The following is a 70,480-nucleotide window of genomic DNA, read 5'->3' as shown; positions in this document are numbered from 1 at the left end:
GCGTGGTATCAGATGCATGCAACTCTTACTGAGACTGAGCAACCCAAGTGGTGGGAAAAAAATGCAGGCCCAAATATGATAGACATTCACTCCACACAAGAATTCTTGAATGCGTTGAGTGAGGCTGGAGATAAGCTAGTTATTGTTGAGTTCTATGGAACATGGTGTGCTTCTTGCCGAGCACTATTTCCCAAGGTAAAGTTTATTTTCCATTATTTTTACTCTACTCTGAAGCATCATTAGTTGAATGATAGAATAGGCTTCAGAAAGGTAAATCGTCCATGATATAGCATCTCTTTGAAATTCATGCTCACTTTCTTAATTGTTGAAGTTTCTGATACTGTCTTGTGAAACAAAACTAACTTCTTTTGTAGTTCAAAGTCTTATGGTTGAAGGAGTATTAGCAATTGATGGCTAAAATGTTTTAGCTAGAGATTCCTTTGCTCGAATCGTGGGAAATTCAGATATTTACTTTACGGATTAATTTTTTCATTGTGCTGAATTTTCTTGTTTCGCCCATCACTTTTACGGTGCAATCACCTACCAGATGTTATGTTATTTGCTGCCCAGTTTATCCATGAGCTATCAAAAATATTGCACCAAGACTTGTTAATAATGTATGATCCTATAGATTCGCTCTATTTGGTTTCTTATGCCAATTTAGGTAGTGCAAAGGATGTATGTAATAAGTAGCTGCTCTCCTGCCTTTGGAAATCATTCCTTACCAAAGTAAAACGACTCAAGTAAGAATGGCAACTTTTAAGTCAGAATGTTTACATATCAAAAGGGGACGTGTTTATTGAAATGCTTTGAAATTCAGGGTAAAAAACTAATCTTAGTTGTGCCTTAAGTGTCACATTAGGAAAATCCTAACATCGTCGCTTTTCAGTCTGCACGCATCCTTATGTTAGCACAACTTGAATTAATGCATGCAAATAGATCGCTTGTTGCTTTCTTTAACGACTTATATATTACATTGATTTTCTAATTACTTATAGTACTGCAATCCTTTTCCCTATAATCAGCTCTGCAGAACAGCAGTGGAACATCCAGAGATTTTGTTCTTGAAAGTCAATTTTGATGAAAACAAGCCCATGTGCAAGAGTTTGAATGTAAAGGTTCTCCCTTATTTCCACTTCTACCGTGGAGCAGAAGGACTGCTCGATTCCTTTTCTTGTTCCCTTGCCAAAGTAAGTCAGTCTTCTCTGCGTAACATTTCTTTGTATTCTCTTGTAAGCATAATCAATAATCTTGTAGTTGAATTATTGCCTATGAAATCTGCTTAGAACTCATGCAAATCATTGTCCTAAACGTTTGAGTTTTTACTAGAGCCCTTTTCACATACACATAGAAACGAATGCAAATCCTTATAGTCGAAAAACTTGTTGCAGTTTCAGAAAATAAAAGACGCCATCGAATTACACAACACAGCTCGCTGCAGCATCGGTCCCCCTAGAGGCATTGGCGATCTCACCCTTGAAAGCCTCTCTCCCCCGAAGGAGAAGCAAGCCGAATCATCTGCAACATAACACTTTACAGTTGAAGAATTTGTCAATATTGGTGCGTTTGTGCTATACAGGACTCAAATATAGCAAGAATCGATGAGTGATTTTGTATAATAGTAGCGATTTCTAGTGGAAAACGGAATCTAACAATGTCTCCTACTGCATTCTTTGTATAGGCTTGTGGCCGTGTTGTAAACAGCGATATTCCACTGGGTGGAGTTGGATTCATTTCTGGCTATATTACTATGTTAAGAGAAAATTTCAAGTACTTTATTATTCGACTTGGATATCGACATTAACATACTAGGAACTCCCACTGTCGGACCTAATTTTCATAATACACAACCATTTTTTCCGTCAAACCTCGTTAAAATATTACGTAATAATAAAATACGGTATTTTTGTTTATACTGTTTGCAAACAAGTTTAAACAATAATTTAGTAAGTTTTGATTTTTTTTTTTGTAAATAAATATTTAAATTTCACCATAAATTAGAATTATTATTAGTTAATATTTTATATTTTAATCTTAGATGATATTGATATGGTATTTTAGTTTATATTTTAGATCAAACTTAATCAATAATTTAGTATATTTTGATAATTTTTTTTATAAATAAATATTTAATATAATGCATATGAATTTTATCGTTATAATTTCGATATCCACTACAACAAAATGCATTTATTTCAAAATTCGCCATATGAGGGGAGTTTTCCTCTATGATTATAGAAACCAATGGATCCTTCTGAGTATCATCCACTCGTCTATGTCTCTAGTTTTCTTTTATTGTGTATGCATATAATACTGTATCTTGACATTGTGTGATATCTAGCTAATTTTGTGTTTAACTTTTCTAGAATGTGTTTGTCGATCAAGCTTTCCATTTGCGAGCTCAAGGTCGACTCGTGTTAATCGAGCTCGAGCTCAGATTTTTGGCCGAGTTCGGCCCGTCGGCACCCCTAACTGCAGCAAAATAAAAAAGTAGGCGTTGTTTGTAAAAAAAGTGAGAAACAAATAAAAGATAAATAGGGTAGTATTTTGGGAAACAAATTTGAAACAAGTTTAATTAATTAAAAATATTTTGTCCCTATGTGTTAAAAAGATACTATTTTTTTAATTAATATTTGCGTTGTCTTTTGTTAATAATTGTTTTTTCTCAAAAAAGAATAAATTTTATTTTAATTAGTATATCTCATTTTTCTTATTGTCATTATATTATTAAAATATTGAATACTTATAGAAAATTGGATGTTCACTGCAATGATGCTTCCCACTAAGTATTATAATTGTCCATTCATACACAATAAATAAATTTACATATTTGCCAAAAAATATATATTTTCTAACCAAGCAATTTAATTTATATTTTTGTATGATATTGGAATAATCTCAGATAATATAGAAAATAAAAAATAAAAAATCTAAAATATTAAATATGTGAAATTATAAAATTTAAAAAATATTATATTATTCAAATTATTTAAAAACTCTAACATCAACTTTAGATGAGCAATTTTAGAAATAAATTAAAAAGAAACTTAAATTAATATTATTATAATAAGGACAAACTAGTCCAAAAAAAATTAAATTTATTGCAGAAAAGCCAAAGCAGCTGAAAATACCTCTTAAGGTGTTTCTAACTTTCGGCTTAAAAAATTATTTTTCGTAATAGTTCTAAAAGTAGAAACTGACATTCCAAACACCACAATTATTTATTTTTAATTAGAAATTGGAAAAACGCTTTTTTGAATCTGAACCAAACACTCCCTTAATTTTATTTTAAAAATAAATTAAAATCTATCAATATTTCACAAAATATAATTGGGCGTAGCATAGAAAAACTCGTGCAGTGACTTACAATTCAAAAGTTTTGTAAGTCGTGTTTTGGTGGGGAGTACTTCACCACTCCAGAGTACACATTGGGGAGAAAGGGAAGGAATTCTGCCCTTAATAAACTTGGCCCCTTAAGTTTGATTCAGTGTAGTAAGTTCTTATTTCTGAATTCAATCCTCACAATCCAAAGGTACTGATCTCCACTCTTTTGGACATTTAACATTTCTGGAATTCAACTTAGGGATGTTTGATTATTCGCTGGTTTTAGCTGCCTCTCATGCAAATTACGTGTTTGTTGAAGTGCCTGACTGATTCTTGAAACAGATTGGGTGCTTGTGATGCCCATCTGAAGTGGCTGCTAGTAATGCATGTTACCTGTTTGTTTAAATGCTCATTTGATTTGCTTAAAGATTTCTGTTTCCTGTTATGTGCCCCTTCTGTTTTGGCTGTTGGAAGCTTTTAGGTTGATTGCTTTGAGACAGCTCAGTTTCAGGGTAGAGAGAGTTGGTGTCGAGAACGAAGAATGGCAAGCTATCTGTGGAGGAAATACGCAGATTATCTGCACACAAAGTGGGAGAAGACACTTCTCTGGGACATGATTGAGCCTTACAGACGACCCAAATCCTTTACTCCCTTAGTCACCATCTACATCTGTGCTTTTTATACGGGGGTTATTGGCGCTGCAATCACCGAGCAACTCTACAAGGTAATCTGATTTTCTTGCAGCCTGTTTTGTGATGGAAACTGGATTTTGCTTATTTGTTTGCTCTGGATTTTCTTTGTTCTGGGGAAAGGTTGCTGTTTGACAGTACAGGCAGTCAGATATATCTAGGAAATAATTTATCTGCACCGGGCATTGTGCATCTTTTGGGCCCTAAACAGAAGATCAAGAATGATTCTGACAATATTTGAGTTATTTAATCACATGTTCCTTGTTCGACCAGAGCACAACTTCAATTAGGACTTCTTCAATTTGTTTTGATGCTATGCTCAACTGCTATTCCTTTTAGAATTGCATTGAATCAGGCTCTTCTTATCTTTTTCAAACTTCCATTTCTGCCGATCTAGCCTTTCTTTATTTTCTATTAGCCACTTTTGACTTTTATTAGTATGTTCTCAATGTGTGTATTCATGCTCTGTTGTTAAAACTTGAATGGCCTATATTTTCTATTATAAGTTTATGACCATTTAATTCTCTCATATTTTCTGAAGGCTTATAATTTGATCATCGTATATGTTTTCAGCTAGAAGTTTATTGGCAACATTGTTCTTCCAATTCGTTTCATGCATGCCTTACGATCTCTAGCCCACAGGTTGCCTTCATGTGCTGGGAAAGCATATGAAAGAATGGTTCTTGAGTATAAGAGGCTTCTCCAAAAATTTCCTCTATCAAGTAATTGTTTTAGACCGATGCATTTGCCAATTCTAATACCTAATTACTGAAGTACTATTATATTCACAGAACAAAAAAGGATTTTGGAATGAATTGATTCAAAGGCCTATAATATTTATTTGGGAGCCCAAATCGTGATTGAATCCTGTCAGCATACTCTTGCACTTTCCCAATGAATCTCCTAGCATGATTTAATGGGGGTATCCCTCGGATAGAATGCTTGGTCATTCTGTCTTTAAGATCTGAATTTTCTCTTGGAGCCAATTGCTCTGCATTTGCCAAGGAAGCTGGCACTCATTTCCACTAGAAACGATTGGTTGTGCTTAGCAGCTCATTGGAATTTATTTTTCTGCAATGTTTAATTATGTCCTGGAATCGTTTTTCAGGAGAAATATTGGGAAGATCACCCTGGAGAAGCTGTGCCCTTAATGAAGCCAAAGTTTTATGGTGGGCCTTGGAGGGTTATGAGGGGTGATGTTCCTCCATTCATCAAGGAGAGTTGAAGCAAAAACCTAGTAGCTGTTTCTGCTTGGTTCCTTTTGATGCATACTGTGTACATATAAAACATGCTCATTGATCGAGGCACTTGATATTAAACTCCAGGATTTGTTAAGCATCATACTTGTCCTTGGGCTGACCAAGAATCGCTGCCTTGATTCCTAACGCCACTTACAATCTTTGTCTTATGAAGCTCATGAATGTCAACCGGGTCGTGATTTTTGTTTTTGAAGAGAGTGTACTTGATTCTTGTTTTAACTAGATAACACAACCCTTCATGGAACGACCACCAACTTGCTAGTTTGTGTAACTTAAGTAGACGGCGTTCTTATTATGTTTTTGCTGGATAAGAGTCGTGTACAGAAAGTGGCTAAAAACGTAAACTGGATGACTGGAAATTTTGCTATTGTCCAGCCTAATCGTGTGCACCTCGTCTCACTCGCCGTCTTCATCATCATGATGGCAGCGCAGCTTTTCTGTACTCTTTATATTTACCGATAAAAAAGCTTTTCTGTACTCAAAATGGGTGTTAAATGATCGAAAAATACTTGGAATAAGTGCTAAATTAATTCCGAAGATTACAAACAGAAATAAGAAATCCATAGGCCTGTTAAATTTGATGGGATAATTTTGAATTATATTAGTCGAATTCTCCGGATCGTCCATATAGGTCCTGGAGAGGTCCAAATTTTCTGCACCATTGCATCAAGATTCAAGGGCCTGCCTCAGATACGTTTGGCAAAGAAAAATGCCCTCAGCACTTGTGAAAAAGAAAGCATTGATGAATCAATCCTTTGTAATCGGTTGTTTACTAACGTTTAGGCCAGCCCGGTACTAGATGGGCTGACTCGTTATTGGACCCAAAAAATGAGTAATTCCAATTTCCAAGCCTTCATGAGCAGTTCTTTTCCCGCTTGGTACAATGTTTTCTTGGACCATCCTTGTATGCTGGTTTGGAATGGAGGCAAAGACCGGCTTTCCTCGATCAGCCCACCACTGACGGCAACCCCGGCTACTTCTCATGATGTTTAGCAGTTAGCACTACAGATACCAAGCCACCCACTCAACACATCTCTTAATTGAGAGGGATGTGTGGCATGGCAACAAATGAATGTGTCGTCGGCAAACAGAAGATGTGAAATCTTGGAGGCTGCCCGACAAATTCCAATTCCACCAATAGTGCCATCAACCTCAGCCTGCTCGAACAACACACTCAAGCCCTCTGTCTACATAAGAAAAAGACAAAAGAGAGGTCCCTTGTAAAGATAGGAAGAGAGAAGGTCAATCAATTCAAGAATACAAATCAGATTAAGAGTAAGTTTTGGGCAATTGCAATTCCTCCTTTAAACATTTAAATAAAAAAAAAAAAGAATTTATCCAATTCCACATTCATGATGTGTTGATTATTCATACACGATAAGCATAATCTAACATCATAATTAGTTATTTTAGAATTTTATTAAGAACCCTTGATTCAAACTCTTAAGAGAAAAGATCTACTAAGTTCATTTGACACGTATTGCTAAGTATTGCATCTTATAAAATGTTTTTTGATTTTACTTTTAAAATTAAGTTATTAAAGTGCTCGTACGAAATAAACTCATGAAGCTCAGAAAAATATCAGTTGTAATAATTTTAGTATATTTTAATATGATTAAATCATGAAAAAACACATTTTTAATTTTTTAAATAAATTAAAATTTTTGTACTCTTTTAATAAAGAAACTTGCAAGATTCCGACACCTTATTCTGGGAGCTTACAACCTCATTTTCGAAAACTTTATCAAACACTTCGAAGTTATTATGAAGTTTCCACATTTTACAAGTAATATAGTGAGCTTAGAAGCAATAATGTTGTGAATAAAGAGTCTTGCATTGCACGCACCACTCAAATTTGGTGCACAATTAAAGTTGAGTATGGAGGCTGTTTCATACAAAGTGTTGCATAGCATAAATCCAGAATGAATATAAGGGACTGAAACTCAGATAAGAAATACGCTGGAATCTAGTGGCAAATCACATCAAAAGCAGAGTCAGTTGAATAGATGCCCCTGCAATTCTCTATCCAGAACCATAGCAAGCAGAGCTCTCAATATTTTCACATGATCAAGAATGATACTTAGTGTTGGAGATGTAGATCACAGACCCCACCTCCTCTTTTCTCCATAGGGAAAGTAAGATAACAGAATGAGAATAAGAATGAAGAATCAGATAAAACTTTCATCATGTAAGGGCAAAAGATCGCATTTTCTTTTTTCTTTCTTCCGTTGTTGCATTGATATGATGCCGCACTTGGGATCCACCTAAAGCTTATTACAGATAAGGCTTCAAACGCAGAATCAACGAAAATGTTATCTTAAACTTCAAATAATGTAAAGCATAATCTGTCTTTGATTTATTGCATGCATTCTGTTGCTTAAAGCAGGTCAGCTGGTAAAGGAAATGTAATACAAGCTCCCTATAATCGTTTATATGTTGGTCCCATCATGAAACCCTGTTGAATTCTATATAACACAGCATAATTGCAAGAAGCCAAGGCAATAATTGACTGAGATTGCCTAATGCTGCTTTATCCTTAGCATAGATGAAAAGGTGGGGAACTTTGCCACTCAATGAAACAGATAAAATGACTTTAAAAAAGTGCACAAAAATGGATTACAACTCAGAATGCTCAACCACAAAGCAACTACAATTGAACTGTGCATGCACTATACAAGAACTGTATGGCGAGTAATCCTAATCCGGCAACAAAATTAATTATGCCCCGTTTGACGCCTCTTTCTCCAATCAAAAGAACTGAAATGTGTAAAAGTGAAAAAGAGAAAAAGATAATCAAAGAACCAGAACAGCTATCCACTTGAAGCAGGGGAAATACGTCAAATTGCAAAGCAATTAGGACTCTTTAAGTTGTGATGATCCCAGAATGAACATCATTATCAGTCAACAAACACTCAAACCATGCTTTTATAATGCAAGAAAAAGAACGATGTCCATTTGTCTAGAATTACAAGTGATCATAGATTAACAACTAGAATGTTTTCAGACCGCCCTTTTTCAGCACAAATTGCTTTGTAATTATCATGCTCAGTGAAACCACTCAGGTTAGGATACAAAAATAGCTGCACATTAGAATGCAAGAAATTTGGCAGAAAACAGGTTATAGTCATTTCAACGACTACCTGTAATTGATGATTAGTGCAAAGGGCAAATTGGAAGTCTGTAGCAGAGAATGGCACTTATTCATTCATCACTATAATTTGCAGGATCAAATCTACAGTTGCGAACAATTCAATGTAAGACCGATTAATTTGAACCAGGACCGGGCAGAAACCTTTTTACATACATTTCCAGCTTAATGACAGTAGAACGCCGAAAACTCACACTTAGGCGAAACTGCCTTCAGTAATAACCTTGCTGTATCTGCCTGCCTCACCTTACCCCCTTCCTTCTCCACCAGTGCTGCCGCCACAATCCTCTCATAACCACCGCCGCCTCTGGCCACATATGCCACCAATGCCGCTTGCACTGGTCCAAAACTTGGATTATAAGCTGCAGACTCGACGTAAGATCCCTTATACAACTTTCCTTCACAATCCATCAATGCCACCCCTGATGGGCACCCACTGTATGGAGCATGTGCACTGTTTGCAGCTTCCAGCGCTGCTTCCCTCAAGAGGGTCTCATTCTTTTCGTATTTTCCGCAATTCCCATTGCTTAAGTTACCACAATTCTCATCCCCATTGCTAGTGATTCTGGAATTATCGTCTACGTATGAATCATGTTGGGGTAAGAGATCCAACCCATTGTCATGCTGCTCAAGCAGAAGCGGAGTTCCCCCATCGAGCAAATCATGCGGGCCAAATGGATTCGGCAGAAATTTGGATAAGGGCTTAAAATCGGGAGAGTTCTTTTCAAGGCTTTCCACACGGTCATGATTTTGATCACAATTTTCTTCTCCTGTGACGAGGATTTGTAGGGAGGAGGAGTGACGCAATTCCTGGAAGAACTGGCGGCAGTGCCCGCAGGGGGCGGCGGATACTGCGACGGACAGGAGGCGGGGGCAGCGGTGGATGGCAAGATTGGTGAGAAGAAACTGCTCCGCGTGTACCGAATGGTGGAGGGGCAGACCAAGGAATTCGAGATTGACGCCAAAAAAGACGCGTCCGTCGGAGCCAAGACCGACAGCCCCGACGTGGAAGTTGGAGATGGGGGGGCGGGCTAAGGACTGCGCAGAGTGGACGAGGTGGGGGAGGAGGTGGAGAACGGAGGGAAGGTTCATAGACTTAGCCATGGATTCTGCATCAGAGGATTCTATTACAAACTGGGTTGCAGTGGGGCGATGCTGATCCATTGTGGGCTTGAATTGAAGGGTGGAAGAGAGGTGGAGGAGGGGGAGGGGGAAATGGGAAGAGGTGGTGGTGGGGTATTTATAGGGTTGAGATTTGGTGGCTGTCTTTCAAATTGGTGGTAAATTTTGTGTGAGTTAGTAGAATTGTGGAGCTTCCTCATGCATCACATGATTTTTGACCTTTTCTTTTTTTTTCTTTTTTATTTTATTGATAGATTTCAAATTAAAAAATTTAAATTTATAATAATATATTTAGATAATTTAATATTACAAACCAAACTCTTGGACTATATTTATGGATTTCAAATTTGAAGTTATCTGGAAACTTTTTTCTAAATCTATTTCTCAAATTCAGATAATTCCACCTACATATAGAGTTGTTAATCACTTTGATTTTTGAATCAATTTAGTTCAGTTATTCAAAAGTATAAGCTTTATATCCAAAATACGAAACAAACATCAGGGTCACCAAATATAATTTCTCAAACCACAGGGAGTTTATCTGTAATTACACCAACCTCAAAAAAGACCGTTTAATTATCCCTAAATCTTATTACATCTTCTATTGCATCAACATATGCATACTAGGTGTAAAAAAATCTTTTTTCAAATAAAAATACGTGATTTTCTTTTCATACGCATGGTCGCATGTACATTAAATGGAGTAAAAGAGATATAAAATATTTTAAAGTAAAATTGCACTTTACTTGGGAGCTGAGGTTATCTCTACCAAACTTCAATTTGGCATTTAAGTCCTCAAATAAATAAATAAATATTTCAACTTTATTGCTAAGTCAAGACCACAAAAACAAATTTAATCTTTGGTTGACATTAATTAGTATTATTATAAAATGTTTGATTTATGTGGAAGAAATGATTTCATGTTTCTGTGTCCCTAATAATAAAAAAAGAGGGCTGATGTATGTCCCAATAAACTACAACACATGTAGACAAAGCAGTCTAGCTGGAATCATCACACTCCAATATGGACTATGGCCCTCCTCCATTTGATTTAGGATAAATTATACCCATATTTCATAAAATTATATTTAATTCTATAAATATTTTGATTTTTTTCTTATAAGTACACTCTTTAGAAAAGTGTTTTATAAAATTTTACAATTTAACAGGGGTATACTTGTAAATACAACTAAAATTCTGAAGAATGTATTTGTAATTAAATGTAATTTCAGGGGTGTCAATGCAATTTACCCTTTGATTTAAGAATTTTGATGAGATGAAAAATAATAATAATGATAATAATAAATGAATTAGAACAATTGGAAATGGAATTTAAAAAATTTTAAACTACTTTTCAAACATTTTTCCCCTTTATTCACTCATATGAATTAAGAATTATTCAAATAAATTGATGGGTTTTTTTTTTATATTACGACTCTGAAATTTACTATAATTATAAATATTTTTTTAGAATTGTATAAGATATTTTGATGGATTAAGTGAACAATATTTTTTAAAAAAATACATTCACATCGTCCATTTTATTTTTTAATTTCTTTGAAAAAGAAAAAGTTCTAACAAAGACAAAATTGACGATTTTACGCCTCCACCAAATAATTAGATGACGTCAGGGGAGTACTGATAAGTTTTTAAATAACAAAAAATATTCATAATTATGTTAAATATAAGAAAGCTCATTTCAATTATTATTATTTATTTATAACAATGAATCCCTCAAAAGATGAAATCTCAATAATTTGTATGTGAGGAAGATTCTAATTAGGGAAGTGTAGCTGTTCCTTTTTTTTTTTTTTTTATTGTAATTTAAAATGATATGTGCAGAGGGCTTTTGGCTTGAATCTAATCTACCAAAGATTGGAACATTGCATGGGAGTTTCTATGAAGGTGGGGGGTGTTTGGACATTCTATTCTTTCACTTATTTTGTAATAAAAAGTTTTTAACATTTTTAGGAGTGATTGCAAGCTGTCAAAAGGAATCTATACCTACTCTTGCTTGCTTGTAGGGATGGTAATTGGATCCGATTTTCTGGGCGGATCCTTCCCAAATGGAATGGGTTTTGTATTCATATTATCGGATTTGGGATTGGTTCGTGTTCTGAAATATTGGACATGGTTGGGTCCGAGATAGATTATGGGTTTTATATCGGACCAACCTCGATTTCCACAAAAAAAACTATATTAAATTATTAAATTTAAATTTATTTACTTAATTTAAAAATTAGAATTTTAAATTGGGTGGGGTGGGCCCGTGAGGGTGGATTTTTAAGGAGGTGGGGCGGGTCTCAGGTCCGGGGTGGGCATCACTGCTTGCGAGTACAAGTACGATTGACTGCGATAGATAATATTGATTTATTATAATTTTTAAAATATAGAAAATAAATTATATTTTTGTAGTGTTTATAGGGGTTTTATGCTTATTAATATTTTTATAGGGGGTAAAATGCAATCAACCCATTTACAAGACGATAAAAAGGTTAACAGGAAAGAGTGCGTCGACTTTCTTGGCCAAGTCTATTGAAAATATTCTATAAGTTCGTGCATCTTTTAAAATATTCTTTTTCTAAAATATTTTTAAAATTTATTAAAATATTAGATATTATTTTAAAATGAGTGTATGAACTATTTAGATAAATAAGGTTATAGAGTATATACAATGTTAATATTATAACTAATAATATAGTCAAAAATGAAAAAAAATTGTCAGGTACTCAAGATTTTAAAAATAAGTTGGTAACTTGTTAATCATTTTCGTTTATTAAATTTTTTCAAATACTTTTGTTATATTTTATAAAATTTCAAACATATTCTAATATTTCAAAAAATTTATAACTTCATTGCACAAATCTCTTATAGATATAAGTTTAATTATATTTTTAGTCCTGTAATTATTTTCCATCCGCATTTACTCTTATAATTTATTAGGATTGTGAAATAGTCCTTCATCTTAACGCTGCGATTTCAGAATAAAATTGGTCGAAAAGTGACATCATAGTTCTAGCTAATTTTGTCCTAAAATCAAAAAATTAGAAAAGGTGAAGAATCATTTTACAATCCTAAAATTACAGGATTAAAGTGCAGATATTTAATTACAGGATTGAAAACACAACTAAGCCTATAAATATACGAATGCGAATATGCGATGCAACACTCTTCATATGTAGTACTAGCGACCGTGACATGCAGTATTTACACGCATATAATCAGATAGATATATCGATATTAAGAACAAAAATATAATGAATACTTGCACGTATATAATCAGATAGATACAACACGGACTTTAAAATAAAAGATACAATATGAATAAAGCAAATGATGAACATGGATGAAAGAGTAGAGTAAACATGATAGTGTATATTTTGACGGTTAAAAAATGTCATTGATCATTTACAATAAATAAATAATTATATTAATACAGACGTTTAAAGATATAATTATTAGTTTAAATTTGATGCCATGATATCACAAATGATCATTTATAAGTAAAATTTTTTTTTATAAAAAATAAAATAGCAATTTATGCTTTTGTATTTCTAAAAAATGGAGCAAAACCCCCCTTTGATGTGTTTCGTGAATGAAACGTCTTTTTTTTTTTAAAAAAAAAATAATATTTATGTTCTTATTTAAAAATGTTCGGTTTTGATTTCAGTACAAAATCAAAATTTAATTAATAAATCAACAATGTAGATTTGATCAAATTCAAATCAATTATTAGTATTACAAGATATTTAGTTTATACGTATGTTATGATTAATCAGCTTGACGAAGTTGAAATCGAAAATGTGGCAATAAATGCTACACATAACGCTTGATTATTGGCATATACTTCTATTTAATGAATTAATTAGTGTTTGCTAACTACGGAAAGAACCTATGCGTTTTGTCCACTCATACGTAGATGTTGACATGATACGTAGTTGGTGCAAGCTTGCAAGCATTACCATGACATTCATTACCAATATATTTGAATTGATGGATTTAAAATCGAAAAAAAATTTTGGAATTTTTTTTTTGAAGTCACTTCATATTAAATAAATTTAAAATCCATTAATATTTAATAAAAATATAATTTGAATATAAATATAAACAATTTAAAATTCTAAATTCCGAATCTTCCAGACAAACTACAAAAAAATCATTATTAAAAATTAAAAAAATTACAATATTAAATTTATCAATCCAAATATAAGGCGGGTTTTAATTATTGATTCACTATGAGTATCTTACTATGTGAATGTTGCTTTGCTTGGTGGAGTTTTGGAGAAGTCCTGTGGGTGGGGTCTGTCCTTACCAGCCAACATGGTAATATTTGTGTCTTAATTCTGAAAGTTGTTTGGACCCATTTGCATTATTAGAGCACCACTGTACTTGGTTGGGTTGCCAAAATAATTAGTTCAATTGATTGATTGATGGGCCTTCACTTTTTTTATATTCAAACGTGCATCTTTCTTTATTTTTCCCCCCTACTATTGTTGGTTTAGTTTACAAGAATGGACTATTTTTAATTAAATTTTGATGTTTCTTGGGGTTCAATAATATCATAAAATATTCAAAGACTGGTCGACGATTTTAAGATTGGAGATTTAATATGCAAAATAAGTATTAGTACACGTAATATTTAAGTCAGTAATGATTTCAAAAATATTAAAGATGCTTGAAAATGAGTAGGCCGAACTGAAAGGCCGTAAGAAAAAGAAGAAGAAAAACGAGTAGAGTGCTCAAAAGTGTCTAATTGACAGCTTACTTGTCCTACTCGATCTCCTATTTATAAGAGTTGATTGAGACCTGAGAGAATCGAAAAGTTGACTGAACATGATCTCCACATTCCCATATTGTATGAAAAATTTAATTTTATGGGATTGAATTAATCCAATTGTGTGTCATATTAAGCATGTCTGACGAGAGTAGGAAACAAAACTGTCGGATCAACATGTAAGACACCTATTTTGGAGGAGATTATTATGTGTTGCGACCTCCTCAGCCTTTATCAAGAAGTGCACATCAAAATCAACACATTGGTGTATATGTATGTGTAACTATATACAGTAAAACCTCTATAAATTAATACTCTATAAATTAATAAACTCTCTAAAATAATAAAATCTTCCGGTCCCGACTTGGGCCTTTGTAAAAAATCATCAAATTCGATAAGATAATAAGATAATAATTTTTTGAAAAATTCCTTTATAAATATTAGGTCCCATTAAAACTCTAAATTAATAATTCATAAATATTACAATTATAAATATTATGGTAATTTGGTAAAATATGAAGTCCGTAATGCTTTATGCAATTCATCATTCATGGGTGATTTTGCGATACCTTTTAGATGAGAAGACATGGTTGGGCGTTATAAATTATTTTATTTTCATATTGAAATTTATATAATATATGTTTCAATCCTCATGCATGAATATATTAATTGGCTATAATAGTTATTTAAGTGCAACGAATTAATGTAAACATGTATCTTTAACTAATTTTAATGAATTGATACATGCGTCTATTAATATAATAATTAATTATATACAATAAATTGATATTATACATGAATATATTTAATTAGTTACAAAGAATTGATTGATGCATGAATGTAATCAATGAAACATATATGAATTTATTTATTTCCAATACATATGTACTAAATTTGCTGAATTTAAAAAATCTCTCTTTTAATTAATAAAATATTAATTTATCGATAAATTAATATCTCTCTAAATTAATAAAATTTCATAGTCCCAAGGTTATTAATTTATAGAGGTTTTACTGTACATATATCGAAAAAAAAATACATTTTTCAGTCTTATAACTTAAGAGTTATTTATATTAAGTAACAATAATTTTTATCTTGTTATTATATAATTATTACTGATAAGAATTGTTTATAAAGTTGTCACTAAATACTATTATTGACACATATGTAGTGACAATACAATATCATGATAATAATTATTTGTTATCATGAGATCATCGCTGATATATGTGTCACTAATTATATTTAATGTCAACTCTATATATCATTTTCTTGTCGCTACTTTTTGCTAATAACATTTTTTACAAAATAATATTAATTATTAAAAAATTATTGTTATGATAAAATGAAATTTCTTGTCTAACTATATATAACTTGTAAAATAAATTAAAATTATTACTTGATTTTTTTTTCTCGCTAATTTTCTTCTTTTTTTTTTTGTTGTGATATTTGAATGGCCCTTTTACATTCTATTTCGCAACATATGAGATTATGTCTTTTTAGAAAAAAAAAGTTTAATTTTAAATAGAACTATGATTGTTCATCTTCATTCAAAAGATCTATCATATATATTCTTTTAATTTTTTATTTGAAATTTTGTTTGAATATAGAAAGAATACATAACTCGACTACAAGAAGGTCTTTTAATATGAAGGTAAAGAGTCAAGGAAGCAGTAACCAGCAGCTTCTCTAGAACTTCTGGCGGCAAAACAGGAGAAAAAAGAAAGAGAAACAACAACACACAAGTAACATACATGACACGTTGTTCTAGGTTAAATCGGGTCTGATTACATGTGAATGAATGTGATTGATATATAATTTAATAAAAATAATTAAGTATGTGATTCGCCTAGGCGGACATTATTACTTTAGAACGCCTTGATGCCCATTGGCCTTGTTCTTGAGGGACTGAAACCTAAGACCCTTATCTTCAAACTTGGTTTTACTATAATGGTTGAGGTAGTCCTGGAATCGGACATGGCTGGGAAGTAAGAGCTCAGAAGCCGGAGATATTATGGCATCGCCAGACGGGTTGTAGAACGTGGCGATAGAGAGCCTGTCTCCATCCTTCATCGCCATCACACGGTGCAGAGCGCTCCTGTACGTCCCATTGCTTAAAATTTCAATCTGATCACCAGTGTTGATGAATATTCTGTTGTTCATGGACGGTGGGATTTTCACCCATTCTCCATCTTTCAAGAATTCAAGACCAGGGACTTGGTCGTCTTGGAGCAGGAGAACGATGCCACCGGCATCCGTGTGCTCCCGGAGGCCTCGGATGAGTTCAGGGCGTGGACAGTGAGGATACATTGCGACTTTCGTTCCCACGGAGGGACCTTTGCTGCCCGAAAATGCCTCAATTATGCAATTCTTCTCTATGCCCAAATTCTCACACATGAGTTTTGAAAGCTTTTCCGCCAGCTTGATCAGCTGATCTATGTATTCTTCCATTGTTTTTCTGCATGTTATATGTTTAACACTCGTTAGACGAACAGTACATATGAAGTGTTTGCAAATGATTATTTTAAGCACTTACCAACTTTTGCAGTTTTTTTGGTAAAATCATAAGATATTGAAGTTTGCCCTAACCATTTCATGATATCAATAACTTTCAGCTCAATTAGTTTTTTGTTTTCTCCCCACTTGTTACTTTTAGTTTGAAACACCATTGACTTTTACTGTACTTGAATTTACAACTTTCTCTAAAACTTCTTTTGATCAGTAGTTTTTGCAAACACCTCTTTATATAGAGAGCTTACAGATATAGCAGTATTTTGTTTTGAGATAACGTACCGGAGGTCTTGTGAAAGGGTGTTAAGGTCGTTGATGTTAGAATTAGGTCGATGAGAAATAAAGAAAGTGCTCTCCCAATCTTTTTTGCTGATGTATCCATTGTTGTCCAAGCTCTTTGCTGTCTCTGAATTGTAGAAGCTATCTTTCATAGTTTCTTCATAATGCATCTTAGTCAGAAGCTTCATCTTGTCCATAAGCTCCTTATCAACTCCATGATTCTCAATCTGCAGGCAGTAACAAACACACACACTGTTATATCCAAACGGTTTAAATGCAACAGGCCTGGCGACAACACTAAGACGTAAAAAAAAAACCACCCTCGAGAAAAAATGAAAAAAGAGAAGCAATGCAACGTAGCCCCCCCAAACTCTAAAGAAAAGGGACAACGTGACCCTAACGCGGAAAGCAGTGAGCTTTTCTTGAAAACGTTTTAAGGGTTGTGTTACCTTTGTTAAAGTAAAGCAACCCACGGAACTTTTAAAGAACGGGGCGATGTATCCCTGATGAGTAAGGGAGTGTACTTCTTTTAAAAATATTTAAGGGTTATGTTATCTTTGTCAAAGCAACACAACCCACTGAGCTTTTAAATGAAAAAGAGCAGTGTGACCCTTGATTCGGAAGGCACTTAGCTACTTTTGAAAACTTTCAAGGGTTATCTTACCCTTGTTAAACCAATGCAACCTATTGAACTTTAAAGAAAAGCACTGATGTGATCCTGATGCGGAAGACAATGAGTTTCTTTTTAAAACGTTCAAGGGTTGTGTTATATATCCCTGTTAATGAGAGTTTTGTACCTAGCTACCAATGCTTTCACGTGGAGGTAAAATGCAATTAGCCCTATTTTTAAATAGAGAAAAGAAAGTTGCATGCAAGAATGAGTTGAAATAGAAAGAAATTCTTGATAATTACCATAAAGAAGCCCCATTTCTGGCAGGCCTGATGGAGAAGTGCCATTGTTTCACTTCTCTTCTCAGTCTCAAGCATACTCAAATCAATCACAGGGATCTCCATCTCTTCGTTGATTGAATGTTTGTGAATGAGAGGAATAAAGTAGTTAATCGGGTATATATAGACGCGGAAAAGGAGCAAATAAGTAAAAAGATTTGAAGGATCTAACGTGGTAAGTGGAGATGATTGTGAAGATTAATCTTAATGAGTGGAGAATTATTTGATGCTTTTTAGAAATGCAAGAAAAGTCCAAGTTCAGATCACCATCCCACCATGTGATTTTAATTATTTGACCACTGATCAGATCTCTGTTGTCTGTCCACCATAGATCTTTGCTTCATTCTTGTGGATGCATAGGAATATATATAGCTAGGATGCTTCCTCTTACCTCCTCCTTGCCTCCATGTGATACCCTACCTCCCCCACACCCCCACTAGCTATATTTTTCATATGCCAATTGGGCTTTTCTATGTTATCTTTTTCTGTAATAATCTAAGTAGTAGTGCATGCATGGTGCATTGTTCTCAATCATTGTTTTGGAAAAAACCAGGTGCAGTGAGCCACTGAATGTTTTGGCTTCACATCAGTTCAGATCTTCTATGTTACTACTTTATTATTATTTTCGTATTAGTTTTACGTAATATATATGTTTTGAGAATATCAATTTTTATTTGGTAAATCGATTATAAATATATGAATTTCAATAACCATTAATAATTAATATAAGTCAATTACTAATATTAAATATAGTAGTTGGTATATTAATATATCTCATGCATTGATGGGATGTCTCAAACCATGATCACGAGAACATCAGCTTCATCAGCTAAATTAGATTTAATTACTAATGTATTTTTCTCCCCCATATTAACGAGCTCGTATAGCATGTTTGTAAATTTGAACTCGAAATGCAGTGCAAATATTGGAGTAGAAAGATTTAAAGTTTCTTTCAATAGAACAAATCAGTTAAAAGTGAAAAATAGTAGCAAATGCTAATTACCACATGCACAAAATAGATATTACTTATTGTTCTTCTAGACGATGTCAAAATATTAGTCATAACTAATTAAAAATTATTATAAAATATTTTTCCATACTTGTAAAATTAAGATAAATATTAACTAATAATGGGGACATGAATGAGTTTGATTCGTGCAATGGGCGGTTCGAATATGGGCTAGTCTTATATATTATATTGCTCGATATGTTTTTGAAAGAATCTAGCAAGCCTGTCCCAGTCAAATGATTTGGATTATCCCAGGAAAAAACTATTTTATGATGCAATTATTTCAAAGAGGTATCTAATTTTCTTTTTAAGCTATTTTTGTTGTTGCTTTCCGATGGATCAGCTGATCTTGATTGTATTCTTTCAATCCAATTTCTTTCTCAACTAAAAAAGGGATTTCGCCGTGAGGTGTGATGGAGCTGATCTTATGGGCTCAAATCTCATTAATACGGGATGTTTGTCGACTTTAGTATTAATCGTTGATCTATTATAATAATAATTATTGAGTAATTATAAATATTTGGTAGTAATAAATAGTAATTAATTATTAAAATTAATAATGAAGTTGAAACCAATTCATTTAAAAAAAAAATAAATTGATGATTGAAAGATTCGATCTTCTTTATAATATAAAATTATCCAAACAAATACAATAATTTTTTTTATTATAAATTTGAAATTCTTGGTTTAGAACTCGTCTATCGAAACATATCATAAGTTTTTGAAGTCGCGAAAAGAACAGAAATGGTGAATGTTTAATTCCATTATTGTAAACAATTGTTATTTTTTATTGTTTAATAAACACTACAAAAAATTATGTCATAGCAATGGAATTTAAAAAAAAAGAAAAACCCACCCGCTACTATAGGCAATAATGCTATAGTTGCAATAGGTTTTTCATCGGTAGCCAATTTTTTCATGGATAATTATTTGTTGCAAAATTACATTGTCAAAAATTTGACTTTCAGCAAATTTTGCAATGAACATTGCAACAAATTTTATAATATTTTTCCAACGACTTTTATTATGATACTTCCGTGGAAAAATTTGTCACAAAATCTTCATTTACAACAAAAATTCGTTGTAATCACAAAGGATTGTTTGCAACGACAATATGTAGCAACGAAAGTCATTATAAAATTGTAATGCATTGCTTGCAATGACAATCCGTCGCAAATTTTACAACGGAATATCTTTTTTAAAATCCATATTATAAAATTTTGCAATAAAATTTATAATTTTCCAAATGCTTATCATCTTTCCATAATAACATACAACCAGCCTTATGTGTCAATTTTTTTAATAAGCAAACTCAAGTCTCTTATCAATATTTTCGTACTATAATAGTCCTTGAGTAATGTGTGATGTTGCGGCAATAACTCCCCTATTAGTTGTGAGATTGCATCATAACAACTCCACAACATGCTGTATTCATATTTGATGTTTACTAGCCTCACCATTGCAGTAACTGAAAGTGATCTCTCTCGCTCCAATCGTATAATGGCTGATCTACAGCGCATACGACATAAAAGAAATTCAAAAAATGCTACTAAATTATTAGTATTGTACTTTACCCCATTGTTAGTATTCACACCATTCTCGTTTGCATATGACTGATAACTAGCATATAGCCGTTGAATGCATCCCATAATTATGATTTCCCAGATCCATATATGGTGGACGAAATAAAAGACCAAAAACATTAGACACCATCCTCTGATACCAATTGATCAATTGCTCATAGTTATTTCAATATCGCATATGATCTGGAAAGTTATTTCCCGATATTGGATGATGAGGCTCACTATCAAATGTCTAATTTTCTAAAAAATCTTTTCTAAATAGGCCGTATATCACCTCCTATGCAGATTTGTACTTACCATTCTTATATTTACTATATGGGCAACAAATTTTCTCCCGATCCATAAAGCATTTTGTATTTTTGCCCAATTTATAAATTCCATCACCCCATCCTTAAATTCTTTTCTAACACTAATATTACAGGATAGATTTTTTTGATACATCCATTTTCTCAAATCTCTCAACTTTTATTTTTCTAAACCCAACAAAAATATATATATATATATATATATTCAATAACATACATAGAGATCAAACTAAACGTTTGAAAAATAAAAATGACTATATATAAATACATTGGCGAAACTTTTAGAATTATCTTAATATAAACTAACTAAACCTCCATACATGTGACTTGTTGCACCGACCTAATCACCATCAGTTTAATTGTACCTACATAGAAGATTAAAATTTCAGTAGAGTAAAGGAAAAGTGTAGTACCTTGCTCGTGGGCATGCAGGATTAGGCTTACTGGGCTAATTAGCAGGGGCTCACTTCCTTCGTTCTGGGCTTTAGAAAAAATAGTAGGTGGGTGTATCAATATCATATTTACTGTATTTTTTCAACTGTAATGATTTATAGTTTACATAGGAATAATGTTGTGAATCTAGTTACAATATAAAAATGAAAAATGCTGTCGCATTTTGGAATATTAGTGTGCGATAAAATGAAGGAATCCTAGATTTGATCGTTCACTTTGAAGCCTCAACTTTATGTTTCATTTGAATTGATTAATGTACCAATCAACAACTTGACACTTATAAATTATTCCTATGGCACTAAATTTAATAAAAAAATATTATTAGTAATAATTTATTAAAGTATGATACTAAAATATTTATTAAGTGACAATGATTTTGATCACATCACATTTTAATTATTATTTGACAAAATTGTACGTAAAGTTGTCGATTTTTAGACAATTAGTAATACAATGAATAGCTACACGAATATAGTGATGAGAAAGATGTCTGGTTTTTATTTGAAACATCTCAAAAGATTTTTTAAGAGTGTAAAAATATTGAATCTTATTTTAAAAATAAACTCTTAAAGTGTTTGAATGAATAAAATGTCAGAGTTTAAAAGATATCATAGTGTTCGGCATAATAAGCCCTTCGTATTATGATAATGACAAAAAAGCCATCAAATTATGAAAATTTTAAAAAATATACAAATAGATACGTTTTCTTTGGTTGGGGGTTGGGGCGAACAATAATATATGAAGAGTAAAAGTGGAAAAGTTATAATTTTAATCTTGTAGGTATGGGGTTGACAATTTTAATCCTGTATGAATCTATTTTTATAATTTTTTCTGTAATTTTAAAACTTTCGAAAATTGAGGAAAAAATAGTTGGAATTTGTTAAAAATAGCTGAAAAGGTTAATTTGGCTTATTGTGCCCTACTGGCTTCATGTGTATATCATATTTGGAAGGAATGAAACTTGAGACGTTTTGAGTAGTATGAGCGAGAACTGACAACACTTGCTGTACTCATTGTGGAAGAGGTTAGACAGAGGATTTTTAGTACTTCTTTAGCTCGCTCTGTTAGTTCTTGTGCATTATATAGACTTTGGCGTATCCTTTAACCTATCGAGGGAGAAGCTACTCATTGAGCACTGTTATACTGTACGAGTGTACTATTTGTTTAATAAAAATTATATTTACCTAAAAATAGCTGAAAAGGTGCACATGAGCAGCTTAATTTGGTATACTTTTTTGAATAGCAAATTCCGACTACTTTTATTATTAATGTGCAAAATTTGGTAAAATTGCATTTTTTGATCCATAGAATAGGGAATATGCACTCTTTATCTGAGAGGTTGATGATTCAAGTACTAATTTTTCAAAAAATAAATATTCTAGGACTGAAGCCCTAACAGTCGTTATTAAATAGACGAAAAATGCACGTGGGTTGATCATGACCATTAGTGAAATGAAGGATGGAGGTGGGGAAATAACATTTTTTGTCATGTAACTTAGGGTATTTCACTTTTGATCCTATTAGCTACGAAATTCTCACTTTTGATCCGTAACTTTTAAAAAGTAGCATTTTTGGTCCCATGACACCTTTCCATTAAATGTTTAACAGAAAAAGGCCACATTACCATTAAGTGCATGAGACCAAAGTGCTATTTTTTTAAAGTTATGGGACCAAGAGTGAGAATCTAGAAACATATGTGACTAATGTGTAAAGGCTATTTAACGAAAATGTGTTATGAGATCAAAAGTGTTATTTTTTAAAAATAATAAAACTAAAAATAAGAATTTTATAACCAATTAGATCAAAAATAAAAGAATCATAAATTATAGAACGAAAAGTGCTCTTTCCTGATCGAGGTCAGGTCATAACTGAAAAGTACCGATGTTTCGTTTGCAACCAAAAACAAAAAATAGTTAGGACTTCCCTCGCAAATCCTCCCCTAATTCGGAACCCTGATAAAACTAAACCAAAATTTCCTTCAAAATTTCTGAAGTATTGCCACATTTCTTGAAGAAATTTACGACGGAGTTGAGGAAAGCAGTGGAGTGAAGTTTAAGGAATTCACAACTTGTGGACTTTCCCAACCTCAAATACGAAAAAATGTGGTAAGATTTATGACGTTTTTGTGCTTAAATGTTTAGTGGGGTAGGTTTAATTTGTTGAATATGTAATTAAAATATTGATAATAAATTCATTTGTTTTAGGATTTTCGATGCATGTGTGTAGTTCTTTCAATGCTTGTCAAATATATTTAATGGTTCCTTTTGTATTCTCCAATTGTGTCTTTTGACCTCCATCCACCATTTGATTAACGGTCATGTGCAATCCACATACATTTTTTGTCAATAGCCGTTTATGTAGGCTTAATTATATTTATTACCCCTATATCAGGGATAGTGGTAAAATAAGAACGGTAAATATGGAGGTGACAATTAATACCTTGAAATTAAGTTTTTTTATAATTGCAAGACTCCGACCATCGAATTTTAAAAAGTGATCGGTAATAGCTAAGGTGGACAAATCTTAGATTTTCTAAATTGAAAATTTTGCTGATTGTGTATGTTTTAAAAGTATATTTTGCCACTCTAAGCATTGACTTGACAAAAAATTTATATATAAGTATATGTAATTATAAAATAAAATTATTATATTATATATATATATTTTTAAACAATTCTAACTCCTGTTGTCTCCCCGTCCCAACATAGAAAGGGGCGACGCCACCCTGAGCAGAGAGAGGCAATGCGTGAGCACCACTAGACGACATCACCTAGTTGGTTGGGGGCGAGCCTCTATGGGAAGAAAGGCATCACCATCGATCGCCCCTTTCTTGGGGGGCGGCTACGAGGGGACGAGTGAGGGCGGATTTGGGGTGATTGAGAGTGGAGGGTTAGTTTTTCTTATTTAAATATATATTTTATAAAATACTAGTTTTATTTTAAATCTATAGTTTCTAGAAAATAATTTGTTTTTTTATAATTTTATGTATTTATATATTCTTTTGTTGTGTCAAAATATATTTAAGTTGATTTTTTATTTTTTACTTTTTTTTCTTTGAAGCTAATATATTGAGTTATATATTTTATTTTAATTTAAAATATCTTTAAAAACGTATAGTGTTGTTTATGCACAAAAGTTAGTATAAAATAAATGCAAAGCTTGATTTTATGCAATATTTGATTTTTTTTATATATAAATGATTATGTGGCAGAGGAGAGATGAAAAAAAATATCTATTAAGTATAGAACCCCCAAATAAAAAAGTGTTTTCCCTTTTTTTTCCATGCCATTGCTTATGTTGCAAGGAATTTTTCCATGCCAGCACTTATGTAGCAGATGGATGGTAAAAAATTGCGTAATTAGCTTTTTCCTCCAATTTTAAAAATTCTGGATTTGGCCACCTCAGTAAATTCCAACCACTTTTTAAATCTAGTGGTTGAAGTTCTGCAATTGTCGAAAAAATTTAATTCCCATGATATCAATTGGCACCCCTATATTTACTTTTCTTATTTTGCCACTATTCGTATATATAGGACAATAAATATAATTAAACCTGCATATATTTTTCAATACACATGGAAGGTCTTTTATTTATTTTGAGAAAAACAAGGAGGTTTTTTATAATTTTTTCTCACAAGAATTTTTGTAAACGTTGTTCATATCATAGGGGGATAAATTACTTCTAATCCCTGATTGAAAATATTAAATATTAAATAATTCATTCTTAAATAGTTAGATAATATTTCAACATAGTATATGATCATAGTTAAATCAAAGAAGGAGTCTTGTATTCGAATTTTCCAAAAAAAATAACTCACAAGACCTTTAAAAAGGTTAAAAATATTAAATATAAATTTTTAGACGAGGCGATCATTCGACAAGTTTCGTGCAACTATTACAAGATGTTTTTGTCCGCTTGCATGGACAGGCAGGCTGCACAAATCTGAAGGGATATAGACAATATGTAGAATAGTCGAGAAGGAGGCCCCTTTGTTTCTTCCAATTCGAGAGGACATTTTTTTGTCTTTCTTATTGCTTTTTCCATCACGCTTTTGATAGAAACAGCTTATGCAGTAACCTTTCAAGGCGTCAGCAGTCCACACCATTAAATCTTTTATAATGACGATGAAATTCAATAATTTCTTGGGACTCTAGTGCTATATGAAATGAAATATACCTGTAATCATTGTTGATGACTTTATTCTAACTATAAAACATTTGAGCTGGTCCCCAAGTTTCACGAGAGAATTGAATTTTCGTTCAGGTATGTGGTGGGATTAAACGTATGTTGTTATTCATCTGTATAGATTTTCATGTAAACATATTCTAGTTCTTGACGATTGTCGTTCGGTTGTCGGGACCTTTGGCTGGTGCACAATTAAATATATCTTTAACCCTTTTTAGCGGTTTGTCGAGTGTCGCCTGTATTTTCCCTTTTAGATGGACATTGAATTTGAAGTTTTCCAACTTGATGTTGGGATAAAGAATCTTTTGGATAATTCTTTCTAATAGAGTTTGGTATCTTTTAAATGCATTTTTGGGTAAGAACTTTATAATAGATATAATCTGAAATAGAGTTCGTAATTTTTTAAATGCATATTAGGATAAGAACTTATTTTAGGATAAAATTAAGTACACCTGTAAATAAAATACGCTCACCAAACGATACAGGTACCTATACAAATACAAATGAATTGATTGCATCACAAATCTCCAAAACGAAATACTCTCTTCAAATATTCTTTCTCTATATTTCTCTCTGTGTTTTTCCTTAAAGTTTCATCAAAGACTCTATGAATGTGAAGTGTGTAAACGAGCGAGTCGCTCTAACATTAATCCATCAAAACGAGCAAGACGTATTCGTGAATTTGCACAATTACTAAAGTTAGGTCTAACATGAATGATCTTGAAGATTTTTATATGAATAATCTTCGAAACGATGAGATTCACGATTCAATCAAGTCAAAAACTTATACACAGACTTAATTCAAATATATAGATCGACATACTTTCGTTGCATCAAATTAACCCATCCCACATTTATGTGCCAACATGTTAGGTGCTTTAATTTAGTGTCCATGTAAATTTGGATGCTTTGAGTAGTGTTGTAATAATGATGACATGCGTGGCAGTGGAGTGTCACTATCTCCCAAAAGTTGTCCTTCAATGTAAGAATGATGATAGATTTCAGGGTAAGAATTATTCCTTCTTTTACTATAATTAATTATTATAGTTAAATATAAAAAAATATAATAGATATTAATTAATTATTATTGTGCAACGACTATTTTTTTTTTATAAATGAATTATGATAAATATTTTGATTGTAGGTAATACGATGACAAATTGTTGATTAATCGTGGTTAAATTTAAGTTTTTACATCAATTTTATCTGATAATATTGATTTATTATGATTTTTAAATAATAATAATTTATAGCATGAGAAATAATCAACTCTTTTGTAATGTTTTTACTTAACACGGATTTTGGAATTATGAACAACTTCTCGAGTGGATTTTGGTTTTTAATTTTCGGATCCTAATTCGCTATAGAAGATTCCAATTAAAATAATATTCATATTTTGAATTTAAAATATATTATAATGTAAAAATGAATATTTGAATATTACATTTATACTCATATATAAAATCTAAATGCATTACATTTTTAATATTTTAAAAATGTAGGTTCAGCAGATATAACGAATTCAGCACGTTAGAAGTGTTTTACCTCAGAGTCTAAATCCATAGGAATTTCAATAGATTCAATCCCAAATTTTAAGAATTCATTCAAATTTAATTACCATTATCATCTTCATGGATCTATTCAGCTTGTTTTATATTTTGAAAAGTGATATGAGATTTTAAAATAAAATTACACTTTTAGTCATTTGATTTATGAAAATTTTAAAATAGTTCAAAAAATGAGAAAACTCCACACATTTAGTCTTTTACTTTACAAAAATTTATGGGACTAAATGTAGCACATTTTCTCAATTCTGGAATATTTTAAAAATCTCGTAAAGAATAGGACTAAATATTTTATATTTTTTCAATTTTAAAATTATTTTAAAAATCATATAAAGCAAAAATTAAAAATATTAAACTCTCTATCCTATAAAACTAAAAGTGTTTTGGTCCAATTTTAAAGTGTAAGAACGCCTTAGATACTCAAATATACCTCGTCTTAGTTTGTGGAAATGTGATATGCAATATCGAAGTGCAAAGACGTGTTTGATTGTCTACAGATCTCTTGTAATTTTGTTTCTTTCTTCTTCTTCTTCTTCTTTTTTCTTTTTTTTTTTTTTTATAGCTACACAACATTTGAACTGGTCCCCAAATTTCAGAAGACAATTGAATTTTCATTGAGGTATCTGGTGGGGTTAAATACATGTTGTTATATGTTTGTATAGATTCCCATGTGATCAGCTTCTAGCTTTTTATGACTGTCGTTTAGTTGTAGGGACCTATAGCTAGTGCACAATTAAATATAGTTGCAGCCCGTTTTAGCGGTTTGTCAAGTATCACCTGTATTTTTCATTATTGTTGGACACACTACCAAAAAATTGAGTTTTCACTAAACCATGATAAATCAATACTATTAATTGCGGTTAAACAAAACCAGAACAAAATCTTAAATTATTATCACGATTAATCAATATTCGCTATGGTTTTTAGCCATAGCCCAAATATTTGCTATGGTTTTAGCCATGGCTAATGTTTTGGCCACACTTACAGAAACAACGGCTAATGGTCGTTGCAAAACCGTGATTGATTTGTATTGACCACAGTTTTTTCTTTTGGCTATAGTACCGTAGCAGAAAATTATATTTTTTTAGCGACATTGGGTTGGGTATGTGGACCCATCATGACCTAATTGACATATCTGCATTTAAGAAGAGTTTAAAGTTTTCCAACTAGCTGGATAAGAAATCTTCTTGAATAAATTCTATATTATAGAGTTTGAAGTCTCCCAAATGTATTTTTGAATAAGAACTCTTCTAGAGTAGATCTTATATAAATAGAGTTTATAGTCTTCAAAATGCATGTTGGGATAAGGACTTGTCTTAGGATAATGTTGAGCACACATATAAATAAGGTACATGAGTGTGATAAAAAAGTACAAATATAAATACAAGTGAGTTGATTACCTCACAAATCTCCAAGAGAGAAAAAAAAGAATTAAATACTCTTTTCAAATATTCTCTCTCTATACTTCTGTCCGTGTTATTCCTTGGAGCTTCGCCAAAATGGATTTGAAGTGTGTAAACGAGTAAGTTACCCTAATAATAATTTACAAAAACGAGCGAGACGTATTCGTGAATTTGCAGAATAATTAGAGTTAGGTCTAACATGAATGGTTTTAAAGATTTTTTTATGAATGATCTTCAAAATGATGAAATTCATAATCCAATCAAAACAAAAACTTGTAAACAAGCTCGATTCAAATATATGAATCGACATACTTTGGTTGCATCAAATTGACCTATCCCACATTTATGTGCTAACGTATTAGATTCTCTAATTTAGTGTGCATATAAATTTGAATCCTATGCAGTAATGTTGTAATAATGAGCGACATGTCTGGCTGTGGAGTGTCACTATCTCCCAAAAGTTGTCCTTCAATGTAAGAACCATGATAGGTTTCACTGTACGAATTATTCCTTTTTATTATAATTAATTATCATAATTAAAGTAAAAAAATTATAATAAATGCTAATTAATTATTATTGCTCAGCAATTATTAACTATTGTTTTATAAGTAAATTGTGGTAAATATTTTTGTCATGAATAAAACGATGAGAAATATTAATTAATTATGATCAAATTTAAATATTTATATCGATTTCATTTGATCGTGGTGGATAGGTATATATATATATATATATATATATATAAGTAGCCCATCTGCACACAGATTAAAACAAGTCATGCAACTGTGTAGGTTCAGCTTTACTGCCTCAAATGGTACAAAGTTTTATTACCCTCCACATACATACAACTGAGTATATATGTGTTGGAGATGCTACATATGAAACATCAAATCCTTCTCAACTCTCCATTTCATCCAAATTATTATTATTATTATTATTTTTTGAAAAAGGTCTTTTTCAACTATCAGTCACTATTTCTCAAAAGGGGATATGACATTTTTGTTCTACTGACCATAATATTGAAGGAACAATTCTACAAATCCAGTTTCTGACATATCTAGATTCGTGCTAAATTACAATGGATATTCTAAAATTTATCATAATTATAAATATTCTATTATTAATTAAAAAATTATAAATACCGCATAAAATTAACAATGTCTAATAAATACTCCCTCATGATAAGTCCGTTGTAATTTACCCTTAAATGAATCACATGACAAGTAGGATATATATGTTATATGATCAACATACAGTCTAGTAAGAGTGACCAATCACACGACAAATATATTATATATGTAATTGAACTTGCTATATAAATATAAGTAGCGACACTCTTTAAAACTCTTTATCTTTTTAACTAGTCCTTGTTTTAAGTATAAAAGATACAAATTGGGCTATAGTAGTGAAATTTTTAGCTAATTATTTCAGTATTTGCGAGCCCAAAAGTGTGATAGCCGTTAATATATTGTCTTAAAAGCAAGCCAATATGATAAATAATCCTGTCGTAATATGATGGATGGGTCCAACATAAAATTATTTACATGACCCAATATTATAAATATCACCGCAAAATAATGGATTTTAACAACAACAAGACGGAAAATTCCGTCGCTCCACCTGTAACTATGAAAATTACAGGTTTTTTTTTTAAAAAAAAATGAGGAAATTGCACTTTCCATTCCATTATTTAGGTCCAGTACATTTTCAATCCATTGCTCACGAAGGTATAAAAAACTAATCCCATAACTTTCTAAAAACCTCATTCCCAGTCATCCAGCCAATCTACATTAGGAAATTGCACGTGCAAGTCACGTAGCCTTTCTTGCTAGAATGGAGGGAAACAACAGTGATTTTTTTCATCAAATTCCTAAACGAAAAGTTGGAAGTGATACTATTTTCGATAATCCTACAAACTATATATAGGACTAAAAGTATATGAAACCTAAATTAATTATGAGACGAAAACTGAGAGATCCAAAACGAAATTTTGGTGGTAGTAGTGGTCCATAATATTCAAGACAATTATGCCAAGCTATATTGTCTATATCTGCATGCATGGTACATTACAATGTGCATTACTTTCAACTTCTTGTGTCGAATATGCTTTTCAGGAATGAACGTACTCTTTTGCCATTTTTCCACAATGACAAACATATGTATACTAATTGACTTGTCAAAATAAAAATAAAAATTCACTAACATCCTTCAATCTTGTTGTTGATTTGGATAAATTCTATGAAAATAAAATTCCTACTTACGTGGAATCAAATTCCACCGTTAATTTATTCACGATTGATGGCAAAAACGGCAAGAGTTTATTATAGAAGCTGCCGATTGCAAATCTCATAAGTGCCCCTAATATGTGGATAGGAATAATTGAAAAACGAGGAATGAGGACACAGATGTCATTTCACGCTCCACGTAATTTTTAATCCATTCAGAATTCACTTGATGCTTGTGCATAATTTTAAAGAAATATTTATATGCTTAATTATAATAATGTATTTGTGATGGAAAAAAGTATTAATAAATAAAATATTTATTAAAAAAATAAAAAAATTGATAAAAGTTAGATGATGATAGTTAGGGTCGTTTTAGTTCAATCGAGAGGAAAGATGAAGTGAAAGGGGGAGGGGGCGGGGGAGAGAAAGAAATAATAGTTTTTTGTTAAGTTGTTTGGTATGGTTGGAAGAGGGGTAGATTCAAATACTTCTTGTTTGGTACTAGAAAAATAGATAGAGAAGAAAACACTAATTTTTTTTAGTTTTACTAATTACCCCTTTCTCTTTTATTTTTTTATTAGAAAATAAACAAGTTAATATTATACTAAAATAAAATTTTAATATATAAAAAAATTAAAAATCTTATTAATAAAAATATTCATCAAAATAACTATTTTTCATTTATTCTAAACTATTTAATTTTAAATAAAATAAAAATTAGTACCAATGCTCTCAAATAAAGAAATTAAATTCAAATGTCAACACTTTTGTTGTTGATGCAGATGTCTTTTTTCAAGATTTGTACAGATAATAAAAGCAGCAATGAGAATAGAATTGGAGAGAAATTATGTATATGGGTAATAGAGTAAATAAAATAAAATTTTGGTCTTTTTTGGCCATATACGTTCACTTTTTCATCCAATTTTGGATAAAAGCGAAATTGAATTCCGGTGAAATTTCATATACATCCAGTTTTACTTCTCATCTACCAATTCTTTCAAACCAAACACCAAACTTATTCTTATACATATATATTTTTACTTCCACTTTTCTAACTGAAGTTACATTTATTGGCCTATGGGATATATTTAACAAAAGAAGAATAATTTGTACATGCATACCTAATTAATTTTTCTAAACTCCTTCCACTTAATTAATAGTGTAATTTTTTTATTTAGCAATTTTTGAAATTACATATATATATATATGATAATTTCATTATTTATTTTAATACAAAGTCAACCATTGACATATGCACTTTGGCTGTGCCCAAAATAGGTGGTATGAAATTTCCCAGCTCAGTTATATTTCTAGCCTTTGAATTCCAGTTTCTTGATTGATAAGACCTTTCAATTTGTGCAATTTCTAGGATCATCAAATGGGAATATAGAAAGTTAGCCCTAATTTGGAAGATTTGTGAATCCATAGAATTAGAAGTCAAAAAAGGTGATCAAATCAAGAATTCAAGTGCAGAATTTAGCATTATGTATGATTCATTGATTAACTATTATTATTATTATTATTATTATTATTATTATTATTATTTTTTTTTTTTTTTGGAGTTATAGAAATGGGAAAGTCGAGGTAGCACCTGAGTAACACGTTAAAAAAGGTTGCACCAGCTCTTTTATGTGCTGGCCATTGTCCCTATATAAAGAGCCGATCTATATTGTCAAGAATCAAAGTCTAACCATGTGAGAATCAATACAAAATTAGAATATATATCCAACCCCTCCAAATCACTTACCAAGGATTCAAACTCACGTCGTGTATGCTGCAACGTTTAATCTTAACCACTAGCATAGTAGGTGATTTTACTGCATAGTAGGTTTTGATTAAATTCAATTTATTTCATCGCTCTTACTTCAAAGAAAAAAAATTATGATAAATTACCATGATTAAAAGTTAAAAATTTTGAAAATACTAATTAACTATAGCTCCGCAACGACTAATACCGTTGTTTATGCAAGTGAGCTAAAAATTATGACAAATACTTTTGATATAAATAAAATCATAACGGATGTTGATTAACAATGATAAAAACTTAAGTTTTCACGTTAATTTTATGAGACTATGGTAAATAATATTAATTTACTATGATTTTTAAGCCATCTTTTGACATTAATTGCACAAAAATTTAGTAATCAATTAGTATTGTTTATGATTTTTAATTTTTTTTATCATAATTAATTACAACAAAAAACCCATACTTCTTCCTCACAAATCGAGTTCATTTATTATCTAAATTTTGGAAGTTATGCCAAGTTGGCATTCATTCATCTTGGAGTCTGAAACTTGACCCAATTTTTAAGTAATTTCTGAATGCCCAAAAAGTCATCTATCGACCAACTTAATTACCTCTCATTTTCCATTTCCGACAACCTTTGACCATATCATTATTATTATTATTATAGAAATTACTCGTCAAATACAGTTAATTCATTCTGACGTGAAATTTACATCGCCCTTTCTATCAAAATACGTATTACAATATCAAAATTGATCAAAGATTGACTTTGAAAAGAATTTTAGGCAGTTAAATAGCTTCACTCAGACCAAAATTTACCTTCGATAAAGAAAAATTAAAGGCAATAATTAAAGTTTCAAATGTATATATATGTTGTCTCTAGTCAGTCTTTTACATGACATGTCCGAATCTAATTAATTAATACATTTGATTTATAACTCAAAGATTAGCAAATCAAGTTACCAATATCGATCAATACATGTAAAAATGACAGCAGAATACTACATTAGTACGTTGTTGTACAAACCTAACAGATTTATTACAGTAATATCACGTCAAGATTGAAGAGCAGTTGATGATTGAAATTCATGACGGTCATACGGTCAGGTGACACTAATAGGCCCCATTAGAAGGGAAGTAGATGAAGAGGATTCATGTTTCCCCATTGTTGTCGGAGGAGCTGCTGATGATGAAAGTGTTAGTTCCAATTCAGGTGCTGCATTTGGAGAGTTGGGATTAGGCCAAATGAAGTGTTCACCCCATTCTTGGCCGTTCGATTTCCTGTCCTCCTCAATATCCTCGAATGAATTCAGATCTATACGAACATCTCCTTTCGGGTCTGTCGAAACTGTTTCTGAACCAGCATTGTGATGATCAGAGCCACCAACCTGTTTACATGTTAGGTATAGCCAAGAAAATTTAAGGTAAAAAGACGAGAAAACGTTAAAAATGGCGGAATGTTAGGGCTAAATTTGATCGTTTTTACCATGTCGAAGAGGCTGGAACGGCGTTTCTTCTTGTGAACGCAGGCTTGTCGGAGGAAATACTTCTGTGCATGGCTAGCAACTTGAGTTGGAGTCCTGGTCGTCACGAAGTTTCTTGAAATGCCTCTCCAATCCCCTTTCCCTAGCTTCTCGAGCCCAATTAGGAACGTCCGGTGCTCCTCTTCCGTCCATGGAACTCCTTAAGAATCATAAAAGTATCAAACTAGTCACGTTACAAGAATGATATATATGTACTCTAAAAGAGTGATCAATGAAACACATACACGCGGGGACTAATCCCACTTGGTATTTTGGACATACGACAATTAAAGTACGATTTCGAGATTGCAAGAACCGAATACCGGTTTTCATAAATAGAAGCAATAATTCGACCTGAAAAACAAGATTACATATATATGGTTCCATAATGGGCATACCTTTCTTTCTCTCGGAAGGTCGCGGGCCCAAAGGACCGTCGGACAGATAACCGATGGATGCCTTATCGGGATGTTCGTGGATGGGAACACACGAAGACGACAAGGATGAGGATGGAGACGAAGACAACAGGGGTGGGGCGGAGGATAAGCAGTCCAGGCTGAAACTTTTCTTCATGGGAATTGAAGGGGATGAGGAGATGTCAAGTTGCACACCGAATAGTCTCATCACTGCTCCTCCAGCAGCGTTAGGCCCTCTGCTGAGGAAGTTGCAAGTTCTTGAATTGTGGCCTATGTTCCCACAATGAGAGCACTTCCGACCCATTTTCTTCAACACAACTCGCTAATTACTTTCTCAAACTTCCCAAAAACTAACTTCTTGTACCGACACACCTTGATTACACACCTACATGCAGTACTATGTGTTGTGTGTGTGTGTGAGAGAGAGAGAGAGAGAGATGGATATATTTATGAAATTGTCTGCGCACCAAGTGTAGATGATTGGATGAACCTTTGTTTTGTGCTTGATATTTTTCCAACTTGGATCTTACTAAAGAACCCAATAACTCTCTCTCCTTTCTCTCTCTCTTACATAGATAAATCAGACGAGGATTATAGAGACAATTGACAAATACTTCAAGAATTGTATATATAAACCAGTAATAGTTAGGTATTCATCCTGAAATACACACACAGTCACACACATGATTCTAACATATATGACTAATTTTGATCAGAAAAAACTTTGAAATTTTCAAAATTTCTAGAACCCAATCCATTAATTTCCAAGTCCAATGTATATATATATATATATATATATCTTCACAACATTGGAGGAACGTATTGTTCAACCCAAGACTGCATGAGGTCAGGCATACAAGAATACGCATATATACGTGAATATATATATATATATATATATGTAAGAAGTTAATTTGACTTTGTTTTGCCAAGAATTTGATTGATTAACTGATCCTTGGATTTATATCTTACGCATAAAATCTCTCGAGAAAAAAGACCTCTAATTAAGACAAATTAATCATATTGTTCCATAAACTAATCGACCTTTTTAGTGTTCGATATGTAATTCGAGTGCAAATGTATCTTTTTGTATTGCTTGGCCCTTTTCTTAATAATAATTTTTTACATTAAATTCTATCAAAATGTCATCCCACTCCAACTTGTATTTTGTATTTTTTTTTTTTTGGTGAAATGTAAGTAATCATTCATCCAATAATATTTACAGAGTATTTCGGGCATACCCGGAGAGATACAAAAGGACCCTCACTAAAGTTTAAAAAGCAATTAAATCGTGTGGGAAAAGTGTCAAGAGGAGCCTATACACTATGATCTTGACTGAGATAATAAGCCCCTCCGGATTGGGTTTAGCGCCTTCAAAGATGACTTCATTGCGATGTCTCCAAAGGGTGTGAACCGTGCATGCCAAAGCTAGGTGTCGCGCTTTGTTATGAACGGAGGAGCCGGTTTTCTCCTTCTTTAGCTATTTCACCGCGCTGTGCAGGGTGGACATACATCGGTTAATCGTAAGCCATTGTCGGATATGGGACCAAACATAGTTGCTGAACGGACACTCAAAGAAAAGGTGTTTGGCCGATTCCTTGATGTTGATGCAAAGTGAGCACAAATCCTCCTCATGGAGGAATCTAAGTATGTCCCTTGTAGCTAATCTGCCGCGCAAGCCAAGCCACATAATAAACGAGTACTTCGGTGCAATGAAAGCCTTCCAGATAGATGATTTCCAATGCTGTCTTGTAAGTTTTGGCCTGAAGTACTCATATGCTTTCGACGTTTGGAGGCCCTTAGTGGTAGTCCATCCCGTCATATGTTCAATTGCTGCCGCCGGTGACCCAAAAGCAGTGACTACCCTATTGCGGATATCAGCAAGCCGTTTAAGGAGTGGAGAATCCCCCTTCTTCGATTGCTAGTCCCAAATCGAGGCACATCTAAGGTAGACACCGTTGACCCACTGCACCCACAACGTGTCTGCCTTGCGGTGGATGTTCCATAGGATGCGTGCAAGGAGCGCAACGTTCCAAGATTGAATGTGCCTAATACCGAGACCGTCTTCCTCCTTGGGATGGCATATTTCCTCCCAAGCGACTGGTGCCCTCCTTGAGTTCCATAGAAAATTCCTACAAAGTCGGTGAACCTTCTCAATGACTGCCGGTGGAAGAGGGAAAACTTGGAGCCAAAAGCACTCTACGCCCTGAATAACCGAACGGATAAGTTCCAATCAGCCTACATAAGATAAACTTTTGGATTTCCACTTCGAAATGTAGTTGGCAATTTGATCTACAAGCGGTGAGTAGTTGTTTACTGAAAGCCTTTGTGCCGCTAGTGGAATGCCAAGGTATCGGATTGGCATCTCGCCTCTCGCAATCTCGTCAAGCTCCTCATTCCGGATGCCCGCTGTAAAAATGCATGATTTGGAGGTATCGACGGAAAGGGCAGATGCGTCCCTAAACTCTTGCAGGCATTCCATCAAGACGTGGATAGATGGAAGGTCTCCTCGAGAGAAAAACATCAGGTCGTCGGCAAATAGGAGGTGCGTGATTTTCAACTTTTCACATTTCGGGTGATAGTTGAAGTCTGAGCTGGAAGTCTTCCTCTTGACCAATCTGGAGAAGTATTCTCTGCTAAGAAGGAAGAGGGCCGGCGACATCGAGTCTCCTTGCCTTAGGCCTTTCTTCCCCGGAAAAAACCCGTGGAGGGAACCATTCAAAGACACTGAAAAGGATGAAGTACCAACGCATTCCATAATCCAAGATATAAATCGTTGGGGGAAACCATACCCGTGGAGTACTTGGGAGAGAAATGTCCATGAGACCGAATCAAATGCCTTGCGAAGGTCGATGTTGATAGTACATCGAGGTGAATCCGCTTCCTCGACTATTGCCGTACCATTTCTTGGGCCAGGAAAATGTTGTTTGTGATATTACGGCCGCCAACAAACACAACTTGGCAGCGGTCTATTAAGTGCTACAATGCGAGGGCGAGTCGGTCCGGGATAATTTTCGTGATGGCCTTGTAGATGACGTTGTAGTACGAAATCGGTCGGTAGTCGGTAACAGAGGTGGAATGCTCTGATTTGGGCACGAGAGCAATGATGGTGTGGTTGAGTTGCCGTAGCATCCGTCCACTCCTAAAGAAATCCAAAACGGCCTTGCATACTTGATCACCCACCACGTTCCGTGCTTTCTTGAAAAAGCATGAGGAACATCCATCGGGGCCGGGTGCCTTGTTGTCATTAATATTGAAGATGGCTTCCTTGACCTCCAGTGCTGTGACTTCCCTACAAAGTTCTTCAGTAAGCTCCGAGGAGAGTTTGGGGCCCCAATCGAACACACCGTCATCGATTGGGATGGTGTGAGCCTCGGTGCCCAAAAGTGATGTGTAGTAATCAACGAACTCTTGGGTAATCTCATCGTCAGCACTAATAATAGTCCCGTCAGCTCTAGTGACTACCGTGATGGAGTTTCTAACAGCATTCTGTTTCACCATATCGTGAAAAAATTTGGTGTTTCAGTCCCCCTCTTTGAGGTAATGAATTTTGGCTTTCTGGTAGAAGAAATGTCGTTCGGCCTCGGCAAGGAAAACGGCCTTCCTCCTAAGACCTCCCAAAGACTCCCGAAACATTACATCTCTCGGATTGCTTTCAAGCTGGTTTTGAGCATCTTGCATTGCAAGGTCAGCCTCTTTGGCCCTGGTGGAGATGTGGCTGTAGTGTTGTGTGTTGAAAGCTTTCGGTGCACCTTTGAGTGATTTCAGTCTCTTGCAAAGGCTAAATTATGGCATTCCCTCCCTCCATATTCAAGTTCCATCGTTGTTCAATAGTAGTCAGGAAGTCCGGATGGTCTGCCCACATATTGAAAAAGCGAAATGGTTTTGGCTCAGTGGGTGTATGATAAAAAATAGTGACAATACCCGGGGAGTGGTCTGATAGGCATCCCGGTGGGTTGAACTGGGCGCCGCAATGTAAACCGACCTCGAGCCATTCGTTGTTGTAAAAGACCCGGTCAAGTTTGCACCACACAGGGTTGCTTTCGTTGTTGGAATACCATGTGTAATAGCAACCCGTTGTGGGGACGTCAAGCAGTCTAAGTACTGCACAACAGTCCATGAAATCCTTGAGTTCATACCAAGTTGGGGCTATTGCAAGCTGCTTCTCCTCAGGAGATTTCACACAGTTGAAATCGCCCATAATGAGTCATGGCATGCTTATCGTCTATCCCAATTCTGTAAGCTTCTCCCACATACTCCTTCTATTGACAACAGAGTATAGGCCATAAGTAAACGAGATATAGAAGGAGAGTTGAGAAGACTTATTCGTGGCACGACAGCGGATCACTTACGGCGAGATATCCTCCGGTTGAAGGTCGACAACTGCCGGGTTCCAAACCACAAGGATGCGTCCACCGGCAATGGTGTCAAAGTTGTTGGCTTGTCACCATCCCGGAAATGATCGGCTAAGAAATGTCGGAATTTTTTATGCTGCAAGCTTTGTCTCCAAATGCCCAAGAGGCAAAGCTGGTTATGCTTGATGAGGTGGGCTACCCCATTGTGTTTGAGAGGCCGATTGAAGTTCCTCACGTTCCAGAAACCGATCTTCATGGGAATCGAGGGGGAGACTCCCCTCTTGCCTACTTCGTCGGTTTACTGAATGTCATTGCAGTCTCATTGGTCTGGATCCCCGACATTGCGTGTTGAGTGATCTTCGGGGAATGAATTGATGAGCTATCTGAGTCCGTCGGTAAGGGAACCTCCCTATCTTGAAGTTTGAGCGAATGCGGTACTTTCGTGCTCACTCGTCCCTTATCCACCTCGCTGGCCGTTGGTGTCCCTCCACTGCCGGTTTGGCTGTTGTATCTACAGCTTTGCCCTTGTTCCTCCTTTGGACGATAGTCCACTCAGTGGTCTGTGGTTTCTTTACTTCTGCCTACTTGGCAGGTGCAGTAGCCGGGGCAGGTGCAGTAGCCACAGCCGGTAGATGTGCGCCTTGGCATATCTCCTGCACGAATCTGTGGCAGTCACTGCAAAACTTGGGGGTGAACTCTTATACGACCGGTTGTTTTCGAGTTATGCCGTGTGGCATAACAAACTCCACTTGGTTGACGAGCTTTTTGGAAGCATCAACCTCTACCAGTATTCTGGCATACGATACCCTTTCCATTTTCATCGTAATGGAATCCATGGCAATAGGACTGCCAATCCTAGAACCAATCTTCACGAGCTCATTAGGGTGCCAGCACTCAAGGGGGAGTGATGGGAGGGTGGCCCAAATCGGTGTTAGGCTGATATCGTCCTCTTTAAATTCGAAGCAATCCGGCATGTGCTTAAGAAGTAGGGGACGTCCATAAATGAAGTAGGGTCCACCAAATAATATCCGCTGCCTATCCTCCTCACGGGCAAAATGGAAGATTAACCAACGCTCCGTGCTGTTGGAAACTGGATCCCCAAGATTGGGACAGTGCACGGATCGCCTTTAGTCCTGGGAACTTGCCCGGCAATGTAGCCGACAAGGCAGAAACCCAGTTTCGATCAGACATCAAGCAAATCATTAGGCCCCAAGGTGAGGGGACCATCATCAACCGCAAACTTGGAGAATTTGTTATCGTCAGTGAGCTTATAATTGCTGCTGAATAATCTTGCAAATGAGACAGTTTTTTTGCCGGCATTTACAGCGGTAGTATCTTTTGTCGGTTGTTTATCATCCGGCCGGAAAGCAGTTGCATTCGGGGCATCGTTCTTAGTGATAAAGGAGGGGGAAACCTCCAGATCTGAGATAAAAATACTAAAACCCGAAGGATTAACCTTACCGGAGTTGGTGTTGGCGTCGGCTTGCCGGTCGGCCGGCTAACGGTCAGTTGCAGTTGATTTGACGGCTTTAGCTCCTGCCGACGGCTGGTCAGAGTGCTGGCCAGCAGCGACATCCGCTGCAGGTTTCCTTAGCTTCTTGATTTTGGCCATAGCAGGCAGTGGATGTGAAACTGCTGCACCATATGTGGAAGTGGTGTTGGTGTCAGGTTGTTGTTCGGCCGGCTGTCGGGATGTTACACCTGTTTTGACAGCTGCAGCTTTTGCCGACGGCTAGTCGGAGTGCAGGTCGGCAGCAGCAACCGCAACAGGTTTCCTTAACTTATTGATTTTGGCAATAGCAGGCAGTTAGTGTTAAACGGCTGCAGAATAATGGCAGTAGCAGGGCAGTTATGCAGCACTCAAAATTCGAAATTCAAACCCTCCGGCCACCAGAAATTTAAAATTCAAACCCTCCGACCACCGGATAAAGGCCTGAGAAGATGGTGGGAGGTGCGCAGCGGTAGCAGAATATTGAAAATGCAGTAGCAGGGCAGCTATTGAAGCTGAAATTCAAAAATTCAAAATTCAAAATTAAAATTCTCTGACCACCTGAAATTCAGAGTTTAAACCCTCCGTCCACCAGGAATGATTGTGGCTGGAGAAAGTGGTGGAAGGTGTACAGCGGTAGTAGCAAAAGGCTACAATTTGCAGGAAACTTGCGCCAGAGCAACAAGCAAAAAACCTGCAGCAGAAATAGTTTCTCCGGCAAGACGTCTTCAAAACTCAAAATCGTTCGGTAGAATCGATGAGCAACGAAAGGAGATGCGATTAATCGGTCCAGAATTTGCAGAAATTTGAAGGAGATCCGTAAGAGAGCAAAACAAGGTTTTCGGGCTACAACCAACAATGGAAGCCCCCGCGATGTGCGTTGAAGGTTGATTTGCGTAAAGCTTATGATACGGTGGAATAGGATTTTCTGTTGGCGGTTCTTCGACTTTACAATTTCCCAGACCTTTTTATTGGATGGATACGTGAGTGCGTTACAACCACAACATTTACTATTGCTTTAAACAGAGGCATCCATGGATTCTTTGCGGGGGCTCGAGGGCTAAGGCAAGGGGACCCCATGTCTCTTTATTTGTTTGTACTGGTTATGGAAACTCTTGGCCTCATGATCCAACAGAAAATTGATGTCCATGGCAGATTTCTTTATCATTGGCGATGTGAAGAAACAAGGCTCTTTCAACTATCTTTTGCGGATGATTTGTTACTATTTTGTCAAGCAGATGAGACATCTATACGGATATTTAAAGAGGGATTGGATGATTTTTCTTCCTTATCTGGTATTCATACTAATGCTGCTAAAAGCCAAGCTTTATTCTCTAAAGCCGCTCAACCGTTTAAAAATACAATTATTAGCATCCTCGGTTTTCAGGAGGGACCATTGCCAGTCAATACCTTGGACTTCCACTTATTGCCTCGCAGCTCTCCATCCATGATTGCCCATCCTTTGCTTATTAAGATTGATAAGAGATTGCAGGGATGGGCTTCGATCCGACTATCATTCGCAGCTAGAATTCAACTCATTAAATCAGTTCTCATGTCACTGCAAATTTATTGGGCTATGGCATTTATTTTGCCAAAAGGAGTTATTAAGGAGATAGAGAAACGGTTCCGCCAGTTCCTGTGGAAAGGTGAATCAAGCTTAGGGTACCCAAAAGTTTCTTGGAATCAAGTGTGTCGCCCATTAGAAGAAGGTGGACAGGGAATCATGGATGTAGGAGCCCTCAATCCAACGCTTATGAGTAGACATATCTGGCGGATTGTTAGTAAATCTCCCAGTTCTATATGGGTAACATGGATTTGCACTATGAGACTTCAAGGCAAATCTAGTTGGATAGTTGAGGCCAATTCTGGGTCATGGGGTTGGCGCAAATTACTTGGACTCCGACAAACCCTACAGCCCCATATCCATTATAAGATCGATAATGGGGAATTAGTATATATTTGGCAGGATCCTTGGTATCCTATGGGATCTTATTGACTATATTTCCACACGGCCCCTATCACACCCACACACGGGCGGACATGCTCCTGAGAGAGGTTATACACAATGGCATATGGCATTGGCCACAATTTCTTACTTCTACACACACACGGGGGGACGTTATTATGTTGAACATCATTCATAATTTGCCTCCTATACAGGGCACTAACGACTCGATCACTCTGAGAGGAGGCCCCTACACCAATAGGAGAGTGTATGACATTTTTCGTTCTTCAGGCCCAAAGGTAGATTGGTATTCACTACTTATGGGCCCATTCAAAATTCCACGGAATTCGTTTATCTTATGGCCAGCTCTACAGAAACGACTCTCTACCATGGATCGTACGTGGTTACAGCAACTTAATAGTGATTGTGTTCTCTGTTCGTTGGATACATTGGAGACTCACCAACACTTGCTATTTTCTTGCCATTATTCAAAGCAGTGTATTCGAATCTTATACAGGAAGGTCCGATTTTCATGGACAAACAGAGGATGGATGATTGATGGGATGGTTGTTGCGCGAAAGTGGCGGGGAAAGCACGTGGTTAACGCCTCCTATCGAAATCTTTTAGCATCTCTAGTATATCACATTTGGCAGGAGCCCAACAGGAGGAAATTTCAGCAATTGGATCGTGAACCGTCGGCATTAGCCAATATTATTCTAGACGAAATTAGATTGCGTATACTTAGTGAAGAATTGCCGAATACAATTAGCACGATAGCCTTGTATAGATTATGAAAAATTCCATGGCACTCAACATCAGCCATATGACTGTACATTATGATTTTTTTTAATGCAATTTACCTTTACCGAAAAAAAAAAGGTTGAGGCACTCGAGAGAGAAAACTTTCTAAAGAGAGAAACACTCGTGACCTCACTGAGAGCTCTTTCTTAACTATTTTGTATTTGATTACTCATTATGCGTATTACATAGCTTTTTACTTTCTTTGTTTATAGTAAAAATGAGGTTGTTTTTTATTAATTCAGCTAAATATGCTATTGCATAATCAATGGTGAATCTAAATATCATAATTATTTGTAACCTTCTTTTTTTAAAAAAATGAATTCTTCCATGATCAATTACTACTAGAATAAATATAATTTTTACTATTATTATAGTCAAAAGAAAAAATTCATAGCAAATATAAATTAACTACAGCTTCATAACGACCATCAGTTATTATTTCTGCATGTGAGGCCAAAATATTAGCATAACTAACTAAAATCATAACAAATATCTTGGTCATAGTAAAAATAATGGCAAATATTGATTACTTGTGATAAAAATTTAAGTTTTTATTTTTATTTAACTGTAGTTAATAATTTAATTTATTATGATTTTTTAGTTAGATTATTTTTATTTATATTATAGCGAAAAATCAAAATTTTCTTTTTTATAGTTAATGCAATAGTGATGTCAAACTGGCTTTGTTTATTATAAAAGAAAGGCTTAAAGATAATTTTTGTCCCCTAATTTCAAGTCATTCTCGTTTTAGTCTCCTAAGTTACTAGGGTTCCATTTTGGTCCCTACAACTGAAAAAATTCTCAATTTTGGTACAAATTTGGTCGGAAAGTTGAGTCACTCGCCGAAAAAAGTCATATTGCAGGCATGTGACTTTTTAAATTGGGGCTTGCATTGTGATTGGTTGAAAAAGATGTGGTGAAGACATGGCCTGAAGTTAGGGGACTAAAACGAGAATGGCTTGAAGTTAAGAAACGAAAATTGCCTTTAAGCCTTTTAGGATGGCCAATCACAATGCAAGCCCCAATTTAAAAAGTCACATGCCTAGCATATGACTTTTTCCGGCGAGTGACTCAACTTTCCAATTAAATTTGTACCAAAATTGAGATTTTTTTAGTTTTTCGGAATCAAAATGGAACCCTAGTAACTTAAGGAACTAAAACGAGAATGTCCTGAAATTAGGGAACAAAAATTACCTTTAATCCTAAAAGAAATGCAACGGAAACATATCATAATTAGGGGAAAGGTTTATTAACTTACCAAAAGAACTAATATATATTACAAGCATGTCTATATATATATATATACGAACACTAAGAAAATTATATAATTTAACTTACCAAAAAAAGGACAGTGAGAATCATCTCATATAATTGGATGCATGTATTGTTGCGTTCGAAAATATATAATAAAAAAGAGATATGCTGTCTGAAAGTTTTGGGATTTTTTTATAATTTAAAAAGAATATGGACAAGATAAAATAGAAAAAAACAAAACTTCACTTCTCAAATGAATTGAAACGTCTTCTTTCTTCCTCTTTTCTTTCTCTCTCTTTTCTATTGTTTTCAGCTTCTCTCTTTCATTCCGCTTTTATTTGTGGATATGAAGTTATTGAAGAATTTCGAGATGGTCCTACTGATTTAATTAATTTGGATTTGAATTTTTTAATTGTGTATTTTAGTTGAAGATGAATAGTTATTTACTTTTTAAAATGATATGATTATGCATATTTTGAAACCATGTAATTTGGTTGAGAACTTACATATAAGAAAAGATACCTTATGGTTCATCTTATTGTTGAATTTCAATATTTTCTTCATGGTGTTATATATTTCGGTATTTTTCATATAATATATTTTAGTTCTATGATAATATATACACATATATAAAAAAAATAAAATTTATATTATGTGTAACTGTATCGTATTCTAACTTTTTTAAATTTTCATACCACTGTGTCTGTGCCATAAGAGTAAAGGTGTTTGCTATAACTTGTACTTCATGTGTTGTTATGAAGGAGAAATGATGAACAAAATTGCTGAGATGGTATAGAAATAGAAGCGAGCATTGAAACTTTTTTAGCAGAAAATCGATGTCTTGCACCGCTCAAAATCCACTGCATATGTCGAGGTATAATCTCATTGCTTTATCAGTGGTGGTGTAAGGGAAAAAAAACATCATATTCAAGAATCGAAGTGTCGGTACCAAGAGCTTGTCTTAAAACACGTTTAAATGTACGTTTAAATATGAATGTTCAGAGTATGAGCTCAGAAACAATCAATAACTCTGTGTTTACATTTGACTATGGTACTTACAACTTAACATATACATAAGAAATACTACCAGACTTGAATCTTGATGCAGCAGAGGCAATCTCAGTCGATGCCCATCAAGGTCTCACTATAAGCTAACATAATATTCACAACAATGATCATAGAAAGTAACGAGAACGCTCGAGTATGACCACTTCTTTCTCGATGTCATTCTCTTGATCCGACAAGTCTGCCCTCTTCATGGTTTTGTCCAAACCAACAAAGAATGCAAACAATGGATGCATCTCCATCGTGAATAATGCGTAAGCTTGCATTTCAAAGCATACCAAGCAGAACCCATCAAGACGTGAGCGCCCAGTTCCAGTTCACCAGAGAGGGCGGTGTCTTACAAGAAACCAATAGGCATTTCACAAGTGCTTGCTCGACAAAGTTAATCATCTACCACCTCGTCTTCTTCTGCATAAGCAAAAGTTCTTCAGCCCAGAAATTCAATGAGTTCATCGTGGAGCATCACTATTTTGAAGGTGGATTGGACTGATGTTATAGGCAATATTTTCAGATGATGCTAAGTTAAAACAACAAGTTCTTAAGTAACAACTCTATTGTGTAATCCAAAATTCGATAGTACTTGATCTTTACAGTCATCAAATGAGAAATGTGCTTGTGACAGAAGGCAACAGAGTAGATGATATTGCCCTAAATGGAATTGGGAAAAGGAACACTATTATCCCGTTATAATTTACGTATAATCAAGGTGATCCAAATGCCCCTTGGCGTTCTAACAAGAAACATCAGTTAAATGGGGAAAAAACTGTCTGTCATAATTCCTTGGACAACAACAAACGCGAAAGTTTGTTCTAGTGCTGCCCAACAAGTTTAGCAATAAACTTAATCATAGTAGTAATTATCATGCTCAGCCAAGTTATATGATTGTTTTCAAGCAATGAAGGTACTATAGTAATCACAACAATAGGAACTATTTCATTGATTGCGTTAGTTAATCCCTACATCAAATTAATTATATGCACACTTGATAAACACGACAATAAAGAAAGAAATAAAGCCAAGAAATGTATACTTTGTCTATCCATCTAAATAACATACATATTTTCATGATAAAATCCTTCAAACGTTATAGCAAAATAGTCAAACAAAAAAGCACCCGTGAAAACACCAACTATATAAAATAACAAATTCCCGCCTCCTATAATATAATCATTAGCAATAAGAGGCAAAATGATCATTTAATGAACTTACTAATTGACTATTTCTTTTAAACCAAGAGCAAAATGGAAATTCCACCACCTTCGTTTGGATTTTTGTAAACAGAAAATTATTAAAGGGATACAGATGCAATTTCTAAAGTTCGAGGGGGCAAAGTGTAATTATGCTATTTCAATGGTGTCAGAATGTAATTAACCCTACCCTAAATTAAACGTTAAAAGAATGCAGCAATAGTAATCACTCATGCAGCAATTCCTACTCCAGTGAATACTGGGTTCTTCAAAAGCTACAAAAAGGTTTCCAAGTTCCAGTTCATGTAATCTCCACAACTAAAAATTTCCTCCTACCATCGACAAAAAAAAAAATCAAGAGGCTGAGTTCATGGATACAAAGAAAAATTATTTATTAAAAGCAGCAGTACCTTGTTAACAGAAAATTTAAAAAACTTCAAGTGCAGAGGATTAAAGAACTCAGTGTTAGGAAAGCAAATTATCACATACAAAATTACCATTCTACTGAACTGGAGGAGCCAGACATAGCAAGATGCTAATCACGTAAGTGTTTTGACATCGTACTGACTGAAGTTTCCTGCAGTAAAAGACAAAAGTCTAATTTGAAATCTTATAATGCAAATGAAAACAGTAAACATTAGAAAGTCTTCAATATACAAACTACATTGCGCAAGCCATCCCTTAGTTGAAAACAGCCTTCCAAGGGCGATACCCTGAAACTAAACTGACCCTGCAACTGCAAATTACAGTTCCGGGAAAACAGTGGTCATACATAATAATTCAGTAGGTTTAAGCAAGGATCTATGTGGACTATATACCAGTCCCTGCAGATTCTGTTGGGTGGTATGATGGTTCACACGTGCTGAAACTGCATTCATATTACCCTAAAATGGAAAAGAAAAGACAGTTGCCTGAAAAAGTTTAGCTTCCATAAATGGCACATGAGAACCAGGATATTACATACTATGGTTCATTTTATGGTAAAAGCTTGAAGATAACAAAGTTCAAAGTGATAGGAATCACTATACCAGAACACCCTGCATAAGTGGTTGATCACTGTAGTAATCTTGCAGAGAAGAGATAGAATTCAAATTCCCCTGCCGACATACAACATTGAAAAGAATCACTTTGATTACAAGTACAAGAATCCTCTCAACTAATATGCCTAAAAGTAAAAGCCAGAGAGCACAGTACCAGAGCTTGACTGCCCTGCTGTACACCATAATAGCCATTGATTACAGGGATTCTGGTGCCTAATTCCTAAAAATTATAAGATTCGACGTGGTTCATGGCACAAAAAGTAAGTTTTTCTTAAACCAATCAGAGAAAGTATACATTTGACATACCATCCCTTGCAAGTCCTGTGGAGAAATGAAAGAGTCATGAAGGCTGAGTGATCTTTGGTTCAACTGCTCCTATGAATAGAGTTACATAAAAATATAGTTCTGCATGTCCTCTATATATTAAAACAAATTAGAATTTCAAATGGAACAAACCACATCCTGGCTGCTGTCCTGAATTCTAATGGATAATGATTCAGCCTCAGCTTGCACCTACAATAGGAAATGACTAATAATTATGACAGGAGACTGCCTCATTGAAGTTTTACTTCAGATGCTGCAGCAGCATCTATAGAAAATTAAAGCAAACACTGACCTTTCGCTTCTTTGGAACTTTCTTTGTTTTTAATGCCTTCATGATGCTGTTATCCTCTTTCTGTCCAACATTTGAAAGAACTTGAGAAGCAGTCTTGTTAGTCTCTAGGACACACTTCATTGAATTGTTCATGACCGCACAACGCTCCAAAGCTTCTTCTAGAGCATGAGATGCAACCTGGTAAGCTTCCCCTGATAAAGAGCCTTCTTCACCCAGTCTAATAGCAAGTTTACAAAGATCATTGAGGCGCTGGACCCTAAAGATTATATTTGTTGATGCTAGACAAGTTGTATCTCTGATTTTTGCTTTTCGTGTCCATCGCTTGAGAATATATTTAGATGGGACAGTGGAAATGCCTAATAGTTGGAGAACTGATAAAGCATGTCTACACAGAAATCCGCTATACTCAAACAAATGGCATAAACAACATACGTCAGATTTTCCTTTATTCCATGATACAGTGAAGCTCTGCTTCATTTCAAGATCATCCACCCTAAATGTTATGGTTCTCTCATCTTCACCTTCCTTTCCAACAGTACAAGCAACTATTCCTGAAACTTCAGCTTGAAACTTGGTATATATTGTATAAGTGTAAAGCTTAGACATTTGCTTCTCGAAAGGTGAATGAGAAATCAATGTCGGCTGAGCATGCTGAGCTTCAATCTCTGCTTTACGTTCTTCTTCACAGCTTTCATGCAAAAATAGTTTATATTGATCAATGAACTCCTCAACTGTAGTTTCCTTCTGCAAGTACTTGTCAAAGAAAGAGGCCACGCTTTGGGATCGCTCAACTGTACAAAATCCACCAAGGAACACATCCCTCATGTAAGTAGGCATCCATTTTCTACGATCTTCATACAAAGATTGAATCCACTTATCATCTCCGAGATCAAATTTACTGACCATTTTCTGCCACCTCTTTTCAAATTCTTCATCTGTCATGGATCGGTAAGTGCATTTTTTAAGTTTTGCCAAAAAAACTTCAACTCCACTCAATTTATGACTTAAATTTGGAATAACCCCCCCAAACACATGCCAAGGGCAAAAATAATGGGAAGCATCAGGAAAAACTTCAAGTGTGGCTTCTGTTAGTGACTTGTCATTGTCGGTTATAACCACTTTGGGACTACAGCCACCAACTGCTCTAAGCCAAGAGCGCATCAACCAAACAAGAGTAGACTGCGTTTCTTCCCCAATCACGGCACATCCAAGCAAAATGAATTGAAAATGATGATTCACCCCAATAACAGGTACAAAAGGAATGTTATACTCGCTTCTTATGTAATGAGTATCAAAGAAGACCACATCACTAAAAGGTACATAATCATGCCTACCTTTGAGATCAACCCAAAATACATTTCTCATACATCCTTCTTTGTCAAAATCAGTTACATAGTAGAAACCTGGAGCCTCAGCTTGCATGTGCATGAAATAATCAAGCAATAACTGGACAGCTTTCTCATCTAACACCAACTGCAGGCCTTTCTTTTGGCAGAGAGCATTAGGATTTGTATTCTTCCTTCCCCTTACTGCATTATAGAAGTCATCAGGACTGATTTCATGATTATGCTCCTCCACGAAACTGTATATAAACCACTTCCCCTCCGGCCTTTTCTTGATATGCATGCTTGCTTTGCAGTCCGTCTTGGGACACGACCTTGTACTAATACTCGTGCTAGACTGGCGCTTGCTCCCGAATCTAGAACATGCAATTTTTATATCAATGAACTTGCCAGATTTCTTTGATCTTCGACTGGCTTTTATCGTGATGCCAAATCCAACTGACCGTGCGTACTCCCTATAGAAAGAATAGGCGTCCTCCTTCGTCTCGAATTCCATACCATTTTGAGGCATGTAACCACTTATCCCACTCTTATTACCGTCAAACACATTCACATTAACTCCATCTCCACCTCCCACAATAACATTATCAGCCACATTCCCTTCATTATCATTATTATCATCATCATCATTATCATGATGTAACTCGCCTGTGCTTAACTTCCCGTCCTTCCCCGAAGGCAATTTAAGATCAATCTCCATAGAGCAGACATACAATCAAAACTCTAGCACAAATATCTTTCTTTCAAAAGGGTACCTGATAAAACTGGAGCAACTAACTTCCACTGAACTTGGACAAAAATTGCATATAGGGTTTCACAAGAAAATTCAAGAATTCTTTAGATTATAGCCAGCAAAATAACTAAACTTCGTTCCAAACCAAAAAACATTAACCATAAGCTTCTAAGCTCTAAATTAATTGCAAACAAACAATTTGACGCAATCAAGAACACACAGAATCAGAATTACGTTCAGTTGCAAACCCGTCTACAAAGACGAACAGAAGCGTAAAACGGCACCTACAGTTATTCGGATTTTGCCTTGTCCACTCGGCTGCGGACTGGTGTTTTAGTTCAGTGACCTGATTCTGTTCGGGTTAAATAAAATTTACCTGCATTAATAGAAAAGTGCGAAAAAAACTCCAATAAATAAAACAAAGTGCAATTTGCCCAATTCACAAAAAGGTAAATTGTATCAGTTTTTAACTTACAAGAAAGTAAATTACACTTCTTTTTTTTTCCTTTTTTAACGGAGACTTTTCTTTATTTTTTCACAAGAATTTTTTTACACTTTTTCGTTAACATAACAAGAAGATTGAATTTAATCGGTTCGGTTTAAAGTGAAAATGAGTTTTTTCTTTTTTTAGATAAAATTGCAATTTGGTGCCACAATTTACGAATTTTTGAAATTGTGGCACTATAATTTTAAAAATAATATGAAAAGTGCGGCCGGAAATTCGGGGCAAAAACAGTATATATTGCTGTCTTGGAAGAAAATGGGAGTTTTCAACGTTATTTTTAAGCTCCTCCCCCTTATTTTCACCATTCTTTCTTCTCATTTTTTGCTTCTTTTGTGATATTGAAGCTTATCTCCATTTTTTCATCTTTACCTAAATTAAAAAAAAAAATACTCAAAACTTATATGAAAAGGTTATCTTAGCAATATATTGAGTTAATAATTAAAAAAGTATATATATGTATATCATATAAAAAATGGTAAAGAATCGAATGAGAATAGTGGCAAAAATATTTTCGATGAGAAAATATAAATAAATATGTTTTTACCTTTGTCATTAACCTCAAAACTCGAAATGAGAATAAAACCCGAAAAAGCCTACTTTTTAAATTATTTGAAGAAGCAAAAGACTACTTAAATGTTAATTTTGGGAATTATGTTGGAGGCCATTCACTCAATTTCAATATAAGGATGACCAATAGGTTCTATTTGGAACACATTTGTCAAAACTTGAGATATCACCAACAAACGTTCAAGACCCAACGAGCTGAATTTGATAGACCCCATTTACGATTTTCAAAACGTTAAAAAATATATTTTGCTAAAATTTATAGTATTTTTTGCTACTATGACTTTATAAATATAAAAACAATAATAACAACGAAAGAGTCTTTATAATTACGATAAATTTTAAAAAAAAAATACTCTAAAATTTATGAGTAGCATTGTAAGGTTAAAAACTAAAATAATCCTAGGACTAGATGAATAATGAATTATGAAATATTAACCAATTAAATCTCAAATACTTACAATCCACACCACAACAACAGAAGATTTTTTTCTAAAGAAAATATATAAGATTTGCTCTCTCATTCACTTCACTTGCAAACATAAAGCCTACCCTATGAAAACTTTCAGATGAAGATCCAACAGAGGACAGATCTATTCTACATTTACAACATTAAACATCTACCCAGAATTGCTAATAACTAAATACTGCTCAAACTCATTTCTCGCAGCAGCCAATATCAACATGTGAAAAATCTCAATCATCTGGATTGTTGAGTAGCTGCTACAGTTAAGATTCAATTGAACAAGACTGCCACCTACAAAGAATTTCAATTCTGAATTCTCATGCAAAACTCCAATCACAATTGCTGCAGGAGATCCGCGGCAGGAACCAGGGCAATGTCGGTCCCAAGTTCCAAAAGAAATGGTACTGCAGACGCATGTCCATGCAAAATGAAGAATGCAAATCGCTACTTGCGTTGCTTAAACAAAATGAGTTTAGATAAACTGGAACTTCAAGAGCATTTATATTCACAGGTGGACTTCTGAAAGACGACAAGAAATCACCTAGCATTTAATATCAAGATCCAGCCCAGGACCTAAATTTGCAAATTCCACGACGTTCCTCTTCAAAGGAGTCTCGAATGGATTGTACCAAGAAACAGACAGCTGGAACTTGACTCAACTTCTCATCCTTCTGCTGAAAAATTCATTTTAAGGGAATAATGCAGGGAGTTAATTTCCAGGGGCTAAGAAATAGAAGACTTTTTTGGTGTTGATAAAATACCAATTCAGTCAGACGGTCTTCAATGCTCTGGAAGTTTCCATCAGCAGGCATAAATATTTTTCTATAAGCTGCTCTGAGGCTCTTTACCTGGTGTAGAGCAGGTAATGTCAGTCATTAGATCAGAAACTAAAAACAATCAACATGCTGTTAGATTTAACAGTATGATAAAAACAAAAAAAGCCTTTTGGTTGAGACAGAAAAGTAAGACGTTAATAGTATTTATTTTATTTTCTCAATTGCACCAAGAAGCCAATTAAAACACACACTAACACACAAAGTAGCATCACTTTGTCCAGCTCATTCTTTGCTTTGGGGTATCCACCTCAATATAAACATGTTTTCTGTGCTTTATTTCCTATCTCCTACTGATAGTTCTTAGTCTACTGCTTCTCAACATGCATCATCATCGTGAATAAGACATTCATGCCAGTCTCCACATTGATCAACCAGGAATCACAAGCTCATTCTTTGCTTTGGGGTATCCACCTCAATATAAACATGTTTTCTGTGCTTTATTTCCTATCTCCTACTGATAGTTCTTAGTCTACTGCTTCTCAACATGCATCATCATCGTGAATAAGACATTCATGCCAGTCTCCACATTGATCAACCAGGAATCACAAGCCGGTCATAAACCATAACAAAACATAGAAAAGTCATTGGACCTCTGTAGAAGTAGGGTAGAAGATTCTCGGTATAGATCAGTGTAATACCGAAGATGAAATAAAAAGTATTGTGGCAAAACAAAGTGCCTCCAAGCTTCTATAGCCTCAAGCAACAACAGTGTTCCACGTAGAGCAGAATTTCACAGAAGACACAAGTGGTCAAGAGCAGGTTAAAAGTTTGAGAAACCATCAGTACACTGATGGAAACTGCAGTGGAAGAATAATTGGACCATGTTATCTATTCAGAGCACAAACAGAAAAATAAACCAACCTCCATAACTGAAAACCCACGACGCCTTAGGCCTTCTAGATTTAATCCACGTAGTTCAGCTCGTTCACCAGAGACCATGGTGTACTTCGGTACATCTTGTGAAACCTTCAAGGTACGTGAGTACAAGCTCAGATAGAATGTATACTCGTCATTAACATGTACACCATCGTAAACTAGAAGTAATTCTTGTAAGTATTTATCAGGAGAAGTCAAATAGATAACCATGCAATTTTCTTGACTCTCAAAGTTTCTATATTTTTCGAACTCTTGAAAGTGACTATTGTATAACAATAAGAATAGCATGACTATAAATGTGAACATTGTGAAGGACATCAAAGGACATTTAAGTGCAACCTGGAAAGACAGAATATCTCCAGGAAGCCAAAGATAAATTTCAAACTTCTCAATTACTCTGCAGCACATTAGCTTAGGAGCAGATTGTAGTGAGATGGGTGAAAATGGGTATCAAGGGCAGCAGACAAGATTTATCAAAATTTGTGCCCAAGCGAAGATATAACATTTGGTCCCAGCATTGAAAGGAAAAAAAAGGTAATAGGATGCAAATGGGTATTCTCAGTTAAACAAACCAGATTCATCCAGTAATAGATACAAAGTGAGGCTTGTAGCTAAGGTATATGAATATACAAAACATATGGTGTAGACTACCAGGTAACCTTCTCTGAAGTTGCCAAATTAAATACTGTTAGAATCTTGTTCTCTCACAACAAACTTCAACTGGTAGTTACACCAGTTTGGCGTGAAGAATAGCTGCCTCATGGTGATCTCGAGAAGGAGTGATAGGCATCGTATGGACTAGAACAATCACCTTGGACACGGTTTACTTGATTTGGTTTAGCTAAGAAAAACTACAGCCACAAGCAGAGCAACTTGGATCATACTTTATTCCTAAACTACATCTAGGAGAAGGTACAGTTCCAATAATCAACTACATAATTATTACAGAGGAGGATTTAGAAGAAATATCTAGACCCCAAGAGCAATTGGCAACTAAATTTTAGATGAGGAACCTATTTTGTTGTAAGAGGCAGTCATTCATACTTATCACAACCTATCCTCATACTAACATGTCAAGGTGGACAGGCAAATAATTAATTACTCTCTGTCAAATCTGAAGACCAACTAGCAGATGTACTCACAAGTGTTGTTTCTAGCAAACCTTACAGCTCAGTTGACAATTGGGCATTTGTTGCATGTATGCATTACCTGACAGGAATTATTGGTGTAAAAATTGTTAATTAGAAAATCAATTATAGGAGCAGCGTGTCTCAAGATCCCTTCTTTCTACGATCAAAACCCAATACTGGCCTTAGACAATGCATTGTCATAGTATAGTACATTCTCTTTGTGGTCATTATAATCAATATTGCACACAAAATATATGAAAACTTGAGTACTTTACCGGAAGATTCAAATAATACATATAGCTTAGTTTACTCTGTTTCAATAGTACGAATAGTGGCAAATGCTACTTCTAATGGGAGAAAAAAGATAACAAAAGACAAGGGAATGAAAGATGGTGGAGGGAACAAAATGAAAAATGAGGAGACGTAAGTGATGGACATGAAAGGAATAACCAAAAGGAGACATAAAATGAAGAAAAGAAGATTAGGAAAAAGAAGTGCTCAAACATGGGACACTGAAGGAATAGCTGAAGTACTGAATATTGTGATTTCTGAGCTTTGATTCAAATTGCTTTGTCCTTTTTTTGCTTTAAATTGATGACAAGCATAAAATACACGCAGGTAGAATGGTAATTATGGTTTATGATACAATTTAAATAACAAACCATATTAGAACAACATATTAATATTTTTTATTTATTTTAGTTTAATATATGCTCTAAGATGTTCTTGCTATCAAATTGTTTTAATTATGCTGCTCTCACTCTTGTTCTTGCCCCTGTAAACCTGTTAGACGTACGTGAACAAGCCCAAAGCCTGCGTGCCCCTCCGCTATCATTTCCCAGAATCTCAAACTGTCGCCCGCCCCGTAACAGCCTCCATTCCCCATGCCCACACCACCCCCGAACAACCCCACTCTGCTCCCCAAATACAGACAACCTCAGCATTAGTAGTTGGAGATTATGGATTCTATCAGGTTGTTGGGGTTCCTTAATTTCATAATTTGAAACTTGAGTTCTGCTATTAAATATGTTGAATTGAAGGTATCGTGGTGAGTTTCTTGAGTTTGACAGTGGCTATGAGGTGGTGGACAGGATGGAGATAGTGATGCCGTGAGAGATGTTTGAATATAGTCAGCCGTGGTCATTTTTCCTATTTTGAGTCATCTTGCTCTAAGTAAAAGCCAGTTTGCAAAGGTATATAACAAAATGGACTAAACTTGTCATTTGCAGGAACCGTCGGTTCTGTCTAATGGCTGTTAACTCGGAAACAGGTTGGAGCAATGATGCTCCAAGGGAGATCCTGTTAATTTGGCTATACCCTCGGGGGAAGGTGGATGTAGTCAAACCTTTACGCTTGGTCACCAGTTCCCTTATGTTTCAAATAAAAAAGAGAGAGAAAGACACAGCAAAAAAAAAAAAACAAGATGAGGTAAAACCCTTACCACTGAGCCACCACCAATGAAAGAAAACGAACCAATATGACAAAACTGATGTATGACAGTCGCCCCTGCTGTATGAGTAAAGTCCTGCAAGTAAATCAATAGACCACCTCGTCATTCTGTGAATGAGATAATACCATCTAAAAGTGTACCAGTTAAAGGAGAAAGAATACAGGAAAAGAAATTATAACTCACCTCCACAATAACATGGCCGGCCAATAAAGTATTGTTTGCAAAAATGTTGTTGTTACCCACTTTGCAGTCATGAGCGATGTGACAAGATCCCATAATAAGATTGTTATCACCAATTATCTGTTGAAGAGATTTTTATAAGACATAGATACATCCACTGCAACAACACTTCAGATTTTGAGGAAATGTACAAGAATGAGCATAAAGTTTTGTTACAGACCGTTCTTTCATTTGGCAGTGAAGATCGATGAATGGATGTATATTCTCTAAGTTCATTGTTGTCACCAATCTGAAGGAAACATTCACTCCCTGCCTAAGATAATCAAGTGAACCACTTCAAAGATGACTCCATTTCAAGATAGCCATGATTAAGTTAACATATGATGACTGATGCAGAATATTGTATATGTAATTTGGCAACGAATGGCATATATCACAGCAAAGACATGTATATCCTGACAAGGAATATATTGATCCTGGAAAGTACAACAAAAACACTTGCGTATGCTGAAAATGTTTCCACAAACAAGATTAATCAGAAGAAATATTGTTTCTAATGCAAAAAACTTTAATAAAACCCCAACCAAAGGAAAAATATGGCTTCAACAACTAGAACAAGAAAAGTACAAGAAAAGAAGAATGACATCTATATTCCCAACAGATAATTTACCAGAAAGAAAAAACATTAGTAAGAACAAAATCAACTATTCAATTTCATGCTAAGAAACCAGCCTCTCAAGAACAAGGTCAACCACCTTACATTTCAATGGAAATAAAAAGGAAAATGTAAGGACACTTAAGAAACAAAAATCCAAGCAAAATTTTTTACCATCCAACAACATGCGTATGCCATTTAATAGGTACCAGAACAACTAAAATCTCATGCCGTCCCAGAAATTATCTCTACACTCCAAGAGAATTCCTTTGGTGAAACCTGCCATGGCAGCCCGGACCCAAGGCTTTCTGGCCATGGAAATGGTGAGAATCACTGGAGTCGTCCAGCCCAACCTCCCATGGGCCATCCGCCATAGGCCAGTATTATATAAGTTGTCTCAGTTTCAGAGAGACAAAATACAGAGATTCTTGTTCATACTCGCATGTTCTCAAGGAGCACCAAAAACATTCCTCAATCTCAAGGAAAAAAATTTCTTGCAATCATTACCCCCTTTTACACTTTCATAATTTTTTCACATAGAACCCTTCATGGGTGATCAACAAGTTTTTTTCTCTGTGATTGAAAAGGTCTGTTGTGGTTGCTTCAATTGATCCTCCTATGTATGTGATTGCTTAGTTGAAACTTGAAGATGATTTGCTACAAATAAAGCCTCCAGCATATGTGGATAGTTCCAACTAAATTTACATCATCACCTGGTTTTAGTCCAGATAATAAAGCATCTTTTCTTCTATTGGGTCAGGTTACCTAAGTTATCTTACCATTTCTCTTCTAGACCTGCTTTGATTACAAGTTTGCATGCTTTTAGGTTTTCCATTGGAGGAGATAGATGAGCTTACTGCCAAGGTTCCCCATGTGTTGCATAGATTGTGTTATACTTGGTGTAAGGAAGCTTAAATTATTTCGAGGTTGGATCAGATGAAAGAATGTTTTATGCCAAAAAGTGATTTGTGGAAATCCTGCAGTACAACGCTCATCTCGTAATCACTTGATGTATTTTGTTTGATCACAAACTTTAGTTTAAAGGATTCAGGATCTAGCTTTAGAGATACAGGAGGGAACAAAGATAAAGATACTTCCTACGTCTCGTCTCAAGCTCAATCACAAGTGGCTGCATAAAAGATGCCAACTAGTCATCCACATCCAGTAAACCTGTTAACTAAGGACAAATTCATAAATCTTGTGATAGGGTGTATAATAAGTCTAACAATGTGTTGTTCATAAACATCGCAATCAAAACATCACTTTCAGCAATCTGGTTAGGAGGCCTTAATTAAGTGGTTGAACTCTCTATCAAGGTTCCTGCTGGTTCGACTAATTATAATTTGCATGCAGAATTTAGGATCAGAAAAGGAAAGGTTGAACGCTCTATCAGGGTTCCTGCTGGTTCGACTAATTCAATTTGAATGCAGAATTCAGGATCAGAAAAGGAAATTGTTAACTGAGACAAGGTATATAATACTATTACTGGGATCAGCATACTATAGAGTATAGACAACATCAGACACCCAAGAGGGCTCCAGCAGCTGATGCAAGGTCATATTTAACTTTCAATTTGAATGGTGATGCGAGTACTCTATCAAGCACTAAGAATCTTATTAACACAGTAGCAGCCCAAGGAGTAGATGACCATATGAAAGCGATTCTCTTTGTTTAGTGGCTGACATTAACACGGATAAAGCAATTTCCCTTCAAAATACATATGGTCCTCACATTAAGGAATTAGCTAACTCAAAGAATGAAATCTGCAGCGGAAGATGCAAAGCCTGGCAAGGATTTACACCACCTCAAACAATAACTTCGAGGAGACGTTTTGCAACTAGGGATTCATCCAGTAATGAAAAAGATGCACAATGCATGCAGTTCCGCAATGAAATATGTATGGACAAAGATCTTCTGGTTCTAAAGTGCAAGACAAGCAAGTGGAATTGTGCTGCCAGCAATTTTCTCTGATCCAAAGACATCTAGGCAGAAGGTGGATCATGGATTTTGAGGAAAATATGGCATTGTCTCATCTATCTTGCAAAACCATCAATAAAGTATGCAATATATTTAATCCTTTGCTATCGTATAACGCTGCATTCACATAGTAATAGATAGAACCTAATCTGACAAATAATGACATATTTCAAATAACAAAGTTGCAGAAATTGAAATTACTAATTTAGACGTTCAGGTCCCTATTTTATCCAGGCATTGCCTCAATAAATAAGCCAGACGTCCAAAAGAAACTGGTTCCTATATATCCTATCCATGGTTAGCCTGCTAAAATTCCTAGTGATCCATCAAACATATCATATTTCTATTACTGTCCCAATCCTAGATGAATAACAAATAAGCATATGACCATGTTAATTGGAAGCAAGCACATGTTACATAATCTAGCATACTGACCAAGGAGCTTTAAAGGTTAAATCTATCTCATACTAAAACATCTCAGATTTTCAGCAAACCTTGTATTTCATATCTTGACATTTAATGCCCACCACAGCGTGATGCCCAATAATATTGTTGCATCCAATAAGCGTACGGCCTGGAAGTTCATCACCAACTACAGCACCCCTGCAAGACAGAATATACGACTTTAAATAGAAGGCATACTGTAACTCAGTTTCAGATGTTAAGAGTACAATAATATTACATCATCAAAATGCAGTTGTCCCCCAGTTCTGTATTTCCTGAAACATGGCTGCCAGGATATAGCCGACAAGCATTCCCCAACTTTGCAGAAGGTCCCACAGTACAAAAAGGACCAATTGAAACACCCTACATCCAGAGAAAGCTTTGTCAAATCTCAGATGTCCTAGAATGTTAAAAGCTAAACCAAAACAGTACAGAACAAAACCATAAATTATCTATGATATCTGGACACAAAGAGTTGCATTGATGATAAACCAGACAAATGTAGATCATACAGGTTCAATGTCCTCAGAAAAAATCAGGTAACTGCAAATTTTTATACAAAGAACTTTAAGAATCCTTGACCACATTCTACAGCACAATAATTTCAATTATGAATCACAAGCATGCAGATGAAAGTTGTTAAAACGTAGCATATGATGATGCTCCTAGTAGTTCAAATCTAGGGAAGTGATGCAAAGCAAGTGCCCATTATAAACAAGCTTTGTGGATAAAAGTTGTTAAAACCTATCACACAATTGATAGAAGTATGCTGTGAAGCAAACATCTAAGCTTCTTCCCTGGCCAGGGATCACGTCTCCAACAAAGCATGCTCTTCTTTGGGTCCCAATCTTAAAACACAAAGCAAACAACCAGATGATTTCTCATCTCATTAATTTATTTTACTTTATACTGGTCTGGCTACTTACATTTAAATAACAGTCAGACCCCTATTTGCTGTGCCATATATCATTACCATAACACCTTGCTACAATTAACCTTCAATTAAACAAGAAAAGAGAATCCTCGTATTGATATAGAGACGAAAAGAAGCAGCTAGTTCTATGCGCAATCCTCATATGGAAAAAATTAAAAAAAAAAAAAAAAGGAAAAGAAATCAGTTCCTCCCCCACTTGAACCATTAGCAGCTTCCCGTCGCACAGCAAACTACCGCATTCCGGATACTATTAAGAATTCCACAACACAAGAAGCTAAAAACCGTCATAAATAACATCAATACCTGACCTAAAATGGCATCTGGATGAACAACTGCAGATGGATGAATAAAATTGCACTTAGTTCCTGTCTCCTTAGAACTGAACTTCTCTTCCTCATTAACATCTGCAAACAAAACAATAACATATGAATCATCAATGTCCAAAGAACTGTATACGTGCGTGCGTGTTGTGTGTATAGAGAAAGCGAGGGAGCTGTAAGCAATACAGGGGAGTGAAGTCGACAAGCACCGAGGAGGGTAGAGTCGTCGAGCAGCAAAGGAGAAGAGCCTGCGACTTCTGAGAACTGCAGTCATCATACTTCACCAAATTCTGGAAATATTCACTAATGTCCCCCGCGTTTATAGGACTAATGATATTTCATAATTCAATTTTCAATATTTGGATTTCTGATTAAATTGGTAAATTGTATTGATATCTCTGAAATTGGTTAAAATATATAAATATTTTAAATCTTTTATAAAATTATTGCTATATTTGTAAACATATAATTGTAATTACAGTTACACCACATGTTTAAAGACAAAACTTACACAAAAACTAACACTTTTTGGGATGTAAATGTAATTTGAGTTAATTTTAGGAGGTGTAATGAAATATACTCTGATTAAAAAGAATTAATGTAAATTTCATTGCCATCCCTAAATTTAAGTCTATGGGTGTCTATGTAATTTGGGGTGTTTATGCAAAATTCAAGAGGTATGTGATTTGTTTAATTTTAGGTGTCAATGAAATTTACATTGCCACCCCTAAATCTAAGTCTAATTATATAAATACCCCTGCCGTATGAATAGATTACCTTATATAGCATTTTTAATTTTTTTATATCTGTCATTACAGTCATAATGTCAAACTTTGGACAATTGTCTGACGATATTACTTGGAGAGTTCTGTGAGAGTTTTTTAAATTTTTATTTTATGAACTTCAATGAGTGATAGTATTGAACAAAAAAATTAAAATCATTGTATGTACTATGGGTAAATATTACCTTTGTTCCATCAGTTTTCGATTCATCAAATTTAGTTTTGTGTTCGAAAATTTTATCAAATATGATCTTTTTCGATAAAACTAACGAATTAATCAAAAAAAAAAAAAAGTTGAGTCGTACCACCAACTTACTTTGATTCTAAGGGATAATTTTCGATCAAATGTGTAAAAAGTTGAATAGTACTTTATTTTATTTTATTTTTCAGAATTAAAAGATGAGTATAGCAAGATCATGTGTTTATGTGGTCTAGATGCTTTAAGTAATTGAATATACCAAATATTTTGTATTACAAAAAAAAAAAAAAAAATCACAAAAACACAGACTTTGACATAATTGAAGTCGTGTATTTTTGTTTAATGATCGATAAAAATATATCATCATGAATTTCAACCATTAAAAATAACAATATTCATAAATAATCAATATTAAATATGTACTAGTCAATAAATTACTATAGTACTATTATAATACAATACAAGTGCACCCCCTTAGGGAATGGTAGTTGTGACTTTTAATTACAATTACAATCTTAAGGAATGTATTTATAGTATTATAAGAAATAAAAAATATTTAAGTATTTGACTCTAACTTTAAAAAAATGTATTATACTTAACATTTTATTAGAATTTTGGACACTATAAGGGCCATCCTTGTCAAGAATCCTCCCAAGTCCTGATTATTGCTTTTTGTACTTTGGTAGATGAAAATACCGTCGGATTCTATCTTCGTATTCCAATATCAGTCTTTCGCTGAAATGTTGTAAAATTATTAATATTAACTATTACAAAAGATCAAGAACAATTGGTGTGCCATTTAATTCTATAAAATCTCTTTTTAAGTAATTGTCATGCTGTCACTACAAAAATTTTAATAATTAATTATCATGATTAATTATAAATAATTATAGCAAATAATCATTAACCACAACTACGTAATGGTTGTTAGGCATGATTTTTACAATGGTAGTTAAAATATTTGTCAAAGTTCAAAGGCACGGCAAATTTCAAGATTCTATAGAAACAAAAATAGATGGAAGATTATAAATTATATAGTTTCCTCTTACAATACGTTGAGGGCATAATTTTTATACCATGCAATACATAAGAGAGCTTATATATCAAAACGTTAACTTCAAGTACCTGAAAGATGGCGGATAGAAGGATGACTGCACCGCAGCGAAGGAGTGGGTGGAGAGAGTGGCTTGGAGTTGGAGGAGCTTGCGATGAAGGTTCAAAGGGTGTAAAGCCATTGGTTTCGAGCGGGATAATTAAGCTGATCCGAAACTTACATATATTTCTTGTCAAATTCCTTATTCAGTTCAAATTTTAATAATAGTACTGAAAGTGTTGACATGTTGCAATTCCAGTAGTAGTGTACATAGGGTTGTAGTAGGAGTAATATTTAAGGCTTCTTGAGGACATCCTGAGATCAGCTTCATCATTTTTGGTCCATTGATCCAATTCCGTTCAAAGAGATCAAGAATCATAACGGGGCTCACAGGGCCATTCATATAGAAAAGACAAGCCTAGCCGTGCACAACCTCGGAAGGCACTCAGCCTTCCGCTTCGGCAGTTGTACCAGTAAGGCTTCCCGTCGAAAGTGATGAGAATAAGCAACTGGTTTCGCGGGTGAAAATGTTGAATACCAATGTAGATAGTCGAAACAACATGTGGATTCCGTCGGAACATCGATTCCACACTCACTCTCTGGGTCATAGTCCACTCACCTTTTTTAATGTCCTCCAACACCCATACTTCAATTTCCAAATTATCTGCTCTAGCATATTGAATTTTCCCCTCGGACTGCCCTATTTGATCAGACCAAATTCTGAAATTTTGGCCACGTTCCGGCAGTGGCTTCAGTTCTACCAGCTCCCTAGTGGGATCATACGCAATCATATAGTCATAAGAGTAAGACCTCCAGTAAATCACATCATCAAACACAAGGGGTGGTCCAAGATGGACAGACAGCTGAAATGGTGAGGCCGCAATAAGAGACAGCTGTGTCCATTCGCCCGTAGTCGAGGAAAATACATCCAACTCCAAAGTTGTGGCTAACGAAACGGCACTTGCCACCTGAGCCCGATATACCTCATAACGTAGGCCCGTCAGTGAGTCATTATCCCCTTCGCAGATGAATGCTGTGGCGGCATAAGGGTAAAGCCTGTGTGGTTGTGGAAGCATATGGAATTCTCTGGTAACAGGGTTGCACACGATGTAATCCATATTTTTTACTCCATCGGTGCAGCAGAGAAGACAACCATTAGAAGATGCCACAATCGTGACTGATGGGGGAAGGAAAGTCAAGGAATCATCCAGATTTCCCCACTTACCACACTTAAGGTCTCTCCCTTCTTTGCAGACAGGAAGAAACTGAGGAGGTTTGGTCTGGTTCATCCTTCTGATTGACGGATCATTGCTAACGGCAATCGGTGTTTGCCTAAATAATCCCAAAAGGAATGGATTTCTCGTCCGGGAAGCGCGGCTGCAAATTCAGAGCCAAAGAAAGTAGTTGTTAGATCAGAATACAACAGTTTGTCATCACTGCTAAACACAAGCTGCCGCATTGAATTCAAAGCCAAAAAAAGAGTTGCTAGGAAGAACACAACATGACAGTTGGCATTCAGTGATAAAGATCCTCAGCCCACATGCTCTCTCAGGACAAACAAACATAAAAAAGAAATACAAGAATTTCGTCATTGTAAGATCATCTACAGCTTCACATACAAACATAATACACAGCAAGGTCAAAGAAAAACCACCTCACGATCACCAATTGCAATTATACTACACATGATTACATTGCAGATAACCTATTCTCTTATACGCCCCCCCTTCTGTAAAAGTAGCCCGCCACTCATGCCTCTCAATTCTTCGCAAATATGATGTGAGCACACGATCAGGCCGCAAAAAAATCTCATTCAACATGAGAAAGCAAAGAGAGATGTCATCTGTTCATGGAATTGAACAGCTAGCCCCAAATCATTCCCCTCTTTTGTATGATAAATCCGAAACATCAAGGAGTTTCAAAAACCGAAATTCGAGGGAATCGTAAAATTAGAACGGATGCTTCTTAATTGAAAAACTACCATTCCCTGCGATTATAAGAGACTCAAAAGAAGGAAGAGAGAGAAGGAAAAAAGATAAAGAAGGAACGAAGACGGTGTAGATGATGATGATGAACCTGGATTCCATGCCTCCGCCCTCCGCCTCTTCCTGCATGTTGTTCCGGCGGACATGGACGGATCCCAGACCCAAAGTTTGAGGCCCGAAAAATTAATAATATTTTTATTTATAAATTTCAATTAATTTTTTATAAATAAATATAATAATTGGATGGATAAATTATATTTTTAATTCCATAGGGGACTAACAATAAATATTATATTTTTCATCTTATAATTAGGATATTTCATTTAATTACATTTAATTTTTTAACTTTATTTTGAATTGATCCGATATAATAGATAAAACTCACTACTATAGCTAAGTATGATTGAATTATAATTTTAACATTATTGATATCATTTAAATTCCGTCAAATATAATGCCACAACGACTAGTTCTTAAAAGTATTTAGAAATTACTCATTGGCCTAATTGGGTAATAATAAAGCAATTAGAAGGTGTTTTTGGTGAGTTTAAAAGTTACTCAAAACATCTTATTAGATCAAATAAAATATTAAATCTTATAATTCTTTTAAAAATAACCTCGTTTATAAAAAGTAAGGGGGGTAAAGTAATGTAATTGAGAGTAGAATAAATAAAGATAAAATTAGAGTAGAAGAGGGGTAAAGTGGAATTTTCCCTTCTTATAGGGGTTAACATAAAAATTATAAGAATATGTGATGTCATCTTCATATAATTAAGAAACTAATTAGAAATTTAATCTACCTATCATGTCTTAGCCTAGAAATTTAACAAATGAACTAATTAAATAATATAATTATATAAATTAATAAAAAATAAAATTACAATTTCATACCTATGTTTGATCGAGAGAAAGAAATTACAATTTTTCACTTGTGTGTGTATTGTGTGTGTGTAACTAAAAAAAAAAGGAAAAGAATGAGAGGCGAGGCGTGGGGGTTGGTGGTCATTACGTCTTTATTAAATTTTCTTAATTTAAGAAAATATAAGTTATCCCCAAATATTATAATGCACCCTCCAATTTATTATATTTGAATTATGATCTATAATTTATTTATCAAAATTTATCAATTAATTCTACAATTATGTATTATAATTTTTGGAGCGCAACAAGAAATACAAAATTTTGGTTCACAAACCACACATTATAAAACAAAAAAACTTGCTAGATTTGCACTAAAATAAGGAGCATCAAGAGTTTATCAACAAGAAAGATCAAATAAGAAGGGGAAAACTGCACCTAGATATTACATCTTGGAAGGTTAATTGTACTGACCTTGCTTCTAGCAGTGAGAGTTGAAGTAAGAGTTGGAGCTTTCTTCTTCATCGACTTCTCTCCGGCCTTCTCCTTGAGCACTGCAACTTCTGAGCACGGCAGCTCTCCTTTCCGGCAGAGCTCCATCCACCAAAATGGCTCCATTGGCATTTGCAGCCTGTATTTCATCAAACAACAAAACATCAATAAGGGCGTGTTCATCAATAAGAGAAGTCAACAAGAATGACTGAAACAAACAAGATTGCAAATTCAAGAACACAACACATAATTAGCACGTAATAGATCATATTCAGAGTTCAATTTGTTCATTCACTTTTAGTTAGGATGAAAGAATTTGTTCAATACCTCGTAACCGGTCGAAAAACCTGAGGAAGCTGCTTCCCCTCGACCCCACCAACGGTAACCACATTTCTTGTGTCACCTAGTGCACGACGATTCTTGCTTTCTGCTCCCACACATTCTTCTGCTTAATAGCCCCCGGGACATCCTCTCTGTAGATCAGATCAACAACACATGTACAAATGAGATGGGGGGAATTTCATCAAAGAGCAAAAGCAAGAAATGTATGGGAAAAAAGATCATCTTGATGAGAATCCGAAACAATCAAAAAAGTCATTGAACAATTGAAAGAAAACAGAATGTTCATGATTGCCAAGAAACAATCTTTGGAAAAGAACTTAGTCAATGGTCATTGCAGTAATGAAACTCAAATGGAATTTGCATCTAAATGAAAATCCACAAGAACCTCAACCCAATCAACATTATAAAGAATCTAATAGAGGTTATCAAGGTTACGATAAATCTAAGACAGAATGACAAGATAGAGTTGTGGAAGTTTCATCCAGAAACAATAAGCAAACAAAAGAAAAATCAAGAACCATATGTAACCTGATCAAAGTGAAGGAACCATGATTTAACATACACTCGCTTAATAAGATTGCATAACATATATGTATATAATTGCCTCTTTGATCGGATTCTTGAAAGCAGGTCTAATTCAACAAAAGGGGTGGGATAAATAACAGTAGAAAGTGTGAAGGAGCGCACCAACACCATACGCATCAAAGATCAAGAGAACTTAAAAATCATGATAGTAAGATCCAAGAAAGCTTTAAAAACCATCTGAATGCAATGGCCGGTTATCTAAATTATTGAGAAAGCCATAAGCATTCAACACAATCATTGAGCACAAATACATATCAATAGATGAAAGAAAGTTTCAGATACCTTTGTTCTGCTGCTGAAAAACTCTCGAAGCCATTGCTGAAACACACCTTGAAAAAGCGCTGAACCCTCTTTCTTTCCCTCCCTCCCTCTCTCTCTCTCTCTTTGTGTGTGTGTGAGGGCTCAATGCACAGTGATGGGAATGTGAGAAGGGACGCCCTTTTAAAGCTGAAGAGAAGCCCAACGGTCTTATTTTTTTCAATTTGTAGCCATTCGATGGAAGTCGATTGACGGTATTGATTTTCTGTTTCTTAATAAGCCTAATGAGCTGTACAATTGCTGTAAAAAGTTACCGTTGTGGTACAAGTCTCCGTCAGTATTGTAATGAAAACCTAATGAGCTGTACAATTGCTGTAAAAAGTTACCGTTGTGGTACAAGTCTCGGTCAGTATTGTAGGGAGAAATATATAAATAATGATTACAAAAATAAGTGGATTTCGATTGTTTTAAAAATTTATTTAAAAAACAAAAGAAGAAATTAAAGATGATAATATACATACACAATTAAATTATTATTCGAAACGAAGTGATATAATAAGAAGGTAAATGATCAATTAAAGTATTTAGGAGCCAATTGATATATACACCAAGAAGAATTATTTACATACATACATATATATTTATTGTAACTTATATTTTAAAAGAAATTAAATTAAAACCGACAGCAATTATGTCGCTTGACTTAATTGAAGTAACAATACCGAGCAAAAAAATTATTATTATTATTAAAACATATTTTTATAGGAAAAATAATTTTAATTTAATATAAAACACATACAATATTTGTGTAATTTGATCTAATTTCAAAAAATATTAATGTAATTTACCCATATTATTAAATAATTCTCTAACAATTTAATCTTTTTATTTTTTTGGTATGCAATATTAATATAATTATTAATTTTATATTAAATTAAAATTATTTTTTCTTATAAAAATACATTGTCATAAACCTTGACAAAAAGATTTATGTAGTGGTGGTGGTGACTTTTAATTATCAACTTCAAGAAGAAAATATTTAGGGATTAGATTGTGGTGCTTCAATTTTTATTTTATTTTTTATAACAAATGGTACCGCGATTTGAAATCACGGTGTCACAGAAATTTTTTAATGGCACCGCGATTCTACATCGCGGTGCCATGGAAGAATTTTTCTTAAAACAAAGAAATTGTGGCATTGTGTTTTGTCAACGCGGTGCCACTTAAATCTTTAAAATAATAGAAAACCACCTATTTCTGCAATTATTTTTTTTTCAATATTATTTAAATATTTCTGCCAGTACTGTAAGCCGCGAATGATTTCATACAGCATCCGCACCGTAGTTCTTGTATGCGTGCAGAAATCTAAGTGACACGTGGAAATGACTCACTAGTATTTCACTCACAAGTTAAATTAAAAGATTTACCAAAACCACTTTAAAAATACACTTTTTGATCTAATATATATATATATATATATAAGTATTTCTCAAATTACCCAAAAAGAAAAATAATAAAAGAATCCATCAATTTTCATTCCAAAATATCAAATTATTAACGTTTACTTTAAAAAATAAATAAATTTCGAGAGTTTTTATTTATTTATATACTTCATTTAATTGAAGAATTAAAGTATATCTACCAATATAAATTTTCAATAGTAAGAAATTAAAATACAAGCACAACTATATTTTTATTTTTATTTTTTGTAAAATTTCATAATGTTTTAAGTCTTAAATTCAATGCAGTTTAAGGCCTATTTTTTTTTATTTTTACAGCCTGCTCTGAGTATCTTGAACTTGTTAAACAAAAATAACAAATAAAACACGATAAAATATCTAATAATATTCTGAACGTAGTCATGATCCAATATGACAAATTGATATTGGATTTTGTATGGGATTTAATATACAGATTGTAAAAATTTTGTATAGAGACATCTACATATTAAATAAAAGAGAAAATAAAAATAACAAATTAAAATAGAGGGTATGAAGTTTGCATTACCAATGAGGTACAATGAAGGGTGAAATATTAGGAGCCATAAAGGTTATTACGACAAATGACTTAGACAGGCAAACCAAAAATCAATGCCTGGAACAGACAACAACTAGAAATGAATGCCAAGATTAGGGAATTACAAAGGCATATATATCATTGTATTGTATTATCTCCACACACACAAATAGGAACCAAAGACTTCACACTTGAAAACTCTTGAAAACTCAATACTATTATCATTAGTTGGAAACTAAGACCGTCGTCAGCCTTTACAGCAATGCGTCGTCATCTAGACCAGCAAGCATAAATTGTCATTTCAACTTCAAGTTAGAGTCTCCACATGTGACATTTTTATAGGATCAAACATCTTATATATATATATATGTGTGTGTGTGTGTGTGTGTGTGTTTTAGGTTGGGGGGGGGGGGTTAGAAGCTTAGAGAATGGTGAAGGTGCTTACACTGCAATCAGAGGCATACTTCCTGGCAAGAGTAAGGGTTCCATTTCGTTCTCGCTCGGATTCAAAAACAAGCACAAAAGACTGTCCTTTCCGAGCCTGCCAAAACAGTGACTTAGCTGCAGAGTTGTCGCCTCCTCTGGATCCATATAGTTGGAAACAAATATTATTTTGTCAAATATCATTTCTTGGATACTATTCATCATATTTAACTCTGACATGAAGTGTTATACAGATGAAATCAAGAAACCCCAAGAAGAAGAATATCGATTTCTCATCCAAATACATGTTAGAGCAACATTGGTTTCTCGCAAAAATCACGTTATAAATTTAAGTACTACCAAGAGTCTGGCATATTTAAATACTGCCACAAAGGAGAAAAATATATTTTCTTGTGCTTATGTGTGTGCCTAACAAAGAGTATCGGTGATATGAAAAAAGGATTGTCAAACTTCCTCAAAGCAGTATGAGAAAATGAATTCAAGTTGTGGGGAACAACTAGTATTTCTTATCCAAGAATTCCTAGTGAATATATTCAAAGCATTGTGCAAGAAACGAGAGCGCAATGGCATTAAAGATGATCAACTCATAAGAATCAAGCATGATCCTGACCTTACTCGGAAAATGATTCTTGTGAGTGGATCATTGATGCAAAAATAACACTTGTATAAACAAATAAATCAGTTATGATTGTTGGTACAACCTAACAACCTCACATCTTCTTACCTTTTCGCCAGTCAAGGTACGACTGTTGGCTAAATCCCTAATTAACAGACAACCTTGGGAACGTCCACA

At 34.6% G+C, this 70,480-nt stretch overlaps 9 protein-coding genes across 27 annotated transcripts in view; 2 read left to right on the top strand and 7 right to left on the bottom strand.

Moving 5' to 3' along the window:
• Positions 1–1,778, top strand: part of LOC105173610 (thioredoxin-like 2, chloroplastic) — a 4,750-nt gene extending 2,972 nt beyond the window's left edge. Inside the window, exons 2-4 of the mRNA XM_011095418.3 lie at positions 13–195; positions 1,026–1,190; positions 1,392–1,778. Coding sequence (XP_011093720.1) covers positions 13–195; positions 1,026–1,190; positions 1,392–1,529 — 486 coding nt within the window. The 3' untranslated portion in view covers positions 1,530–1,778. The remainder of the gene's footprint in view (positions 1–12; positions 196–1,025; positions 1,191–1,391) is intronic.
• Positions 1,779–3,346: 1,568 nt separating this feature from the next.
• On the top strand, positions 3,347–5,465 carry EMB2752 (embryo defective 2752). 2 transcript variants are annotated; one of them, XM_011095417.3, is made up of 3 exons: positions 3,347–3,532; positions 3,825–4,048; positions 5,122–5,465. In XM_011095417.3, exons 2-3 carry the CDS (start codon positions 3,866–3,868, stop codon positions 5,236–5,238), a joined length of 300 nt encoding a protein of 99 aa, XP_011093719.1. In that variant the 5' UTR covers positions 3,347–3,532; positions 3,825–3,865; the 3' UTR covers positions 5,239–5,465. The 2 variants fall into 2 exon arrangements, with proteins under 2 accessions (XP_011093719.1, XP_011093718.1); XM_011095416.3 differs by having other exon boundaries at positions 3,348–3,532; positions 3,830–4,048.
• Positions 5,466–8,453: 2,988 nt separating this feature from the next.
• Positions 8,454–9,651, bottom strand: CDA1 (cytidine deaminase 1). The gene has a single exon (XM_011095415.3). It carries the CDS (start codon positions 9,582–9,584, stop codon positions 8,586–8,588), a length of 999 nt encoding a protein of 332 aa, XP_011093717.1. The 5' UTR covers positions 9,585–9,651; the 3' UTR covers positions 8,454–8,585.
• Positions 9,652–16,046: 6,395 nt separating this feature from the next.
• LOC105173607 (1-aminocyclopropane-1-carboxylate oxidase 1) lies at positions 16,047–18,175 on the bottom strand. Its single transcript, XM_011095414.3, has 3 exons — positions 18,019–18,175; positions 17,110–17,333; positions 16,047–16,774 (listed from the first exon to the last, which is right to left on the bottom strand). Exons 1-3 carry the CDS (start codon positions 18,118–18,120, stop codon positions 16,180–16,182), a joined length of 921 nt encoding a protein of 306 aa, XP_011093716.1. The 5' UTR covers positions 18,121–18,175; the 3' UTR covers positions 16,047–16,179.
• A 15,300-nt stretch (positions 18,176–33,475) lies between these two features.
• Positions 33,476–35,089, bottom strand: LOC105173606 (transcription factor MYBS3). The gene is made up of 3 exons (XM_011095413.3): positions 34,451–35,089; positions 34,016–34,212; positions 33,476–33,917 (listed from the first exon to the last, which is right to left on the bottom strand). Exons 1-3 carry the CDS (start codon positions 34,770–34,772, stop codon positions 33,633–33,635), a joined length of 804 nt encoding a protein of 267 aa, XP_011093715.1. The 5' UTR covers positions 34,773–35,089; the 3' UTR covers positions 33,476–33,632.
• A 2,901-nt stretch (positions 35,090–37,990) lies between these two features.
• LOC110012928 (uncharacterized) lies at positions 37,991–38,669 on the bottom strand. Its single transcript, XM_020698061.1, has 2 exons — positions 38,393–38,669; positions 37,991–38,220 (listed from the first exon to the last, which is right to left on the bottom strand). The coding sequence occupies exons 1-2, from the start codon at positions 38,667–38,669 to the stop codon at positions 37,991–37,993; spliced, it is 507 nt and encodes a 168-aa protein (XP_020553720.1).
• A 6,649-nt stretch (positions 38,670–45,318) lies between these two features.
• FRS2 (FAR1-related sequence 2) lies at positions 45,319–50,694 on the bottom strand. Of its 11 annotated transcripts, none has more exons than XM_011095408.3 (10): positions 50,585–50,691; positions 48,221–50,318; positions 48,061–48,117; positions 47,911–47,979; positions 47,759–47,824; positions 47,593–47,661; positions 47,383–47,448; positions 47,226–47,300; positions 47,062–47,141; positions 45,319–45,785 (listed from the first exon to the last, which is right to left on the bottom strand). In XM_011095408.3, exons 2-9 carry the CDS (start codon positions 50,261–50,263, stop codon positions 47,100–47,102), a joined length of 2,487 nt encoding a protein of 828 aa, XP_011093710.1. In that variant the 5' UTR covers positions 50,264–50,318; positions 50,585–50,691; the 3' UTR covers positions 45,319–45,785; positions 47,062–47,099. The 11 variants fall into 11 exon arrangements, 9 of the variants coding, with proteins under 9 accessions (XP_011093710.1, XP_088731908.1, XP_011093713.1 ...); XM_088875782.1 differs by having other exon boundaries at positions 50,581–50,683; XM_011095411.3 differs by having other exon boundaries at positions 47,911–47,973; positions 48,221–50,691.
• A 1,080-nt stretch (positions 50,695–51,774) lies between these two features.
• Positions 51,775–62,882, bottom strand: LPXA (bacterial transferase hexapeptide repeat-containing protein). Of its 7 annotated transcripts, XM_088875492.1 has the most exons (12): positions 62,740–62,882; positions 60,820–60,890; positions 60,617–60,717; positions 59,618–59,742; positions 59,430–59,538; positions 56,524–56,616; positions 56,307–56,423; positions 56,115–56,198; positions 53,529–53,633; positions 52,593–52,679; positions 52,373–52,505; positions 51,775–52,235 (listed from the first exon to the last, which is right to left on the bottom strand). In XM_088875492.1, the coding sequence occupies exons 1-11, from the start codon at positions 62,847–62,849 to the stop codon at positions 52,386–52,388; spliced, it is 1,122 nt and encodes a 373-aa protein (XP_088731618.1). In that variant the 5' UTR covers positions 62,850–62,882; the 3' UTR covers positions 51,775–52,235; positions 52,373–52,385. The 7 variants fall into 7 exon arrangements, with proteins under 7 accessions (XP_088731618.1, XP_020553524.1, XP_088731619.1 ...); XM_020697865.2 differs by having other exon boundaries at positions 51,775–52,505; XM_088875493.1 differs by having other exon boundaries at positions 51,775–52,502.
• Positions 62,602–67,383, bottom strand: LOC110012833 (F-box protein At5g49610-like). Of its 2 annotated transcripts, XM_088875497.1 has the most exons (4): positions 67,252–67,383; positions 66,370–66,515; positions 66,025–66,181; positions 62,602–64,084 (listed from the first exon to the last, which is right to left on the bottom strand). In XM_088875497.1, exon 4 carries the CDS (start codon positions 63,994–63,996, stop codon positions 63,076–63,078), a length of 921 nt encoding a protein of 306 aa, XP_088731623.1. In that variant the 5' UTR covers positions 63,997–64,084; positions 66,025–66,181; positions 66,370–66,515; positions 67,252–67,383; the 3' UTR covers positions 62,602–63,075. The 2 variants fall into 2 exon arrangements, with proteins under 2 accessions (XP_088731623.1, XP_020553528.1); XM_020697869.2 differs by lacking the exons at positions 66,025–66,181; positions 66,370–66,515; positions 67,252–67,383 and adding an exon at positions 64,784–64,918.
• Positions 67,384–70,480: the final 3,097 nt, after the last annotated feature.

Source organism: Sesamum indicum, linkage group LG11 (genome assembly GCF_026168435.1).
Source record: "Sesamum indicum cultivar Baizhima isolate 11 linkage group LG11, ASM2616843v1, whole genome shotgun sequence".
NCBI lineage: Eukaryota > Viridiplantae > Streptophyta > Magnoliopsida > Lamiales > Pedaliaceae > Sesamum > Sesamum indicum.
Note: the sequence above shows the minus strand (reverse complement) of the source record. Positions and strands in the feature narration are given on the sequence as shown.

Bases quoted from the DNA above. Each gene is read 5' to 3' on its own strand.
- EMB2752 (XM_011095417.3), top strand. From the start codon at position 3,866: ATGGCAAGCTATCTGTGGAGGAAATACGCAGATTATCTGCACACAAAG. The intron at 4,049-5,121 runs GTAATCTGATTT...ATCGTTTTTCAG, and splicing joins TCACCGAGCAACTCTACAAG to GAGAAATATTGGGAAGATCA.
- CDA1 (XM_011095415.3), bottom strand. From the start codon at position 9,584: ATGGATCAGCATCGCCCCACTGCAACCCAGTTTGTAATAGAATCCTCT.
- LOC105173607 (XM_011095414.3), bottom strand. From the start codon at position 18,120: ATGGAGATCCCTGTGATTGATTTGAGTATGCTTGAGACTGAGAAGAGA. The intron at 17,334-18,018 runs GTAATTATCAAG...TACTGCCTGCAG, and splicing joins AGAAATGGGGCTTCTTTATG to ATTGAGAATCATGGAGTTGA. The intron at 16,775-17,109 runs GTACGTTATCTC...TATAACATGCAG, and splicing joins ACCCTTTCACAAGACCTCCG to AAAAACAATGGAAGAATACA.
- LOC105173606 (XM_011095413.3), bottom strand. From the start codon at position 34,772: ATGGGTCGGAAGTGCTCTCATTGTGGGAACATAGGCCACAATTCAAGA. The intron at 34,213-34,450 runs GTATGCCCATTA...ATGATTCTTAAG, and splicing joins ACCTTCCGAGAGAAAGAAAG to GAGTTCCATGGACGGAAGAG. The intron at 33,918-34,015 runs GTAAAAACGATC...ACATGTAAACAG, and splicing joins GTTCCAGCCTCTTCGACATG to GTTGGTGGCTCTGATCATCA.
- LOC110012928 (XM_020698061.1), bottom strand. From the start codon at position 38,669: ATGGGCGATTTCAACTGTGTGAAATCTCCTGAGGAGAAGCAGCTTGCA. The intron at 38,221-38,392 runs GTATTGTCACTA...AATCACTCAAAG, and splicing joins CCTATCAGACCACTCCCCGG to GTGCACCGAAAGCTTTCAAC.
- FRS2 (XM_011095408.3), bottom strand. From the start codon at position 50,263: ATGGAGATTGATCTTAAATTGCCTTCGGGGAAGGACGGGAAGTTAAGC. The intron at 47,980-48,060 runs GTTTGTTCCATT...CTCTATTCATAG, and splicing joins AGGACAGCAGCCAGGATGTG to GAGCAGTTGAACCAAAGATC. The intron at 47,301-47,382 runs GTATATAGTCCA...TGTAATTTGCAG, and splicing joins AACAGAATCTGCAGGGACTG to TTGCAGGGTCAGTTTAGTTT.
- LPXA (XM_020697865.2), bottom strand. From the start codon at position 62,849: ATGGCTTTACACCCTTTGAACCTTCATCGCAAGCTCCTCCAACTCCAA. The intron at 59,743-60,616 runs GTATTGATGTTA...CTCTGGATGTAG, and splicing joins CAGATGCCATTTTAGGTCAG to GGTGTTTCAATTGGTCCTTT. The intron at 52,506-52,592 runs GTATTTTATCAA...TGAATTTTTCAG, and splicing joins AAGACCGTCTGACTGAATTG to CAGAAGGATGAGAAGTTGAG.
- LOC110012833 (XM_020697869.2), bottom strand. From the start codon at position 64,821: ATGCAGGAAGAGGCGGAGGGCGGAGGCATGGAATCCAG. The intron at 64,085-64,783 runs GTTCATCATCAT...CTGAATTTGCAG, and splicing joins GGCGGAGGCATGGAATCCAG to CCGCGCTTCCCGGACGAGAA.